The 72089-nt window shown below is 33.0% G+C and overlaps 4 protein-coding genes, 1 long non-coding RNA gene and 1 other non-coding gene across 8 annotated transcripts in view; 3 read left to right on the top strand and 3 right to left on the bottom strand.

Annotated features, from left to right (window-relative positions):
* Nucleotides 1–3214: 3214 nt before the first annotated feature.
* LOC105771489 (probable LRR receptor-like serine/threonine-protein kinase At4g29180) lies at nt 3215–12670 on the top strand. Its single transcript, XM_052632217.1, is given in 12 exon segments — nt 3215–3461; nt 3658–4692; nt 4900–5038; nt 5128–5199; nt 5304–5375; nt 5461–5541; nt 5687–5832; nt 5976–6193; nt 11083–11209; nt 11461–11527; nt 11581–11793; nt 11904–12670. Coding segments are annotated over 12 exon segments (2763 nt in total). The 5' UTR covers nt 3215–3307; the 3' UTR covers nt 12343–12670.
* A 28664-nt stretch (nt 12671–41334) lies between these two features.
* Nucleotides 41335–43049, bottom strand: LOC105771490 (transcription factor MYB36). The gene is made up of 3 exons (XM_012592949.2): nt 42561–43049; nt 42228–42357; nt 41335–42143 (listed from the first exon to the last, which is right to left on the bottom strand). Exons 1-3 carry the CDS (start codon nt 42694–42696, stop codon nt 41618–41620), a joined length of 792 nt encoding a protein of 263 aa, XP_012448403.1. The 5' UTR covers nt 42697–43049; the 3' UTR covers nt 41335–41617.
* A 4734-nt stretch (nt 43050–47783) lies between these two features.
* On the bottom strand, nt 47784–49482 carry LOC128041923 (uncharacterized). Its single transcript, XR_008197037.1, has 2 exons — nt 48710–49482; nt 47784–48057 (listed from the first exon to the last, which is right to left on the bottom strand). It is a non-coding gene; the product is annotated as an uncharacterized LOC128041923 (long non-coding RNA).
* Nucleotides 48752–48854, bottom strand: LOC128042232 (U6 spliceosomal RNA). The gene has a single exon (XR_008197437.1). It is a non-coding gene; the product is annotated as a U6 spliceosomal RNA (small nuclear RNA).
* Nucleotides 49483–60051: 10569 nt separating the features above from the next.
* Nucleotides 60052–62195, top strand: LOC105774597 (inositol oxygenase 4). Of its 2 annotated transcripts, none has more exons than XM_012597141.2 (10): nt 60052–60365; nt 60455–60672; nt 60762–60966; nt 61053–61112; nt 61209–61261; nt 61336–61458; nt 61551–61620; nt 61693–61771; nt 61864–61927; nt 62010–62195. In XM_012597141.2, exons 1-10 carry the CDS (start codon nt 60335–60337, stop codon nt 62034–62036), a joined length of 930 nt encoding a protein of 309 aa, XP_012452595.1. In that variant the 5' UTR covers nt 60052–60334; the 3' UTR covers nt 62037–62195. The 2 variants fall into 2 exon arrangements, with proteins under 2 accessions (XP_012452595.1, XP_012452593.1); XM_012597139.2 differs by having other exon boundaries at nt 60059–60365; nt 61846–61927.
* Nucleotides 62196–71559: 9364 nt separating this feature from the next.
* Nucleotides 71560–72089, top strand: part of LOC105773262 (uncharacterized) — an 11655-nt gene continuing 11125 nt past the window's right edge. For both annotated transcript variants that reach the window (XM_012594999.2, XM_012594998.2), the window contains exon 1: nt 71560–72089. This exon is cut by the window's right edge and continues 427 nt beyond it. In XM_012594999.2, the coding sequence (XP_012450453.1) occupies nt 71699–72089 (391 nt within the window). In that variant the 5' untranslated portion in view covers nt 71560–71698.

Here is a 72089-nt window from a genome sequence, read left to right as displayed (position 1 = left end):
TTTTAAAAACTTTAAAGGGCTTAAATGGAAAATTCTCTAACCCTTAGATACGCCCCTGGGTTGAAGAAGATGAAATGTTTTTCGTCTTTCTTCTCACTTAATTTAGCATATATATGGTAATTAGTGTATTAGTTAAACTTAATTAATCTAGCTTATTAATCATTAATCTAATTTAATATTTAATTAGCTATAATTTAAAACTAAGTGGACTCGTCATTAATCTCACTATTAATATAAAGAGCAATTATTTAATAATTATTTTGGTCTTCTGAATAACTGTTAACTAAATTTTTAAGCATTTTCTAAATTAAAAGTAAATAGTGGTTAGACTTTTAGAATTTAGTCTTTAAGTTTTAATTAACTATTTTCTCAGTTAAATTACTTAATTGATCTTTAAAATAGTTTTATAATAACTTTGTAAATATTCCCTTTTTACCTTTATAATCCCAATTTACAACAATAAAATTACGAAATTATATTTTTCGACACCATTAAAAATCATATCATTACTGATACAAATAAGCCAACACCCAAATTCAAAGCAACCTCCTCTAAGGAACATGTTCCATTGTCAATAACCGAAAAGTGTCCTCGCGAAAGCACTAATAAGAGGAATGATGTTGACCATGGAGATAACAATCGGTGGGATCCTCAATGATGTTGACTATGTATAAATTGCATATATATTATCTTCATCTTCACCTGCTGATTTTGATGTTAATGTAAACAAGATTTCAATACTTGCAATCACTTTCAAAAGATCTTGAATACATTCGATGAAATGGAAACTGGTTTTGGATAAATCAGAACTGTTTATTATTCCACTATTCTTCTAATGAGATCTCAGTCCATTTTATCTCAAATAAAGATAAAAAAAATGGATAAATTGTTTATATATATATATATTAAAACTTTTACTATTTTTTTAAAATTTTTTCATTTTGCAATCATTTAAAATGAATCTAGATAGGTTATTGTCCAGATTAATCTTATATGCACATTTAATTAGTTTTTTAAAATTATATTTTTCATTTTTTATTTTTGCACATGTGGCATGTCAACTTTAGCATATAACCACATGGAAGCTTTTGGTGGCTTCGGTCAGTCACGTCATCGTAGTTAACAGCCACACCAGTTAACTAACTGTCTCCGTTAATAAAAGGGTCAATTGATTTTTTGTAGTTATTAAGGACTTGATTAAATGCACTTTTTTTCATAATAACTCCATTGATTTTTTTATTGAAGATTTTTTTTACCCTTTAACTTATTTTTTAAAAAAAAGTTATAATTTAAAACTGTAAAGGTTGAATTGGATTGAATTATGTCTTTCTTAAATAAAAATAGGGTAAATTACACCAACAGTAACTCAATTGTGATGCAGCTGACAAAACAGTCACTCTGATTTCAATTTAGTCACTCAACTTTCAAAAAATAACAAATCAATCCTACTAACCATTTTCTATTACAGACGTAACAACCAAGTGACCTATCATTTAACAAGCCACCACATTATTTCCAACCCAAAATATATATAAGGGTAAATTACACCAACAGTCACTCAACTTTGATCTCAATGACAAAACAACCACTCAACTTTTAAAAAGGAACAAATTAGTCCTACTAACTTTCAAAAAACCAGACAACTAAAAAGAACAACAAATAAAACCCTTGAATGAACTCTTCTTGTTCAAGAAGAAAGCTAAGAACCATGGCTTCCTCATTGTCACTACCCCAAAATACCATTTTCGATATCCTTTCTAGATTACCCCTTAGGTCCGTGACTCGATTCAAATCTCTTTCCAAGGATTGGGCTTACCTCACCTCGACCCCAACTTTTCTTGCCGACCATCTCCATCACTCTTCTTCTGATCCATCTCTCATCCTCCTTTGCTACAATACCCAGTCCAATTTCGACTTTGGGACCACGTTAATCACTGACTCGACCTAGAATTTCACTTGTCAGCATTTGGCTATCCCTTTGGAGGAACCACTTCCTTTATTTCTGAAAATCATGGGTTCAATCAATTGTTTGGTTTGTTGGATGTTCCCCTTGTTTTGCTTCTAATTTTGTTTTATGCAACTTGATAATATTGGCAATGGAGTTAGTGTTGTTTAGCTTAATCGACGACCCTTTTGTTTATATCATCATATCCCATGAAGATCTCGACAAATCTGAGTCGTTTTGGTTCTTGAATCGCTTGAAATTTGCTTTTGAGGATTTTCTCCTCACCAGTTTGGTTGTGGGCATTGATAGTTTGACCCAAAATTATCTCCAATCCCATTTCAATTTGGTTTTCTCAGAGTTAATAGCTTTGGGCAGTAAAAAAAAAGACAATCGGATCCCAACCGTGGTGGCTCCTCTATTGAGGGGTTGAAAAAGAAGAAAAAAGGATAGGGTGGTGGTTTGGGGGTCAACGATGGTGATGCCAAAGATGGTTGTGGCAGAGGTGGCGACGACAAGATTGTTGGGATGGAGAAAAAGTATAAACATATTGGGTCATTTACGTAAAAAGTAAAAATATTGGGCCATTTATTAGAAAAACAAAAAAGGAATGACAAAAAAAGAATGCACTCAACTTTGCCTCGCCTAATGTGGCAAGTTAACTGGCCATATCAGCTAGTTTACTGGCCACGTCACCTGCTTCGTTAAGCTTGTAACAAAAATGTTAATGAGTGACTAATTTATAACTTTTCGATAACAATGTTAATGGGTGATTTGATTTGTCACTTTTCGATAACGTTAGTGACCGATTTGTTATTTTTTGAAAGTTGAGTGACTAAATTGAAACTTCACATCATCCAACGTGGCAAGTTAATTGGCCACATCAGCTAGTTAACTGGTCATGTCACCTATTCTGTTAAGCCTGTAATGGAAAATGTTAATAGGTGACTGATTTGTCACTTTTCGATAATGTTAGTGATTGATTAGTCATTTTTTGAAAGTTGAGTGACTGAATTGAAATCAGAGTGACTGTTTTGTCAACTGCATCAAAGTTGAATGACTGTTGGTGTAATTTACTCATAAAAATATTATCATTAATTAATCTTGAAAAAGTGGATACTGTCGGCAAATTCATTAATTCCATTAATCTGATCAAAGCGGATATTATAATACTGATTCAGTTCATTTTTGCTTTTTCTTTTTCCTATTGAAAAGGGTGGAACGTTCAACATTCAACAACTCTATAAGTTATTTTAATGTAATACTATGGGAAGTTCAACATTCAACAACATTCAGTTCTTTTTCCTTCCCTGCACTTACATTATGAAACTATTAAAACTTTACTAACAATAGTCTAACAATTTGATGAATATCTACGGACGGCTTGCTTCTCTACTAGTATTCTCTAAAGCTTTTTTGCGTTTTGACCTCAAGAAAAACCAAAGCAAAATGTTTTTTGGGTACCTTACTCCATTGTTGCTTTCCCTTTCTGTTCTTGTTCATGGACAACTCCAAACAGGTTAGTGAAACTTTATTCCTGTTTAACTATCTCTGCAATAGGGTTGTTTTCAATATGTATCTGATTATATATAAACACCAAGTTTAGAACTAGATTGAACACACTAAATATGATTCATAATGATTTAATTAAAACTGTAATCAATCACAGTTTGAAGAATCTTAGATGGTGCTTCTTTTATTCTTTTCTTCTCCAGGATTTATAAGCATTGATTGTGGGTCACCTTTGAATTTCAACTTCGTAGACGTTGACACTGGTATAAGTTATACACTAGACGGGGCTTACGTAAGCACTGGGATTAACAACAACATTTCTTCTGAGTATGCTTACCCAAACAATCCAAATCTAGCTTTTCCACTTTCAGATCTTAGGAGTTTTCCAGATGGCAACAAGAATTGTTACACCTTAACACCTGCAGTAGCAAAGGGCAGCTTATATTTGCTTAGAGCCTCTTTCTTGTATGGAAATTATGATGGTGAAGATAAGCTCCCAGAATTTGATCTTTATATCGATGTTAATCTGTGGTCATCGATCAAATTCAGTAATGCTTCTGATGTCATTACGATGAAGATAATCGGTGCTTCAGTTTCAGATACTATAAGTGTTTGCCTTGTAAATAAAGGTATGGGAATTCCTTTTATATCAACATTAGAGCTGAGGCCACTAAATAATTCAATTTATGGTACAGAACTAGGGAGCCTTGTGTCATTAGTACTCTTTGAAAGATTCGATATCGAGTATACAAACGGAACTGGTCGATACAATGATGATATTTACGATCGCATTTGGTCCCCCTATAACTCTCCTTCATGGAACATAGTTAGCACGTCTTCAGAAATTAACAGTAATGAAAATGGATACAGAGCTCCATTAGAAGTCATTAGAACTTCTGCTGTGCCACGTAACGGTAGTGATCGACTGGAATTTTTGTGGACAGCTGATGATGATGCTAGCAAATTTTATGTTTACATGTACTTTGCTGAAGTGCAGCAACTTGCAAAAAACCAAACAAGAAAATTCAATATCTCCTGGAATGGGTCCCTAATTTTTGGACCTTTAGTTCCTCGCTACCTGTTTGCAGCCACAATATTGAACTCAGACGCCTTTACGGGGAAAGAACATCATATTTCAATTTATAAAACGGCTGATGCAAACCTTCCACCTATTCTGAATGCCATTGAGGTTTACATGGCCAAACAACTGGATGAATTGCCAACATTTTCTGAAGATGGTAAGCTTTCTTGAATTTCATTAGCTGCATGAAATGCTAGCTTGCCATAAGGTAGTTTTTATTACAAAACAGGTATTAGCTCGGATGTATACACTGATTAAACTTTCACTAGTCTGTTAGGATTCCTCAAAAGTTCAACTACTCTAGATTTTCATTTGATCAAATTGAAAAGCTGAGGTTCACACCCTTGTGATTTTTTTTCCACAGTTGCTGCTGTTCTAAATATCAAAACAGCATATCAAGTAAATAAAGGATGGGTGGGGGATCCATGTGGACCAAAGAATTATACCTGGGAAGGTTTGGAATACAACTACAGTGTTTCACTGCCCCCTCAGATCATTTCTCTGTAAGTTATCTTGCAATAGAGTCTCCTCTTCGTTGAAATACATTGTTTGCTAAGAACATAAAGAGTTCCTTAATTTTCAATGAGGGCAGCAACTTGACTTCAAGTGGATTAAGTGGCATTATATCTGCTTCATTTGCAAACATCTCATCAATGGAGTCCCTGTAAGTACACATGGTATAGCACTCATATTGTTGAATCATATTTCTGATTCTAAACAAGACTTTCTCAGAACACCCAATGTTTGTAATGCTCCATTTTCTGCCAGGGATTTGCCAAACAATCACTTGAGTGGACCAGTTCCCGAGTTTCTGAAAGAACTTAAGTCTCTGAATTTCTTGTAAGTTATGGAGCTTTAAGAATGATACCAAAATGATGAAGAACAATTTTAAAGCTGTAATAGTAATTACATTGTACCTTTGTAGGAACCTAGAAAGTAACCAACTGTAAGGTTCTGTTCCTACGGAGCTTGTAGATGGATCAAAGGCTGGACTACTTACTCTGTGGTCTGCATTTCAATACCTACAACAAGATATTTATGCCTTTGTTCTTATTTGATTTATAAGTGCTTGTCTTTTAGGAAAAGCAATATAGTGAAGGAAGATATGACACCTAGAGAACATATTCTAACCAGATTTTTCTTGATCCCAGAGTGGATGAACAGAATCTTTGTAGCTCAGGTTCATGCAAAAACAAAAAGAACGTTGTTGTTCCAGTTGTCGCATCATTGTTATCGGCTTTGGTGCTGTGCGTTGCTTTGATTATGTTGTAGAGACTACGAAGGAAACAAAAACCGGGTAATTTTAGATATTTTTTCACAAAAATATGTTTGTTACGCAGATATGATTTTCTTTAAGATGTATCTTTCTACTAAAGAATTTCTAGGGAATTCCACACTGCGCATTTTGAAGCAATGTTTGTGTTTGTACTTTCCTGGCAGAGGCTGATACCTCCAATGGGGAAGGAAGACCATTGCCATCAAAGAATCGCCAGTTTACTTATGCCGAGGTTTTAAACATTACTAACAACTTTCAAGATGTTATTAGGAAGGGAGGATTTGAGACTGTGTTTCGTGGAAACATGAAAGATAAAACCCAAGTTGCAGTAAAGATGTTTTCTACTTCATCAAAACAAGGGTTAAAAGAGTTTCAAGCTGAGGTATGTAATGTAATAATTCATAGGTTGTTTTCTTTTAATGGTTGGACAAGGAATCTGATTAAACTGATTTCTAGAATGAGAAAACAAATCTGATAAAAATGCATTTACCATTAATGGATACTAGTCCTATGTGTTCTTTGTTAGACTAAATGGGAAGATTTACTGTAGGAAAAAAAAAACAAAAGAAACTCACTCAGTAACACTTTATGAATTATATACAAAAGACTCAAAGATACTTTTTATTCACTTATTTACATCCTTTATATAGGCTGAAACTACAACAACTTTAGCTAAAAAATAGGATAACTCAGAAGCAAAATCACAATATGATATTAAACCATGGTTTTAGCTAACCATTCAACAACTTTATTGAAACTAATTTGAATATTTCATCTGTTGATATGCCCAAGATTTTAGGCGACTAATTGAGTTAGTGGTGAACTTTAACACTCCCCCTCAACGCCAACTCCAAACCTTTTCACAATCCCAAGTTGTGAGCAAAACTTTTCCAACTTAGTTGTACTCAAGCCTTTCGTGAACAAGTCTGCAACCTGGTTATCAGTCTTGACATAGGACAACTCAATTTCTTCTTGTAATACCTTCTCCCTAACAAAATGGTAGTGCACCTCCACATGTTTGGTCTTTGCATGAAACATAGGATTTTCTGCTAAACGAATAGCTGACTGATTGTCACAATAGAGGGGTATAGCATAATCAACTTTTTGGTGCAAATCTTTCACAAGTTGCACTAACCATGTACTTTCTTAAGCTGCCATAGCTGCTGCTCTATATTCTGCCTCTATTGTCGATAAGGACACAGTTGGCTGTCTTTTACTACACCAAGAAATTATCCCTAAACCAAACTTGAATACATAGCCAGTGGTTGATCGACGTGTATCGTGATCCCCTGCATAGCCAGCATCACAATAAACAACTAGTTTGCAAACCTCACCTTTCTTATATAGAAGACCATAATCAAGAGCACCCTTCACATATCTTAGAACTCGTCGAACTGCTTCTAAGTGTTGTTTCTTGGGATTCTGCATATATCGAGTCACTACCCCAACAATATAAGAAATATCAGGTCAAGTTAAAGTTAGGTAAATGAGATTACTTACAAGTTGCTAATACATCAACCTATCTTCTAAGTCTTTCCCTTCATGAACACAAAACTTGGTGTTTGGTTCCACTGGTATAGTGATGGTCTTGCAATTGAGCATTCCAAATTTTTGCAACAAATCTTTTGCATATTTCTCTTGACAAAGAAACATGCCTTCTTTTGTATGATCAATTTCTAGCCCCAAGAAGTGTTTAAGTTCGCCAAGTTCCTTCATTTGAAAGCGGACTGACAAGTTTTGTCGAACTTGGTGGATTTCTTCACTATCATCTCCAGTGATTATCAAATCGTCCATATACACCAACACTATTGCCAACTTTCCTTCACTAACTTTGACAAACAGACTAGATTCCACATGAGCCATAACATAACCAGCTTGAGTTAAAAATTCAGCAATCTTACCTTATGATGCTCTCGGTGATTGCTTTAATCCATATAACGCCTTCTTTAACTTGAAAACATAACTAGGATGACTTCCACTCTCAAATCCAATAGGCTGATTCATGTAAATATCACGATCTAGCTCTCCATGCAAAAAAAAAAACATTCTTCACATCCATTTGCTACAACTTTTAATCTTTGCTAGGAACAAGATCCAAGAGAACTCGAACAGTAACAATCTTTACTACCAGACTAAACGTCTCTTCATAGTCCAATCCATATTGTTAAGAAAATCCCCTTGCAACTAACCGAGCCTTGTTGGCACTATGAAGATATGGGTTTTGCTAATCTATCAGGACGATACTTTATTTTATATTCACATCTGGTGGACATGGCACAAGCTCCTAAGTCTGGTTTTGCTCCAATGCAGCAATCTCTTCCTCCATTGCTTTTACCCACTCAAAATCTTAAGATGCTTTTTCATAAGTTGTTGGCTCGACCAAAGGTTTTTCTTTCGCTACAGCTATATTATCATACTTTGGATTTTGCCTACGAAATCTAGTTGATCTTTTAAGTTGCAGCTGCGAAGTTTCTTCACCCTTTGAATTGATTTCGACCTCCTGCCTCTGATAAACACCATTTCGCCAAAGATCTATTGTTGTCTCAACAACTTCATTGTCTCTAATTTTTTTCATTAGTTGCAGGACTTGGTTGTATCTCAATAAACTGCTCCTCTATTTTCCCTTGGGGTTGATCTTCTTTTACTTTAGAAATTGGAAACTTCACTTGTTGTGGAGTCCACCAATAAGAAGTTTCATCAAACACTACCTTGCGTGATGTGTAGCATTTGTCAGTCATAGGGTCACAACACCTCCATCCTTTCCTTTGGTTATCATATCCAACGAAGATGCACCGGATTACTTTCTTATCAAACTTGCTCCTTAAATGACCTGGAACAAATACATAGTAAATACACCTAAAAAACTCGAAACTGACCAACAGCAGGCTTAGTATCCCATAGTACCTCAAAGGGTGAGATAAAACCAAGCTTTGGTGTTGGAAGTTTAGTAATGACATGAGCAGTGGTCTTCATACATTCTGCTCAAAATCTTTCAGGTATATTTTTTGCATGAAGCATACTCCGACACGTCTCAACAAGATAACAATTCTTCCTCTCGGCAACTCCATTTTGCTATGGCATGTTGGCACATGTGAATTGATGATGAATCCTGTTATTTCTTACATAGGTAGAAAACTCATCTGATGTGTACTCCCCACTGTTATCTGTGCGTAAGCATTGAATTTTTCTACCAACCTCTGCTTCAGCTACTTCTTTAAATTCTTTAAACTTGGCAAATGTCTCTGATTTTTCTTTCATAAAGAAAACCCACACATATCTTGAGAAATCATCAATAAAAGTCACCATATAGCGCATCCCACTAATTGAAGGTTGTTTGACACGCCCAAATACATCAGAATGAACTAACTCTAACGGAGTCTTTGCTTTGTACTTAGATTCTTCATATGGCAGTTGATGCGCCTTACTGAAATGACATCCTGCACAAACAGTATCATCTCGCACTTCAATTGAGGAAGACCCTTTAGCATTGACTTCATCACAACTTTCAGCTTGTGATAGTTGACATGTCTAAGCCTTGCATGCCACAAATTTGTTGTCTCATTCTTCTTTGTTTTTTCTACATAAGCAGTTTCTACCGACATCACATAGATAGATTTCATTCTCTTCCCTTCCATGGTTGGTGTTCTTGAGACTTTAACATTTTCGAATACCTTTACACCTTGTGGACTAAACAAAACATGGTAGCCTGTAAATGTTAATTGTGCCACAGATAATAAAGTTTTCTTCAGGCCAGGCACATGATAAACACCTTGAATTGACATTAGATCAGAACTAAATCGAGGTGTGATAGTCGTTTTACCAACATGGGTGATAGGTAGCCTTGAGTTGTTAGCCGTTACCACCACACTATTTCCTTTGTACGCTGCAACATCTTGAAGCTTTTCTTGATCACCAGTCATGTGATTAGAACAACCAGAGTCAACAATCCAATTGTTCTTGTAGTCAATCTTCTAGGAAGTTGTTACTACGAGTGCCAAGTCTTCTTCTTCCACAGATGATTCAGCATCCCATTCATCATTACTTTGAACATCTCCTTTCTTGGACCAACAGTGTTTGGCCATGTGACCTTTTTTGCCGCAATTATAGCAATCACCATCAAACTTATTTCTCTGGTTGAATTGGTTGTTGTAATTGCCACGCTTTTGAGTTTCTCCAAATTGGGAACTCCCATGATGACTTTCTGATTTGCCATCATTCTTTCTTGGTCTGCTTCTGACATTATACCTGGGTTTTTCTTTGCTCTTTTCACTAAAAAGTGCCACATCCTCATTTTTGATTGAGACTCCACCCATTTGTTTTGCCAAAGCCTCTTGACCCGTCAAGATATTCTTAAAATCTACAAGCGATAGTTGTGTTGGCCATCCTTGAATTGCAGCAACAAAACTCCTGTACTTCGATCTCAATCCATGAATGATGATTCTTCTTATTCTAGAATCCACAATATGAGAACTAGAATCAAGTTCAGAAATCTCATGGCATAAGGTTTTTACCTTAGTGAAGTATTGGTTGATTGCCAAATCTCCTTGCTTCATTGATAACAATTCATTCTCTAAGAGCTGCAGCCTTGTGTCATTTTTTCGTGAGAAAAGTTCTTTTAATGTGTCCCACGCCTGTTTTGGTGTGTTAGCGTCTCTAATATGCTCTAACATTTCTTCCTCTACAGTGGTTTTAATTGCAAACATAGTCTTGCTTGCACTGGCCTTCCACTTCTTTAAGTTGTTAGCTTCTTGAGGCAATGGTGAAGGCTAATCTCCGCTAATAATGGCCCACACATCTTGAGCTGCAAGTAAGACTTCATACATGTTTCCCATGTGTTGCAATTTTGGTTATTAAGCTTTTTTATTGCTCCAACAACTGAAAATTCAACCATGATTACCTTCACGAACCTGGCGCTGATACCACACTGTTAGACTAAATGGGAAGATTTGCTGAAGAAACAAAAAAACAAAAGAAACTCACTCAATAACACTTTATGAATTGTATACAAAAGACTTAATGAAAAACAAGAACTCAAGACAGTTTTTATTCACTGATTTACATCCTTTATATAGGCTGAAACTACAACAACTTTAGCTAAAAAAATAGGATAACTCAGAAGCAAAATCACAATCAGATATTAAACCATGATTTTAGCTAACCATTCAACAACTTTATTGAAACTAATTTGAATATTTCATCTGTTGATATGTCCAAGATTTTAGGCCACTAACTGAGTTGGTCGTGAACTTTAACATTCTTCTGAATCTATAGGCTGAGCTTCTGATGAGAGTTCATCATAGGAATCTGGCTTCCTTCATAGGATATTGTAATGAGGGCAGCAATATGGCACTCATCTACGAGTATATGGCTAATGGAAATTTGAAGGATTATCTCTCATGTATCCTTATTTCATGTCATTATCTGCATGCAAAATTGCTATTTATCATCCTGCAGTTCCTTTTTTTAAATCTAACAAAGCGGCTCAAGACTGGGAATATGGAAGGGATTGCAAATGCTCGAAGTCAAACCCCAGACCTGCTAGTGGCTGCTGCTTGAACCAACTGAAATAAGTTCCAGGTTCATCACCCTGCATTTTAAATGCATCCTCATGAAGATGATTCACATCATGTTACAACTTAATGCTTGCAGACAAAAGTTCAAATCCATTGAGTTGGGAAAGGAGACTCCGCATAGCAATAGATGCAGCACAAGGTGTGTACAGTTTCAAAATATGTTTTTGCCCCCATGATAAAATTTTATCAATCAAAGTTCCTTGTTTTGATTTGCGGGTTTGGAATACTTACATCATGGATGCAAACCACCTATAATTCACAGAGATGTGAAAACAGCCAATATCCTCTTAAGTGAAAAGATGGATGCAAAGATAGCAGATTTTGGTCTCTCAAGAGCCATTCCTAGTGACGACCACAGTGATGTAATAATAACTACAGTTATGGGCACCGCAGGTTATCTAGACCCAGAGTATGACTCACCTGTTTAATGCCAACTTCCAAATTCCAAAGCAAAACAAAGAATTTGTTAAAGTTTTAGATGAAAGTTTATTTTTTGATGTTTTTCCACTTGTTCTTCAGGTACTTCAATTCTCGAAAGCTAAACGAGAAAAGTGATGTGTTTAGTTTTGGGATAGTGTCGTTGGAGCTGATCACGGGACAAAATGCAATCATAAAGAAGGATGAATCAATCCACATAGTTCATTGGGTTAGCCCTCTGATTGAAAGAGAGGATATAGGAAGCATTGTTGATCAAAGACTGCATGGGGAATTCGATGTGAGCTCTGCCTGGAAAGCTTTACAAGTGGCAATGGCTTGCACTAGACCTAAGTCCTTGCATAGAGCTACAATGAGCACCGTGTTAACTGAGTTAAACCAGTGCTTGGCCATGGAGTTGTCTCACAATAGGGAAACAAAGGAAAGGTTCAGTGAAGAGATTTACAGTGGATCATATCATTCATCTGAAGTCTGTTCCACTAGCACTGCTTCTTACTCCATTACTAGTCTATTTGCAGGGTAGCATTCATGAAGAAAAAAATCATTCAACTTAAGTATAATATCTTGTTTCAAGCAAGTCAATCAGCCACCATTACAGTGACAAACCTCGGATTCAAACCTGGATAACCACGTGATGGAAAAAGTATGTTTTAGAAAATAGCATTAAATTTACCCCACAAATTCTTCCATTACTTTTTCCTTGCAGTTGAAAACCGAGAAAAAAGTGTGGTCCATTCCGGTTAAAAATTGTTATTGAAAATAAAAAATGTACTTTTCGAATTTGATAGTGTTAAATTATATGATATTTAAATAATTTAATATAATGATACATAATATATATAAATTTTAAATTTGTTTTAAGTAATTATTTGTAAAATTAATGATTCATAAATCATTTTAAAACTTAAATATAATAATAAATAACATTTAAATAATTTAATATAAGGATACATATATACAATATAAATTAATCTAACTTTTATATACCTTTTAAATAGTTAATATAAATAAGAATATTTTGATAATTTTCACTTTTATGGGAGAGCGTTCGACCGAATCAAGTTGAATCAAGTGAAAAATTTTGAGTTAATCAAGTTGGTGAGTGCTATTTTTTCCTTAAAAACTTTTTCAAAGCAAAATAAAAAAATAGATACTTTAATATGATAAACTTGAATAATTAATTAACTTATTTAGGTCTCCAAAGTTATTATTTTAGAAAATTTTAAAATTTTAACTTTCTTTATATCTTTTTAGAATTTTTATAATTTTTTAATAAAGATAAAATTTGAATTTTTAATAAATATTTTGAAATTTATTTTAAATTTATTTTGTAATTTTATAGAGAAATAATTTACTTATTTTCAAAATTGAAAGGGACCAAAAGAGTATTTGCATCAATATGTTATTCAAATTAATCGAGTTATTTAAATTGTAAAATTAAACTTTACTGGAACTCGAAACTTGAATTACTTATTCGAGTTGACTCAAAAAAAATCAAAAAATTAGAATAGCTTAATTCAATTAACTTAAAGAATTCACCCCTACATAAAAGCCACCACAATTTTCAACTTATGATAACAATCAAGAACAAGGCTAAGGGCCCTTTAGTGAAATGTGTTTAGTGTTAATTTTTTTTGTTTAATATTACCATTGTTATTGTTTTTAAATCATTTTGATTTTAGAAGAAAGATTTTGAAAATTTCAAAGTGGGGAATAAGGCATAATTGATGGGATGGAAGGAGAGGTAAGGTAAGGGCCTTGGAGAATCCCCTGAATTCTGTGGACCTATTCATGAAAATAACAAAGTGAGCCCTGAAAATTAGGTACTAATATAACCTTTTAACACTTCTTTAAATTCCCACACCAAATCGCTACATGAAGTGACGATTTGAACTTTTCTTTCTTTTTTCAGGATTCTGGGTTATAGAAGAGAAGAAATAATAAAAAATAAAAAAAGTTCAATTCTGTCCGAAGTCCCTATACTCTTCTGAAATTTAATATTTTGTCCTTATATTTTAATTTCGAGACATCTCCGTTTAATTTTTCATTACATTTTTTGAATCTTACAGGTGTTTGGTTCACCTGAATAGGATTCTTATTTATACTCTGCAGTGAAGCAAATGAATCTCATTCCTCCCTTATTACATGCAAGGTTGTAATAGCTATTCTTTAATGGACCTTAATGGTTATTACGGGTGTCACCCAATAACACAGAAAAGTTATGTACAATTTTATCCCCACTTAAACCAGTGGACAAACCCAACAGAAAACCATGGAGGGAACTAGAAATAAAATAAGGGACAAGGGAGAAGGACTAACTCTAACACCGGAAATAGTAATGCTAGAGCACAACTCGTCGGAAAATTTTTTTTTAAAAAAAACCTTAAATAGACCATAAAATTAGCATCTTCCTCAAAAAACAAACATGCAATCATCTAAAAACGGTCGATGATCTCCAGTACAGACATAGAAGTGAAAACTTGGGATTTTTATTTGTTTTTTCCCTTTAAAATTAGATTAGCTATTTTAGAGGCTGATTTAGGAGAAAATAATTAGAGTATCAAAGAGAGAAGATGAAGATCTATTTCTAGTAGTTTTTGGAGAGTGAAAGAAGTTGGTCGGCAACAACAAATATTGGTAAACTTGTCAGAAAATTGATCGGAAAACTGGGTTTGTAAAAATTTCTGAAAAGCGAAAAGAATAAGATGTGGAAAGGGATAAGAACAAAGTAAAAAAAAGAGAAACATACGGCTGGCGAAAAAACAGACAGAGAGGGAAATGATAAAAGATAATGAGGAGAGAGAAATTGGAATTATTATATTTAATATTTATTTAAGGCAATTATTAATAAATAATATGTGTAATTAATATTTAACAAATATTTAATAAAAAATAATTTAATTTATTAAATAACATATTCGTTATTCGAGTATTTTTTATTATATATGTATTCCTCTTAATTAAATGCATGAATATTATTATAATACTCATTTCATTCTATCCAACCAAAACACTGTTATGCTTATTCAATTCCATTATAGTCTTATTTCATTCCAGTGAGCTAAACGTGTCATTAGTGTTTGATCTATTGATTACGAGCGCTTATTTCACTTCTTTGGATTATTATGTATGTGAGAGTGATTATTACTATTAATGATGTGTGATTGTAAAAAAAAAAAATTATAGATGTGTTTTAAATTTGAATCTCAAATCATTTAACTGAAATAAAGAAATTTTTTTTTTTTTTTGGTTTTTGGATTTTGGATTTTGTTCATTGTTCAACCTCATTGTAGTTTATAGTAAAAAAAGGAGCAAAGAGTAAGTTTGAAGCAAAGTTGGGGATCAAAGTCCAAGTGGGGGAACAAGGCTTGACCAGAGTTGGAGCAAGACTCAAGGCAAATCCCCCCCGCCGCCCCCACCTTTCTTTTTTCTAGTAAAATTCTAACTTAAATGTTAGAAATCAAACATATGGTAAAACTAATCAACAATCATCATATTTTTGTGCTAAATTAGGGAAATAGGTCACTTTTAAGAGAGAGAAAGTGAAAGTGAAAAATCCAGCTGGATGCGTTTTCTGTATAGATGGCAAGAAAGCGGGCCCAACTGGACAAGCTTTCCCTCAACAGTCAAATGCAATGGCTTTTTAATCGTTTTTGCGCCAAACAGTAACAAAAAATTAAAATCCCAATGGTAATTTTTTAACCTATAAATACCCCCCCAAATTACATTTTTTTCGTTCACATCCTTCTCTCAAACTTTCTCAACTCTCTCAAGGCTTTTATTTAATATTTATTTATATTTGCATTTAAAAAATTATTTTTTTAATTATATCGTATTTTATTCGTTTTGATGAAAACCATATTTTTATCGCTTAATTAAAAATGGATGCCTTCTCTCAAAATGGATGCCTCTAATCTGCTTTGATGAAAACCATATTTTCATCGCTTAATTAGCAATGGTAAGACAAAATTTAAAATTACATTATTTTTAATTATGTTAAAATTTATTTTTTTATAAATATAAATATTTTTTATGTTATAAATAGGTGGACGATCGTATGCTGAAGATGTTCATACATAATATAGAGGAGCCTCCGATCCCTAAAATTCATAGGTACTTGCAAGAGGCTAGATTTTTGCATGTGAGACGCATGCAAGGGGGCTACAAACTCGATCCCACACTAATCAGCGCGTTGGTGGAAATATGGAGGCCCGAAACACACATTTCTGACCTTCCATGCGGCGAGTATACAATCACACTTGAGGACGTAACATTATAGTTCGGTCTTCCGGTGGATCGGCCAATCATCATAGGATCAGCGGTGGTTCAGGGGAAAGTGGACCTCTGCATGGGAATGTTGGGAAAGATCCCGAACAGTTTCGAAGATGGTCGAATATTGATCAACTGGTTGAAGACAAATTTTGATAAGCTTCCCAACGACGCAACGGAGGAAGCCATACAAAAATACGTCTGAGTATTCATCATGAGGTTAATCGGGGGCATTTTAATGCCCGATAAATATACAAATTTGGTGCATATAAGGTGGCTTCTACATTTATCGGGATTCAATGAATACGCATAACTAAGTTGGGGATTTGTCGTGTTGTTCACATTATACCAGGAGCATTGTTTGGCAACGCAACCGGATAAGATACCGATCGGTGGTTGCCTGCTACTGCTGTCGTGGACCTGGTGGCGAATACCGTTTCTACTTCCCACCCATACATGTTTTTGAAGGTGACGAGGTAAACATCATTTATTAATAAAAGCGTAGTTTGTGCAGTAAATGTTTTTATTTATTATATTTTTCGACTAATATATCGCTTATACATGTGGAACCATGAGCTGAGTTGCGTAAGATTGCCTGACGAGTTGGAAGACATTAGGCTGCTGCTAGATCAACGCTCGAAAATTGAGGTTAATTACCTATCCTTTTTGAACCTATATTAATTACACAATGATTCGTTAAAAAATCTGTACGTAAGGATATTTACAATTTTACTTTTTAGTTTGAATGGCTGTCGTATGTCAACCCTGAGATCATATCTTGCATCCCGCCAAAAGTGTTAGACAATCGGGAGATGTGAGACGCAAATGTGCTATTGATAGTGAACGCGACGATGGAAATGCAAGAATTAGATCGGGTTCTACGACAGTTTGGGTATAGGCAACGAATTCCACCGCCACCACGAGACATGAAGGAACTGCACAAGGTGGACATGCGATGAAAGAATAACGGGGACTGAGCGGAGAAACACAATGAGCACATCCGGGCTTGGGATCATAGGATGGAATCAATACCCACCTGCGAACCATTTTTCTTGACAGACATGGTGACAACTGATGATTACTTGACATGGTTCAAAGCTATCGGTAAGTCGTATCTGCTACCACTGAAGACGAGGAATAGGCAAATTCCTCTACGCGATCATCGTCCACAGCCTTGCGTTACACATTCTCCCTAAAAACACGATTGAGTGCATTTTTTGTTATAAATATTGTAATTTAAATATAAATATGTCATAAATAAATAAAAATTGAGGTTATTCATTCAAACAATACCTTTGTCTTTATTACTATCCATCATAAGTTACGCGTAATTTAACAATAAATAACAAATTAAACCAAAGGGAATACGTGAAGCACGCTAAAAAAATATGAAATTTGGTACAAGGTAATGTTATCGACACTGAGGCCCAACGTATCCCTTGGAAACACGAAAATATACATACTTTTTCATGTTCTTTTTAACTCAAATTCTTATAGTTTCGATAAAATTCTTGTCGAAAAATATATAATAATTATAAAATAATTAAATTGTACTTAAATTATTAACAAGTTGAATTTTAATTAATTTTATAATACTTTTTTTATTAATTTTGATCATTTTCGACAAATTTGCACAAAAGGCAAAAATTAGCTCGGCAGACACTACTAGAAGCGCAAAATCGAGAAGTAATTTTTGAAGCATCGAGGCGAATGAATTTTTCAGCTGAAGACGGTCCAAATTATGGATATTAATTCATAATATAATTAATTTTAATTTTAATTTTAATCCAAATTATTTTGGGTTAAATATTATTATTAATTAATTATGAAAAGAGACCCAGTTGAGCTGAACCGCGAAAACCGATCCGACCTAGCATTGGGCAGCCCAAAACCGTCCCACATGCTGACCCAATCAGCTTGTTTGGCTGATTATTTGGCTTGCAAAATGGCCATTGAAGACTCCTTGAATTTGCATTCAAACCCCTCCACTATTTATGTCTTTCTAGATTTGTCACTACCTTAAAATAGCAAGTTTGAAACCTTCAAACTTGCCACATGTGTCACCGGCCATGGAGGGACTCTATGGCTGCTGATTTTTGCTAATTTTAGCAGCCATCTCAACCTATAAATACCCCCATTTGCTGCTCACTTCAAACATATCTCAAAACCACTCATTCTTCACTTCTCTCTCACTTTTCTCTCTTCATTGTTCTTCATTTTCTTTCCCATTCCCTTACCGATTTCACCTCTTGAAAAAGAATCATTCAACCACCATTTGGAGTAGCATTCAAGTGTTCGTGGCGGCCTCGGTTCAACAAGAACAAGCGGAGAATGAGGAGTGGAGCAAACTAATCAAGCCTCGTAGAAACACCAGATTTGATTCTTGTTCATTATCATTTTAGCTTTATTATTGTTGTTATGAACATATCTATGAATATTTGTGATGTTGATATGTTCAATTTAATTAATATGGTTTAAATTTAATTTGTGTTAGGTTGATTGCATTTCATCTACTTGAGTTATTAAAATTGTGTTTGTGTTGTTATAGGCCTCAGTTTTCCTAAGGACCATATTAATAACCAGTGAAATACTCTTTTCCTAAGGACCAACTAATTGTCGTGGTACGTTGGGCACATTTTGAGATTGGTTACGGAACCTGGTAGGTACCAATCCAATACCTGACACCATTGTCATAGATAGTTACACGAACCCTCCTACCCATGATACAACTTTTCCACAGCCTTCTATTTTGCAACCTACACTTTGTAGTACGTTAGAGTGTATTGGTATTGGTTACGTATGTCCGCAATCAGCACCTATATTTGAATCTGGGGATTGGTCTCATCATCGGTAGAATAATGTCAACAATCATGTCTTAGTCTAGCTTCGGATGGTCCTGACTTACACCCATCACAACACAGGTATAGGGACTGAAATACTTCTTTATCTTCCACATCCCAATTTTCTTTCGATAAGACGTCATGATTTTCCACTTACACCTCTCGTCCTTCATTACGTACTTTCCTTCAAATTTATCAAAATGATAATTTGTGATGTAGAAATGATTTAGTACAGTAAGGAAAACATTTTTGTTTGGGTATTCCATTCCAACTTCCAATACTCGTACATCATGATATGTGCTTGCATGACTAGATGTTCTGTGTGGAAGCCAAAAAAAACTTTAAACCACCCTTGGTCGATAGGTCAATGTTCGTCATGTGGGGTAGAGGTTCATACTCCCTGAATCACACATTTGGATCTAGACGTCATCGTCAGACTCGCAAGGTTTTGACTCTATTATAACCGGATCCGGTTCAAAAAATAATGCCACTTCTGAACCATTCGAACCATACTGTCAGATTGGATTAAGTTCTAACTCCTCCCCATTGTTTACCTCTACAACCCCTTCTTCATCAAGTGCATTTCTTTACTTATCCGCACCTTCATTGTCACCTTCGAGCATGGTGTTAAAACTAGGACGTACACTCGCCGGCGCCCGTCGAAAAGAGTAGGTCATCGATTCTCTTATAACTTATGTGCTCGCCAGAATATTTAACGGGTTGATGTCTGATGTACGTTGATGATCCCCCGGTATAACTGCTTCTGCCCCATAACATCGACCTAGTGCCGAAGTTGAAATCAAACGCATTGATTGAATGTCGAGCCCGAGTGTCTAGATTTGGGTTATGCTGATACCCCGACTAGTACTGACCCCTGAAGTTTAGATCGATGCCAGAGACCGATGAATGTCTACCCATAGATGTTTTGGGAACATTGTAGTAGGCGCTTTGTAGAAGGCCAGAAAACCCACCACACAACCATGTAGTAGGTCATTTTGCTTTAGCTTCGCTACCCTTATTCACCGCAATGATAGTCGAAGATGGGGTCAAATCCATCAGCATCTATGAACTCGACGTATAACTCTTATAATACTCTAAAATGACATAATTTTATGTGTTAATTACATATATATTTTGAGTATGATCCTACTAATTTGGGCTTTTTATATTTTTTATCTTATAGAAACTAAATTGAAGGCAAAGGGAAATTTGAGAGAAAAAAGCATGAATTTAAAGACAAAACGGGTCAGCATTCGAAATAGAAAAGAAGTGGTGCCGAAAATACAAAGTGTAAAAGGCTTGGGGCAAAAATTCAAATAAAAGATTTATGAACATAAGACTTTATTTAAAATTCAAATTTTATTTTTAGTATTATTGTTAGGATTATTATGATATTATTTAGATTTAATTTCAGATTATATATTTATTTATATTTTAGAGTTTAAAAAGGAACAAACTATGTTTTCTATGTACTATAAATAGGGGATGGAGTGACATGAATATTACTCATCATTTTCTGTAAAAAAAAAAAACTCCTCCCTAAAGCTCTTAGCTTTTTGTTCCTTTTATTTTTCAATAAAATTCATTTTCATTAAACTTATTTCTTTTTTTCCCAAAAAGCATGAGCCACTAAACTCATCTAACCAAAGGTTATCAAGACTTCTCCAAAAGAGTTCATGAGGCTTAGAATCCACACTTAGCCTTCTCAATGAGTATTCATCATTTCTCCGCATTACGGGACTGAAGCTTCCGTCCATGTCCTTCCAAAAGTAATCTTTTCATCTTGTACAAGGAACGGTCATTTTGTATGTTTTGGAAAGGTTACACAGTCGATTCGTTAACTTACTGCGTAAGAGGTTGTCGAGCCCAAGAGATGAAATAACGTGGCATTCGCCATTGAGAAATGATGATCTAGTGTAAGACGATCCCCCAAAAGTGACGGTTGATTAGAATCAGGCTCCTCTAAATTGTACGGCTAAAATCTAAGTGGTGTTGGTGGTCGTAGGGGTCCTCTTCCATTATAATTAGCTTATTATGGCATGAGAAGGATCACCTAAAAGCCGATGGTTGAACCAAAGAAGGATTGGGAATCCCTCAAATCGAAGAATCATTTTTCTCAATTCTGTTTCTTTTTACAATTTCATTTTCAATTTATACAATTCCAACTCGTTCCTAGTTTTAATTATGTCTTTTTTATTTTTTTCTAAGTACGTTATTTTTCTTGGGTACGACTGTGCCCAAGATTTCGAGGAAGAAGAAGTTGCAGCGATCTAGTCCCTAAGGAGTTGACCCTACTTCCCTTATACTATTCTTTCATTATTTTTTGGGGATAGGTTATTTTTGGAGACACACCAAATTTTGGCGTCGTTACCGGGGACTAGTAACATACTAATCTTGTTTCCTTTTTTCTTATGACCAGATATGTTCCAGGAAATCTTGCATTCAATTTAAAAATAAAAAAGACTGTGAGAGCTAATCGCAAGGAAACAGAGCTATGAAAAAAACAGTCAGAGGTGGTAGGAACTCAGAGTAATCCACCACCGAAAATAAAAGTAGACGACGAAATTGAGTCTAGGGTTAACGAAAACCCTACTCAAACACTAGATAACGAAAGAATAGGAGTCGATCCACCATAAGAAGTACCTAAGGCTAGGGTTAATGTAAACCCGAATCTAACACAACGACCTATGGCTCAAACGATTCAGTAAATGGCCGAAGCTCCTGCAGAACAACAGCCGTTATGCATTACATATTCTACTATGGATACTAATTTTGAACTAAAGTCAGGATTAATCCAGTTGCTGTCGACTTTTCATGGATTGCAAACTGAGAATCCACACAAACATCTGAAAGAATTTCATATGGTTTGTCTTAGTATGAAACCTCAGGGCGTAACTGAGGATCAAATCAAATTACGTACTTTCCATTTTTTCCTAGCAGGTTCTACTAAGGAATGGTTACTTTATCTATCACAACTTGGACTAATCTTTTTCGTTTGTTTCTCAACAGATTTTTCTAGCATCACGTGCAGCTGAGTTAAGGAGGGAGATTGTTGGGATAAGGCAAAGAGATGTGGAGTCTCTTTACGACTATTGGGAGTGATTTAAGTAGTTTTGTGCAAGTTGCCCATAACATGGGATAACAGAACAGTCTCTACTCCAATACTTCAATGATGGCTTGAAAGTCATAAAATTGAATATGATAAATGCCGTCAGTGGAGGGGCATTAGTCAACATGACCACCCAACAGGCAAGAGACTTGATCTCTACGATGGCTACAAATACACAACAATTCCGAGCCAATCCTGAACCCACTAGAAGGGTTCACCAGCTAAGTAATTCAACTTTAGAAGATAAAGTTGATAGACTTACTAATATCATGAATTCTTTTTTACAGTAAAAATAGGATCAACCTAACTATGTGAAATTTGTGCAACACCCGAACATACAACAGATGCATACCCTAGTTTGTGTGACGATACTATGACCCATTTGGATGCTGTGGGGAACTTTCCTAGACCACCCCAAAAGTGATATGACCCTTACGGTAATACATATAACCCAGGATGAAAAGACTATCCTAACTTGAGTTATGGGGCTAACCCATGGTATAACCAGCCATACCAAAACTGATTTCCACAACAAACGCAAGATTTAAATACCTCTTTAGAAACCATGGTCAATAAATTAGTGCTAATATACTTTATTTCTAACAGCAAATACAATGGGAAATTGTTGATTTCCAAAAGGAAACAAAGGATTTTCAATAGAAAACTGAGACGTCTATAAGAGAGTAGACGCAAATGCAGTGACGTTGTGAAGTGGAAAAGTACTTGAACCAAATCCTGGCAAGAATCTTGATTAAGATTCTGCCTAGAAAAAGTAGGAAAATGATGAACAGGTTCGAGCGAAACCTCCATTGCTCACAATTCAACCTCCATTTCCAGGACAGTTGAACCAACATCGGAAAGGAAAAAAAGGAAAGAGAGATCCTTGAAACATTCAGAAACGTCGAGATTAACATACCGTTGTTGGATTCCATCAAACAAATTCTACAATATGCCAAGTTCCTTAAGGTGCTTTGCACCAACAAACGAAAATTGGCTAGAAATGAAAGAGTAAGTGTTGCTGAAAATATATTTGCGATGTTGCAACGGAAGATGCCAATAAAATGTAAAGACAGGGGCATGTTTGCAATACCATGCAAAATAGGTCACTTAGGAATTAAAAAAGCTATGTATGTTTTAGGGGACTCCATAAATGAAATGTCTTTTTCTATTTATGAATCACTTAACGTGGGTTTTTTGAAGAAAATAAGTGTTATCATTCAATTGGCGAACAGGTCTATTGTACATCCCGAAAGAGTCTTGGAAGATGTATTGGTGAAAGTCAATGGACTTATCTTTCCAACGGACTTTTATGGGGTGAAAATAGAAGAGGATAACGCTATTAGGTCTTTAGACATCTTGCTGGGGAGACATTTCCTTAGTACCGCAAGTACTAAGATTGACGCGCGTAACAGAACCCTCACGATGGAGTTTGACGGGGAGATCGTGAAGTTTAATGTTTATGGCGCTATTAGTTACCCTAGTGAAATTTTGAACGTAAACCGTGTAGACATAATTGACTTATTAGTAGAAGAAACTTTTGAGTCACCTTATGAAGATAAACTTGAAATATTGTTTGATGATAATTTCGATTTATGATCTATTTATGAATCTGTTAATGAATTATCAGCTTCTATGAACACTAAAATTCTACCTACTATTGTGCAAGCATTAGATCTATAATTAAAACCACTTCCCAAGCATCTCAAGTACACATTTTTAGAGACTGATGAGACCATTGCAGACTTAAAAGGGATTAGCCCCTTGACATGCACACATAAGATTTTCTTGGAGGAAAATACGAAACTAAAGTGAGAGGCGCAAAGATGATTGAACACAAATATGTTGGATGTGGTAAAAAAGGAGAATTTCTAAGCCCATACGATTGAAAAAATTCAGCTGGAACAGCCCCAATACTAGTTAGGCCTTCAAGCTAACGATGTTAAACAAACGTTTGTTGAAAGACAACCCAATTTTTTTCTTTATTTTCTTTATTTTCTTACATGTTAATAAATTTTATCTCTCTTTTTATATCCAAGAGAATCGATGAAACGAAAAATTAAATTTGGAAACAGGTGGCAAAAAACAGTAACGAAAACGACATGGGGAATATTCTTAACCCTTTCTTTTTTATCATATTTGTTAATATTATTTTTCACATTATGGGCAATGTGATTCAAGTAGGGGGAGACATTCCTCATTATTTTTGTTGTTTTATCTGTCATTCTTCCTGTTGTGTTATTGTTGTTGCTGCCTTGTGCTTGTTTTTGCCCACATTTATTTTTTTAGTATATCTTGCTCTTTTTCGTGCCCAAGATTTTGACCAAGAATTACCCACTATTTGACCTACGAGCATGATTCTTATCTACTGAGTTAGTTGTGATTTTTGCTATGTTGATTTCATCTCTACTGTTTTATTTCTATTAAGCTAAAATAATTATGACTAAAATCGATTAAGTCTAAACGCAAAGAGGACATTTAATACAAATGTATGCTAAATTTATTTTCATGACTGATAGGTACTTGCTATTTTTGACACTTGATTATTTTTCCTAGTCCTCCAAAATTAAAGTTTTGTTTCATTAAAAGAATAAAATGAAATGAAATCTGATGATTTCGTGGTTATGAGCATAGCTTAAAATATGACTAATTGAGTAACTGGGGTAGGGTGCTTGGGTTGTTATCCTACTTCGCGAAAAAGGGTTGTGTGACTTGTTAGGTAAAACTCCACTAACTGGGAAAAAATATTTAAAAGAGTGTTGGGCTGAGTAATCGGGGTAGGGTGCTTGGGTTGTCATTCCACTTCGCGTCAAAAGGGCCAATACATTCTTAAACACAAATATATATAATATAATAAATTAGGAGTATGTTGGGTTGAGTAACCGAGGTGGGGTGCTTGGTTGTCATTCCACTTCGCGTCAAAAGGGCCAATACATTCTTAAACCAAAATATATATAATATAATAAATTAGGAGTATGTTGGGCTGAGTAACCGAGGTGGGGTGCTTGGTTGTCATTCCACTTCGCGTCAAAAGGGCCAATACATTCTTAAGCATTAAAAAAATAATAAAATAAAAATAAATAAAACGAATGAAAAACTAGAATTACATTTAGGGACTAAGGATGGAACAAATAGGGTGTCTTGGTAAGTTTAATAAATTATTTAACTTTCATGAAATAATCCAAGCCGATTTAATTTTTGTGTGTTTAAATTGGAGTACTTTTTTGTTTTACTTAAAGCAAGCTAAATGTTCTCTTTATTTTCATATGTATTATGCCTAATTTTTATAAAACTTTAGAGTGATATTTCTTTCATGGTAAAATCTAAATTACAGAGTGGGATATGAACCATACTTGAGGGCAAGCATGGGCTAAGTAGGGGAAATATGATAATACTTTAAAATGACATTCTTTTATGTGTTAATTACATATATATTTTGAGTATGATCCTACTAATTTGGGCTTTTATGGTTTTTTTATATTGTAGGGACTAAATTTGGGCTTTTATGGTTTTTTATATTGTAGGGACTAAATTGAAGGCAAAAGGAAATTTGGGGGAAAAATCATGAATTTAAAGACAAAACGGGACAACATGCAAAATAGAGAAGAACTGGTGCCGAAAATACAAAGTGTGAAAGACTTGGGGAAAAAATTCAAAAAAGAGATTTATGAATATAAGACTTTATTTAAATTCAAATTTTATTTTTAGTATTATTGTTAGGATTATTATGATATTATTTAGATTTAATTTTAGATTATATATTTATTTATATTTTAGAGTTTAAATAGGAACAAACTATGTTTTCTATTTACTATAAATAGGGGATGGAGTGACATGAATATTACTCATCATTTTCTGTAAAAAAAAACTCCTTCTCCCTAAAGCTCTTAGCTTTTTGTTCTTTTTATTTTTCAATAAAATTCTATTTCATTAAACTTATTTCTTTTTTCCCAAAAAGCATGAGCCACTAAACTCATCTAGCCAAAGGTTATCAAGACTCCTCCAAAAGAGTTCATGAGGCTTAGAATCCGCACTTAGCCTTCTCAATGAGTATTCATCATTTCTCTGCATTACGGGACTGACGCTTCCGTCCATGTCCTTCCAAAAGTAATCTTTTCATCTTGTACAAGGAACGGTCATTTTGTATGTTTTGGAAAGGTTGCACAGTCGATTCGTTAACTTACTGCGTAAGAGGTTGTCGAGCCCAAGAGATGAAATAATGTGGCATTCACCATTGAGAAATGATGATCTAGTGTAAGACGGTCCTCCAAAAGTGACGGTTGATTAGAATCAGGTTCCTCTAAATTGTACGGCTAAAATCTAAGTGAAGCTAGTGGTCGTAGGCGTTCTATTCCACTATAACTGGCTTATTCTGTCATGAGAAGGATCACCTAAAAGTCGATGATTGAACCAAAGGAGGACTTAGATAACCAATGGTTGGAATCTCTCAAATCGAAGAATCCCTTTCCTCAATTATGTTTCTTTTTACAATTTCAATTTATACAATTTTAACTCATCCATATTTTTAATTTTGTCTTTTTTTTCCTAGGTACGTCGTTTTTCTTGGGCACAATTGTGCCCAAGATTTAAAGGAACAAGAAGTTGAAGTGATCCAGTCCCTGAGGATTTGACCCTACTTCCCTTATACTATCCTGTCGTTATTTCTTAGGGATATGTTATTTTTGGTGCTTTTAACGACACACCAAACTCAATAACAACATTTTCGCTTGAGATGTACGATGACATGACCGTCTCGAGATGCATCTCGCTAATCACATCGAATAGCTCATACTTATAGGGGTCAACGGAAGTAAGAAATCTATATTGTAATATCGTAATTCTTCTGTGGGTCGATCTCCCGACTTTCCTCACAACGGCGGAGAATGAGGGTTATAACAACATACTAATTTACTCAGCTGCTACTTACGGGGGAGCCACCGCTTATGATGGTTGTCAACTTGTCACAATAGTGCAAATAATTTTTAGAATGCATTTAGAAGTCATATAACTTCATCACGCCTATGCTCCCAAGAGATTCTACGCTACATAACGTGCTCTACAGGCATCTAAAAAGGCATTTTCTCTCTTAGAATAAAGGAAATTTGTTAGAGGAAGCTCACCCAGCTGAGGGAGATTTCTTGCCATGTTAGCAGAAAAGCTCCCCCAATTGGGCGAGCTTTCTCTAACCAATTTCCTATTCCTCGGTGTGAGCCTGACGCTTCAAATAATTTAAACGCTTTAACCACGTTTAAAATATGTTCATCACTCCTACAGCGCGCTTTCAAGGTTTTTCTTTACAAACAGATCCTTCTCTGCGGCTATAAAAAGGCTATCACACATCAAGCTTCCTTATCTCTCGGTCATATAATATATCCCCAATCCTCTTCGTTCCTCCACTATAAACTATGTAACATCCCGTTTTTCACTGATGTCAAAAATAGTGATTTCAAGACCACAATTCTGATGAGAGGGTACATGATTTATTTAATTAATATTTATGAGTTAAATACAGTATAATAGTGAATCGTGATTTAATATATTTTATTAATTGGTCAGTTGGTCAAGATACAAGTGGTGTGTACCGAAAGTCGAGTGGTTTTGGAAAATGAGGTATCGAGACCTCATTTCTGTAAACTGAGCCCATGAATATTTTGTTAAATATTTATGAAGCTGATGTTGACACCATTTTTTTGACAAAACAGGGTCAACTTGGGTTTTGGAAAATGAAAACGAAAACGGGAGTCGCCACCAATCCTTTTTGATGAGGTGTGATCGGATCACCTCGAAAAGTGGTTGTTTTAATAAACGATTTTATTTTATTAAAACAACGAGTTTGGTCGACGAAATTCAGAAAAATAGGTTCGGGAGTCGGTTACGTACGAGGAAGGATTAGCACCCTCATAACGCCCAAAATTGGTACCTAGTCGATTAGTTAATGTCTTAATGTCGAAAATTGAAAACTTTGAAGAATTTTTAAAAAAATACGATCATTGTATTAAAATGTTGAAAATTTTGGGAAAAGAAACATATTTCACGTTAATCGAGAAAAAAGCATCATATCCAGTAAGTTAGGACACAATGTCTCGATTCCTGATACGCGAATAAATGCTAAAAATTTGCTTTTTTTAAAATATATTTAGTTATTTCGGATTTAAAAGGATCACGATCAGTAAGTTAGAACATGATCTTTTTTAATTCCCAAGATCGTTTAAAACTTGAGTTTGGAAATATTCACGTATTTAGATTCATTGTGAAAATCGAAACTCAGTAAGTTAGGGCACGACTTTCTCAAATCTATGTGCAAAATACTGCCTTTATTAATTTTTAGAAAAAAAAATCCTCATCTCGGGAAAACAACGTGTCATATCCAACGCGTTAGGACACAACATATTGAATTTCCGATAATGAGCCTTTTATCATTTTTAAAAAAGTAATCTCGATTATTTAGATTCAACGAAGAAAATCGGAACCCAATACGTTAGGGCTCGATTCTCTCGAAGATCCCAAATACCGAGTATTACTTATATTTTTAAAATTTCTTTCTTGAAATCTAAATAAAAATGGGTGTAATGGAATAACAATAATAATGATGTAAGTAAAAATAATACAAGCAAAAACAAAAGATAAATAAATAATAAGTCACATGTAAATAAATAAATAAATGAAGAAAATAAATAAAAGATATGTATATGGATTATAAAATATAAAAGCATAAATATTTACATATATAGGTATATAGATTATAAAATACAAAAAAATATATAAAATATAAGTATATACGTTATAAAAAAGTGTGTATGTACGAAAGCAGATATGCATTATAAAATATATGTGTATATATACATATTGTAGAAATTATAAATATAAAAGATACATGTATGTATGTATATGTATATAGGGAAATAATAAAAGGTATATAGATATATATAGACATATATTATAAAATAAAAATGCGTTTGTATGTATGCATAAATAAATTATAAAAATATATGTACAAGCATAATGCATATATATAGATATATGTATATAGAATAAAAATAAACCAAAAAACAAAACTATTCAATATATTAACGAATAAATTAAAGGACAAATAAAACAAATAATAACAATAATTAATAATAATAATGATAATAAATGCTAATACAAAATTAATAATGATAGCATTAAAAATATTTAAACAATTAATTTAGTAAAAAAATGATTACAATAACAGATTAGGGATTAAATTAAAAATAAACAAAGTTTAGTGTCAAAATTTAAAAAGAAAAGCACTAAAAGGACCAAATCACAACACGCGTGAAAGGGAAGGGACCAGAAGGGGAAATACCCCTCCCTTCAAAACGCATTACTTTGATCAGGGCTAAAATGAAACAAAAATAAAGTTATGCAGCTAAATTAAAGAAACAAAAAGGGACCAGGTTGCATTAAGGCCCAAAAGCGGAAGGGTCTCGTGCGAAAATATCCCATTAATATGGAAACACACGGATCTTGGGTTGCGGGTCGGGTCGACGTGCGGGTTATGGGGGCTAAACGGCGCCGTTTCATTCCTGGTATAAATATATAAAAAAAACAGAAAAAAGAAAGAAAAAAACTATCCTATTCAGTTTTAAAAAAAAACAGAGAAAGCTCTCAGCTTTTCTCTCTCGTTCCCCCATCTGGCCTAGGTTTTTGGCCTTAGCCGCCGCCGCCTCCATGGCCAGTGGCCGGAGTTGCGCGAAATGGGCCTCTCGACATTCCCTTTATGGTGTCCCTGAAAGCCAGGCCTTCTCAACCGCGGGACCAAGAGGAAAAAGGAGGAGACACCCCTCCCTGTCCGACTCCGGTGACGGCGAAGGCGACCTCCGACGCCGGCCTTTCGAAGCGGTCAGGTATTTTTTATTTTTCCTTTTAGTTTCATTTTTGTGTTAAAAAGAGTAATGAAACAAACAAAAATAAAAAAGAAAAATAAAGAAAATAAAAACGCCAGAATAGGTAAAGAACTGGAATCAACCTTTTTCTTAAATTTTTTTATTTGCTTTTCATTCCGTTCTTTTTTTTACAAAAGTTTCGCCTTTTGTTTTATAGGCCGAAACAATGAACAACAAAAAAAATGAAAAATGAAAATACAATTTTTGTTTTCTACTGTATTGTTAGCTCTGTTTGCAGGTACGTTCGTACGGTGACGTGGTGCGATGCGTACGGAGGCAGAGGCTGGCATGGAGCGGCGCTGGAAGCTATTGTTGTCTAGGGTTTCTGAGTGCTTCTTGGTGTTGGGCCGTCGGGCTAGGGTTAGCCAATGGGCATTAGGCTTAGTGGGTTGGGGATATTGGGCTAGGCTAGTGGGTTAAAACGATTTGGGCCTATGTATTTGGACTGTTTTATTTGTAAATGGACTTTTAAGATTTTTGCTTTTATACTGGTTTTATTTATTTTAGTGGGCCCGGGTCAAAATTGGGCATTACAGCTGATATATAGGTGAATTGAAGTTTGTTCAAAAAATTTTAGTGTTTGGATGGTTAATTATGATAAAATTACTAAATCGTAAAAACTGTAAAAGTTAATCAGTATTCATTTTTAGTAACTAAATGGCTTAATTAAGGTACAAATTGGTAATTATGCCATAACTCTACAATGGTGGTCGGTTGGTGTGGTTTTCTAACATTAAATGATTTATTTTTAATTAAATAATTAAAATAAAAATAGTTAAAACATAAAATAATTAGGAAATGATCATCACTTTCATTTCTTTTCTTCTCCTAAAACTGAAAAAACCTTGGATTAATGCTCCAAGGTTCAGTCAAGTTCATGTTTATGCATATAAGTCCTCTTGAAGCCCATTTTTCATAATTTTTATATTTTCGATATCGTTGTAACTAGGTCCAGCTAACTTGTATCTTCGTTATCAAAACTATTAAAGTTCTAAAATGTTGTCATTGATGAAAATTCAAGCTTTTGATGTTTAATGGTATGCTTTTGAGATTAGTTGTGAATAGGGATTAATTTGTTACATAAATTTTGTTAGTTTTACATTTAAGGACTAATATGTAAAATGTTAAACTTAGCATGAAATTATTGAAATTTTAAGTGATTTAAGGCTGATATTGGATGGAATTAGAATTGGTTATGTGTATCGGGGCTTAAATGTGAAACTTTTAATAGTTTTGATTTTAGGGACTAAATTGAATAAAGTGTAAAAGCTTAAGGAAACTTTTAAAACAGAAATTATAAGTCATATACATTAAAATGAGTATGATAATTTATTTTTTAATTTAATAAATTTAATTTAATTATTATATAGATCAAGGATTGAATCGCATTTGGAGGATAATAAGAGAAAAGGAAAAATCGGGGATTAGTCCTCATGAGTCAACTGATAGCGTATCTTAGGTAAGTTCATAGATTAGATATATATATATATATATATATATATATATATATATATATATATGTTTACATGTTCATTTTATATGTTGTATGAATTAATTAATTAATTTGTGATTGAATTATTAATATGAAATTAAGAATATTAACTATTTAAGGTTGAATGTAAGGTGAGTAAGATTTACTTGAAATGTGATGAATGTATATGTAAATAAGTATAATTCATGCTATCTTGAATTAGATAAAATTGATATGTGATCGAATATTTAATATCGATTTGTAATGATAAATTGTTTACAATTAAGTATAATGTGAAAGAGTATTTAATTGGAAATTGATGAATGATTGTGAAATATGAATTATATGATCTTGAAATGGATGTAATGGAATTACAATGTGTGTACGGATATTATGGAAGTGCCTCTAATTTTTTAATGTGATAAATTTAGTTAAAGTTCCCGTTTGAACGTAGCAAATGATTAGGATACAATTGGCATGCCAATAGGGTTACTTGCACGTTGTACGGGATATATGTGTGATGGTACTAAGATATTACTGATTATATCGGAATCCAACATGAATGAGTATAATTGTCTTTGTTAAGTAGCATGAATGAGTGATTTTGGTAATCGGATTTGGAACCTTATTGATGATTAAATAAGTTTCATATGATGATTGCATACTTAGTTATTAATTGGAATAGATAATATGGTTAATAGATCATGGTTGAATTATGGCATGTTTGTAATGGATTGAGTGAGTTTTATGCAGGTCATATGTGTACCTATTTGTATCTATGAATTAAGATATAGCTTTGGGCATCAAATGAATTTTCAAACTTGTAATTTTTGACTAATTGGATAAAAGTATCGATACTAGAGACCAAGGTATCCATACTTGACCAAATGAACAGTGTTTTCAAATTACAGAATGCCAAAATGGTATGATATTGATTTTGGTATCGATACCTATTACAAAAATATCAATACTTTTTTTTAGTATAGTTACTTAGTTCAAATTTTTGGAAAATTTACAGTTTGATCCTTTTTCATGCTCAAATTTAATCCCTTATATTTAGAAGTTTGATTTAGTTCTGTGTTCATTTTTAATAACTAATGTGTGTATTTATATGATTGTAAAATGTTTTATATTGCATGTGATTGTTCTAGATTTATTCGTTGCATCTTGTAGCTCGATTTGGCAATCAGACCGAGTATGGATGTTACAAACCATTTCCTGATCTTAAAAACTTTAATCGCTAAAAATATTTGGTTTACATTTGAGGTATTCTTGAGTTGTCAGTGATGCGATATCACTCCGAGCCGCACACATTTCATATATCATGCCAAGATGAGATCATTGCCTCCGAAGCTTATCCTAGGGAAGTCGGTTAGGGGGTGATTTTGCTTTCTACGGTCAATTGTGGAAGTTGATGTGGAAGTCTCAATTGACGACCGTTATGCGATAATAGATTGGGGTGTAACGAGAGAGCTAGTTGATGATCGTTACGCCGCCACAAGCTCAATCTTTTCAAATACCCAAAAATGATGCCCTATAAATATCATACAAAAGTTTGAGAGCATATTCATACGGAAAAACTCTAGGGCTGCTCGTTATAATCAGTGTAATTTTTTTCTCCATTTCTAGGCAACCAGTACCTTTAGCCTTCCTTCTTATTCTAATGTCGACACCGTCATGAACACAATAGGACTCTTAAGCGGGGAACGGCTGTTGCGGTGCAGTAAAGGTGATGCTTCTTTTGGGGCGACGATAATTGTCATTATTAAACAACCCATTAATAACTACAACTGCTGCAGCGCAAACCCAAGTTTAACCTCTACTATGTTGAAACATCCGCTCTCCACCTGAAAGCCCTCTTGTATCCACCTTGGTAAGAATGAAAGGTTAAAGATACCTATAGTTTGGAAATAAAGAAAGAAAATTATGTTGATTACAACGGAAATCCCAAGAGTTTTTCCATATGATTATGGCATCAATCTTATGTATGGTATTTATAAGGCATCATTTGCGGGTACCCAAAATGCTTGACCTCCTGACCGCATAATGATCGTCACTGGGGCCACGGTTATACTCGAACTCGTGACCGTATCACGGCTGCCGACTGGGACCTCTACCTAGACTTCCACCCCTAGTCATATCAAGCATTATTAGCCCAAAATTGGATTTCCCCACAATGGGTTCCTTAGGTGATAATCTTATCCTGCCATGACATATGAAATGTATGTGTACTGAGGCGCGTTATCACATCTCCGACCCCTCGAAACTACCTAAGAACTTCCGCTATTTCAATCGAAAACTCTGAACACTTTCAAAATACCCTAAACCCTAATAAAAACAAAAATCCTAAAAACCCTAACCCTGGAGAGAGAAAGTGAAGTGTATCCAGCTAGATGCGTTTTCCTGCCATCTGTGCAAAAAGGTCACCCAATCGGGCACGCTTTCACTTTCACTCTCCTAAAACGGCCTATTTCCCTAATTAGAGTTAAAAACGTCCTAAAGGCCTAATTTTAAAAAATTACGTATTCTATTAATTTAGCCATATTTTCGATATATAGAGAAGGTTATCAATTATAACAAAATTAACAATGTGAAATTAAAGTTAAAAAATAAGATTACGGGATTAAAAATTATTTACAATTTTAACCTTTAAATTCTTCATAAATATATGCAACTTCGAGTATGAGATTAAAAAGCGTTACTTGAGAAAAATAACTAATCTCTTCTCCTCATGGTCAAATGAATTATTTATCTCTTTCTCGTTAAGGCTAAATGTCATTAATTTAGCAAAATGCCGAATAAATTTCCGATAATTTGACCTGATCATAGGTCGAGTCAGGTCAATGTAAAATTTTAAGTTTGTTTTCTAGTTCATCTCGATTTGGCAAATAGGTCTAAAATTCTGCTCAAGTCCAGTTCAGATTAAAAATGCTAAACCCGAGTTTGACTCAGTCCGCCCGTATTAATTTTTTAAAATTATTTTTTATATAAAAATAAATTTTAAAAATATAATACATCAAATACACTAAAAACATTAAAATAAATGTTTCCCAACAAATTGAAAATAAATTAAAAATATCTTTATACTTAAATAACACTAATATAATTCCAACTTAGCAAGTAAACGCCTCTAAAATAGTAGCAAAATTAACAATAAAACAAAAGTTAAACAATATCCAAACAATAACAATAAAATAGTAGCAATATAATTACGAAATGACAACAAAACAACTGATTTGGGCCAAGTCAAGCTTGGACAAAAAATCTTTTCTGAGGCCCAACCTATTTAGAAAACGGGCCTTATTTTCTATCCAATTCATTTTTTGAATCTATATTTTTATCAAAACCTTCTTACTTTTCGAGCAAACTTCCGAATTCAAGTAAGTGACCCAATCCATAATCAGGTCTAATGAAATAAATCTTCATTTTCGTTTCTCTACAGTGACATTACCAATTTTATTGTTATGAAATATAATAATCAATCTTTAAAAAATTAATCTTCATATATGATATTCATCATGTTTTTTAAAAAGAGCTATTAACTTCCCATGGTAGTTTTTTAATTGTAACTTCCATTCGGAATTTATTACATTTAAGAAAATCAACGTGATGTCATAAATAATTTGTTTTACATCTTTCACTCGCACTTAATGGTTACAACATTCTCAGAATCAATTTCAAGAGATCGTCGTCTCTTCTCCGTATAATTTTCATTCAACAAAATAGGTCATACAACCAATATAGTTGATAATTATAAGAGCTAGCAACTATGCATGATAACTCGAAAGTTTAAATAAAGTATGTATGTAGTATATTGGATTGATTTATTCATATTACAAGTTTTTCATAATTTCTTTATAAGTATAAAAAGTCCATAAGAAAATTAAAAAAATCAATTAAGTCCCTCAATTTAATAAAAAATATTAATTAAGCCCCTTCATTTACGGTTCCATCTTTGATCACGTTGATCGTTAAAATCAATTGACGAACTAATTAGATGGCAACACATGACAACCCATTATTTAATCTTTCATTTTTCTAGTAAAACATATTTAAAAGATCATAAATTTATAAAACTTATTAAAACTTATAAAATTATTTAAAAAATCATAAAAGTTATAGATATTATAAATGTCACACCCGAAAATGTCAAATCCTAAGATGTATAAGAGACTTGAGTATTAAATTGAAAAGCTTTCTAATCAGATGGGCTCTTTTTGTAAATAAAAGCAAATGGCGGGTTGTATGGAAAAAAGGGTTGGATTTCAACCTTAGTTCGGTTGCTTGAACTAAAAGGCTTTTTAGTAAGAGAGACAGTGATGAGGGATATCTCTAGGTGACTGTTGAATTGGTTTTGGTGAAGGAAGTACGGGTGATTATATATAGGGGAGGTGTTACTCTCCGATATCACCTTTTTTTTTTCATTTTATGTGCTTCTTGATTGAAAAACAAGTTTGGAAAACACAAGGGAAAATAAGTTTAAAAAAAATCAGAGTTTTGAAATTTTTTCCAAAACTAGATCTTGGTTGTGATATCTAAAGTAATAAACAACTCTTTGGAGGCAAAGGGTGGATTGTTAGTGTGGACGATTTGGAAGATATTGGAGGACATGTATGGTTAGGTTCCATTTGTATATTTGGTGGAATCTGGCATATCTTAACCAAACCTTTTACATGGGTTCGTTGTGCACTTGTATGGTTGGGAGGGGCTTACTTGTCTTATAGTTTAGGTGCTTTATCCGTTTTTGGTTTCATTGCTTGTTGCTTTGTCTAGTTTTTAATACCATTTATCCTAGTGAGTTTTATGAGACCACTGGACCAGAAGCTTCTCAAGCTCAAGCATTTACTTTTCTAATTAGAGACTAATGTATTGGGGCTAACGTGGGATCCGCTCAAGGGCCTAGTAGGTTAGGTAAATATCTAATGCTCCTTAGTTAGAAACTCTAAGAGGCCCCAATGGTTTCGACTTGTGTAGGTTGAAAAAATACATACAACCTTGGCTAGAACAGCGTTCTGCGGAATATATGACGCATGCTCCTTTAGGGTCTTTAAATTCTATAGGTGGCATAGCTACCGAGATCAATGCAATTAATTATGTCTCTCCGAGAAGTTGGTTAGCTACCTCTCATTTTGTTCTAGGATTCTTCCTATTCGTGGGTCTTAATCAAAATTGTATCTTTTTTTATTCATCTGGGATGAAAGCTTCAAATCAGAAAATTTTCCACAAAATTACCAGTGGGGTAATTTCACAATTTGTTTAAACTTCTGGGTCAAGTTATAAATAAGAAAAATATCTCTAAAAATCTTCTGAAATAATTCAAGTGTGTAAAAAATAATGACCTAAGACTCTTTTTATATAGGGAGAGTTTAGAGAATTCAACTATGATTAAACTTAATCACTTTAATATTAAATTAAAAAAATACTATCAAGATAAGTATCAAATTAAATTTAATATTAAATCTATTACAATAGTATTATTTTTGGAATAGTTAATCTGAAATCAAATTATCTGACGGAGTCCCAGTAGGAGTGTAATTCTTCCACTGCTCAACCACCAAAGAACTGTCATCGCTGACCATCCGTCGGCCACTGGAATGTTGTCGTCGCAATCGCCGACACTGTCGTGCCTAGTGGTGCCATCGCAGGTTTGAAACCCTCACGGCACCCCAAGCCGATTCGGCTGTTGCTAGTGAAGGCCCGATTAGTCCGGTCCAAGCACCGGTTCGACCGTTGGCCCAGTTTCACATACCTGGTCTGATTTGACCAATTTTTGGGTCTCGATCTCGATTTTGGGTTCCCGAGTCCAATTTTCAATCTCAGGTCCAATTTTCAAGTTCAATTACCCATTGAGCCAATTGTTTAACTTGAAAATTAATTTTCAAAAATATTATATTGATTTTAATTAATTTGATTAATTTAATTTTACTTGATCAAAATTAATTTTCCTAAAAATCATTAAGATTTTTCAAAATTAATTTTTCAAGAAAATTCTTTAATTAAAATTTTTAGTTGAACAATTTTCACGACTGCCTAATTCAATTATACATCGAATAAATCGACTCAATTAAATTATTTCCAAAGTCGTAAAATTTTCTTCTAATTCAAATGCAGTCTGATCGAGCTTTTCTTGAGCTAATGGGGAGAGCAATCGGACATATACAATTAGGCTCTAGTAATTGTAATTATATCCAAAAGCATCGTTCCGATAATTCACAATTACTTAATCATGGAGTCAGTCCACAAGAAGTATCATGATTGAAAACTCCTTATTTTATACTCTTTACGAAAGCAAATCATCCAACTGCTTTGTCCAATGATCTCGTCATATGTGTGCTACCCTCATATGATATCCTTAATTCATTTGATTTAAATCTGTTCACTCAATACAATCCTATTTTACCTCATTGTCACCATTGTTTCTTCTTAATGATTAATATGATCACTGTCAACAAAATACTGTGATAAATTGCTTGTACAAGAATAAGAAATGTTTGGCGTAATGTCTGTCATGCATGAACTTTAGTATTGGTTGAATGCTTGTGTATGAAATGCGTGTGTATGAATTATATGTGGAGTGTGGAGGTCTGACGATGTGTAATTGAGACAGGAGATGGAGAAGGGATTATGATATGTGATTTGTCTCCGGTAGGGCATGTAAATGCAAACTGGAATAGGCAAATGACTCTGGCCTTGTAGGGGAACACTTGTGTTCGAATTAACAAGGATGATTTGCGAAGGTTTGGTGGACTATATGGAGAAAGATGCGCACCAGTATATGAGAGCCCTTTTGGGACATACGAATGAATCCGAGTCCATGGCCATGACAAGATCCAAGAAGGTCCACAAAATAGTTCACGTTTATGAATCCGCCAAACGTACCTAGATGGCATAATCCAGTGGAGATTCGTGAGATAAAATCGCGTATATAATCCATATATATATGTGTGTGTGTGTGTGTGTTTGCATCTATGCCTCTGCAAATATTGGATCCGCATAATAAGTTCGCCACGAATGAGTTTGTTCTTTTGTAATTTATTATTATGTGCGAAACCAAAGGTACGAGTTATCTGTGTGTGTAAGACCGTATATGAAAAATATGAAAGTTCGTCATGACTATCTTATATGTATGATTCCATAAATAGGGGTTTCGCTCTTAAAAATCTATCTACATGTTATCTGTTTAAAGAGAAGATCACCAAGAATGGGTTCTGTTATTGCGAAACAAAGTCAGGATGTGACGGACCACCAGATCTGTCTACTCAATTGAGATGAGTAGACTTTATTAATCCGTAATAGGGTCTTCCTTATGAATTTTCTGGTATGTTTCATAAAGCATGAATCCACATATTTGATTCTGAAACATGAATCCATAAGGATTGTAATACGAATTTGAGTCCGTTAGGACAAGCTGCTAATAGTAGTCGCAACAGGGACTATTCGCCAAGATCGATCTTATTTGATTCTATAATTATTGGTGCAAGGTGTACTATGGGAATTATCTATGAGTTATCTTTTGCAAGTTCTCAAGTAAGAATCCGTAAGGATTTCACATAAGAGTTCACAAAAGCAACTAGTGAAGTTAGAATTCGCAAGGATAATCCGTCAAGAGATCAGTTGCAATTAAATATGTATTTTGGTATTACATCTATGAAATCTAACCAGTTGAAGCTTTATGTGCACAAGGCTTCGCATAGCCATACATGAAATCTTCTGTTTTCAAGTCGTCAATAGTAGATCAACTGCAATCAAGTAAGATGAATTGTTCTCCAGGGTGCATAAATAAATAAGCAACGATATCATTGAAGATGATGTGCCAAGTACAAGTGAGCCAATTCGTGTGATATAAATACTACACCAATGAGATTGGCGTACCGTCCTAATTCAGACATATCAAACTTGAATTCTGAGCCATGAAATATAAGTGTGAAAATGTTGGATAATAAAGTATCAAAACTCACTAAGTTTATTAGAACTTACATGTGTTGTTATGAATTGCAGGTACAAAAGGAAATTGGATAGTACGAGGAAGGATCAGGCCAGAATCTGCCATGCTCAAACGAACATGACCCTTAGAAGTAAAATGCATACAATGAGGTGACCTAGAGGCGGAGCCCCAGGGTCTCAATTGTATTTGTAATTAAGTTGTCAGAAAATAATTTCAATGCACGTAATATTAAACAATAAAAAAATCAAAATCAAAATAGTGAAGAAAGAACCAATACGATGACAAACTCCAACTTTAGGTGCAATATTGATTTCGGTATTGATCATGGATTGTATAATATTTTCTTACTCATTGATAAATCAATTATAGCAATCAAAGAATAATTTCAAGTCACCAATCTTTCCTTAGATGATCAATTAACTCATAGAACAACTCAAATAATTAACCATTTCCAATCGAACAATCGTGAGATACTTCTAGAGTTTAATTCACCAATACCCTTATGAATTAAAAAGGCCTAACTCTAATCAATAAACTCAAATTTTCATTTAAATTAGATTATTCATTTATAAAGCACGACTCGATCTCCTTATTTCAATAAAATTATGTCAATTTGTTACTATTTGTTAGAACAAAAGACAATTACAGATCTATTCATTTTAACTAAGGACCAATAAACTCAAACTAGAAACAATACTAAGAATAATAATAGATGGTAAAGACCTAATCCTATAAACAGAGGGTGAGTAATTCTTCCTTTATAAAGAAGAGTTTTATTCTAACTTTCTCTAAAAATGATAAAGATAATACAAAATAAAATCTGAAAATGATAAAATTATCAATAATAGTACTTATCTTCCAAGAGGATTTTCTACAAAAGCATTTGTCCCAAAATAATCTCCATAATTAAGCTTCCCTTTGTTGTCCACACCACCTTGCCTCCATGTTTCGGTCAAACGTCAATTATAAGCCAATTGCACAAATTAACCTAAAAATATGTCAAATATGCACACTAACCATTAATATTTATTTATTGAGCAATATGAATTCTTTAGCATATTTTTTTCTCTCCTAACAAACCAATGGTGAAAACTTGTTCAAATAGATAAGATACTTTAAGTGAACCATTTAGACCCCACCAGGCTTGGGTTTTCGTTCAGACTGACCGTTTCCAAAACGCAAAATTAAAGTTTCTCCACTATGGTTATGAAATTCAGAACAGGAGTTTGAAGATTTGTGGCCATTAATATATAAACAAATCAACTCAGGTTGCTTCTTCATAAAACACTAGACAAACATGATAAGAACAACTTTGACTTAGGGTTGATTTTCACCCTGACGAATATTCACGGCGGGTGATTGGTAATATAAGAATATAAGATTTGGGATCCTTAAACACTTGACTGCTGGAACTTGCCTGATGTGGACATAAACCTGATTTCAAAGACTCTGAAAAGACTAGTAAAATAGAAAAATAATTATCCTAAACTAGAAAATAGAATTTTGAATAGGTACATTAAGAAGAAGGTGTAAGAGTGTCATACATGCATGCATTCATGTGTCGGATGGAGACGTTTTGCTTCAACGTTGAATTGGGTCAAGCTTAACCAACGCAAGTTTCGTGATTTCTCATACAGCAATTAAATTTGCTGACTGCCTTCCCTCAACTTCATCAACACTTCACCTTAATCATCAACCAACTTTATTAATGTTTACAACTTTTTCTAAATTTACCCTTTATTCATTATTATTCATATAAAATTGTGATTCCACATCTATTTTCAATATGAGAATAACAAATCAAATATTTCTTCCTGATTTTTAATATTTTTAGTTGGATTTGGTCATGGACCCTTCACAAAGAGTCAAACTGTTTTTATTCAATGTAAATGCCGACTAAAACAATAATTTCATATGATAATTCATGTGTACTTCATGTTGACATATTGTAGTACATCAAATATAAAACTTAGGAAATAGGACAACCCACACAACTAATTATTCACAATGTGCTTCATTAAACTTTACATAACCTTGGAAACATCCAAGTATAATTCATTAAGAGTTACAGTCTCCATTAGATATATCCTAAAAGTTCTACTTAATTTCCCTTCTTTTCTTAAAAATAATTTCCCGGCTTCATTTTGGATGAACTCTAGGCTATATTGATATGCATGGATCACTACAATTGGGTTAATATTATAAAGTACTGTTAGCCAGCTTTATAAGTTGAGCATGGAGCAAGTTTCGCTACTTTTCACTATATTTGTTGACCAGAGGCAGTGAAAAGATAGTGAGGGCCCTCAAAATCAAGCTGGTCCAATAAGATTCCTTGATCTTCAGCACCACCATCAATAAACCAAGCGGTGGAATTGTTCTCCGGGGCAAAGGAAGACGAATTGCAAAGAATTGAAACTTCTTGAGAAGATGATGACATACTGTAATTGTCATTAGCAGTACTGGTGATGCTATATTCCATAAGCCCTGGAAGAGTAAACTGATCAATCTGGTCCAAAACCAGCCCTGGATAATCATAATTTTGCTGGTATTTCATGTTTATCATGTAAGAAGACGATGTAGTAGTTGTAGTACTGCCATTAACAAGAGCCTCAGCTTCAATAGGAACCGAAGTAGTAGAGCTGTCAGTGATTGTTGATTCATGATTGTTGCTGTTTTGGTCGACTCCAGTCTTTGCTGCAAATAGTTTTTTCTTCAGCTTGGTGTTCCAATGGTTCTTTATATCATTGTCAGTTCTGCCCGGCAGTTGGGCTGCTATCAAAGACCACCTAAACCAAGAATATTGCAGTATTGGGTTATTTTCAGATATAAACAAATCCCCCATCAAAATTAGGTGTTGAATTGACACTTGCCTGCTTCCTATGCTACTATAGAGGGAGCATATAATGTTGTCTTCTTCGTCCGTAAATCCTCCATGCTTGATGTCTGGTCTTAGATAGTTAAGCCACCTTAGGCGGCAACTCTTCCCACAGCGTTTAAGACCTAAAATATAGAAATTAATTATCACATGAAAAAAAAAAGTACATACTTTATGTCTAAAAGGATAGTGTATACTTTGAAAAGAGCTACAAGTATAATCACAATAATACTAACTGATTCAAATCACCACAAGTAAAATTAATCCATGCAGAAAAATCATGATTGGCGTTAAACCCCAAGCCCCAAAGTTAAAAGAAGAAAAAGACCTGCTTTGCGGGGAAGGGCAATCCAATTGCCACCAGTGCCATGTTTGGCAAGGTAGTTTCTGAGGGTATCATCTTCATCAGGTGACCATGGCCCTCTTTTCACGTTGGCTTTGTCACAGCATGGAGCTCTTCCCATGGAAGCCACCTAGTGTTGTGACCACACAAATTCAAGCAAAGCACAAAGAGAAACTTTGAGAGAGGGAGAGTGAGTGAGAGATTGGGAAAAGGGCTGAGGTGCTTGGTATGAGAGAAGACAAGGTCTTAAAGCTAGCAAGGTAAAGAACTCTAGGGAACTTGACTTATTGACTTGTTCATACATATAAAAAATGAAAAGAAACCAATAGGATATTTTTCTCCGTACAAAACAAATTTGGTTTGTTGGAGATGAAGGGAAGTGAAAGCGGGTGCATGAGAGAGCACGGAGATTTCATGCAATTGTTGTCAGCTGCAGTACAGACTCGTTGGCAGGTTTTTTTCTTACATATGCAGATATCATTCAGAAGACTCAAACTCTTTATCTTTCTTCAACTTTCACGCGGTTTCTGCTTCACCATGTTCCCCATTTTTTATAAAACTAATTTTATATTTGGTAGCCTTTGCATTGCATGCATGTGAATAATATATTACTTGCACAAAATTTTTACATCTCAGTGCATTGTATAATATTTGATAATTTTTTATTATTTATGTGAATTTGTTCATAATAATAATAAACATTTTTTTTAACTTTTATATCCGTTTTTATTGTTGAATTTATAATTATTCTCATCAATATTATTATCTTCATACTTCAAATTTACATTCTCACAGAACCATTTTCAAGTGCTTCATAAATCAATTATGAGATTATAAAATCAAAATTTTGAACCACAACAAGTTGGGCCGAAATTATTAGTCCGAAGGCTAAGCTTATAGTAGATGACCCTTGCTAATGCAACTGAGATGTTTACCTTCCAATGAAATCAAATCCATTAATCTGCCAAGATTCATCACAATGAAATGAACTCCACCAAACATAAGGTGGCTTAAGTTTAACCTTCGATCAGAAACCTTGGTTCAACAAGAGCTGGAGTTACTATTCGTGATTCCAAAGGAAGATGGATGGCTGGTTGTCACAAGTTTATCTAAAACAAACCTCAACATTGCTAATCTAATTGTGGAAGTTGATGCTACTTTTGTCATTAGTCTCATTAATCCAGTTTGCTCAAATTTACTTCTTTCATACCCTGGTGAATGATTGCAGGATTTCATTGGAGACCCGACTGCTCCACATTTTCAGGGAGGGAAATTGTTGCACAGGAAAGTAATCCATGTTTGCTTTGTAATTTTAGTTCTAGGGACTTCCAAAGACTTTGTTGTTTATTTTCAGATGCCGAGCTTGATGCTCCATTTTGTTAAAGTCGATATGGCTGGCATTGCTATTTTTAGAACTGCTATTTAAGTTATGAATGAACTACTCTTTTATGACCCCAAAAAAAAAAAAGAAGAAGATGGTTTTAATTAAGGATAAATTACACCTAAGGTCACTATACCATTCGTAAGTTTATGGTTCGGTCACTTAATTTTAAAAAGTTACAAAATGATCAAGTCACTAGGTTGTTAAAATCATTATTGTATGGCCTTATCTGTTCATACCACCTGCACCAATCGAAAACTCTCCTTCTCCTCCCCTTCTACAATTCTGTCTTTTTTTCATGAAACAGTTTTAAACGTTATAAATATGCAAACCAAAACCCAAACAGTTTTCTTCTCCAATCCCTAACATTGACCGTCAAATTAACTTGAATCTAAGTTATATTCTTCTACCTAGGGGTGAGCGCTTGATCGAATGAAAAAATTTCGAGTTAATCGAGTTGACGAATCATATTTTATCATCCTAATTTAATTTAAATTTTTCTCAAATCGAGTCGAGTGAGATGGAATTCGAATCAAATCGAATATATTAATTTGTTCGAATTAAATTTAAAAAAATGACTTTGGGTCCTTGTAGCTACTATCGCCCACCGTAATTAAATTTGTTGTTAACTTTCATCTCATCATAATTTATTTATTAATATTTTATATACTGTTTAGCTTATTTGCTTGCTTAGTTACTTCAAAAAAAAGTTTTTGAGGTTTGGTGGAAGTAAAAGTTTTGGGGAAAAGTAAAAAGAAAAATATTTTTGGGGTTTGGAGAAGTAAAAGTTTTGGGGAGAAAGTAAAAAAGAAAAAAATTGGGGGTTTAGGGGGAAGTAAAATTTTTTAGGGGAAGTAAAAGTTTTGTTTGGGAGGGAAATAAAATGAAAAAAGTTTTGGGATTTTGGGGGAAATAGTTTGGTATTTGATTTATTCGAATTATTCAAGTTATTCAAATTCGAAATTCGAAAAAAAATTCGATTCAAATCGAATTTTGCTTACCTCTATTTCTCTACTCGTTGATGGGCACTGGTCCACTGTACCAATTGTCAAATCATTGCTTGTAGCTAACTAACAGGACTTTTTTTTTCTAGAAAAAACTTAAAAGTCCAGTGACTTGTATAAAAACTTTTGAATAGTTTAGTGACTTAAATGAAAATTTTAAAATTGTTCTATAACCATTTTGTAACTTTTTAAAGTTAAGTGACCAAATAATATTAAAATATAATATTATGGATATATTAAAATTTGACGATTAGTATTGTTTCATTTGTTTTATATTAAAATTAATTATTTCATATAGTGGATTACTCTTGTTTCGTCTGTTTTACATTTTTTGTTCACATACAAATATTTCACGGGCATGGCCAGATATCAATGTTTCTTTTAAAAAAAGGAAATCTAAAATTTGTTGAAAAACAGAAATTTAACATTTAAATTGGGATAAAATATATCGTAAGTCTTTGTATTTTTTAAAATTTGTAATTTTATTTTTCAAATTTAGTCTCTTTATTTTTCAAATTTTAAAATTGTGTTCAACTATTAACATTATTATTTATTAAATTCATGTTCATTACAACATTATTTTTTAGTTATATGGCTACCAAATAAGTTTGTTTTTTTAAATGTTAACAATTAAACTTAAATTTTGAAATTTAAAAGTAGAGTAACTAATTTCCTGAAAATAAAAATTAAAGGGCTAAATTTCAAAATTTCAAAGAATATGGGAAGTTAAAGCATATAAGGTGAAATCAAAATTATTGAGCATTTTTATGAATGGATATAGAGTTAAAGAAATATCAACAACCTCATTTAGGATATTTCGTCCTTCAACACTAACATCTTCATTAAATCTTTACAAATTTAATTTAATCTATCATATCTGACCTTTCCCTTCAATATAATCTGCTTGTGGGACGACTATTGTCGCTTTTAATCTCGACTTTCCTTTAAATACTTCGAGTTTTTTCTCTCCTCCATGTGTTAACTTGTATTGATCAACATATCCATCTCTAAGTTAGTGATTGATGCTTCAATATTAGACTTGATTTCTTTGGCTACTTGTAATATTGCCGGACAGCTTCCACCATCATCTCAAAAGATTTACAACATGCTGCTTCTTTCGTCCATCAATGATGGATTTTCACTACCTTTGTCTATGTTGGGGTGTTTCTTTCGTTTTGGGGGTGGGATTTTCTAACCATTTTTTTTTTATTCTAACTCATTATTTTCATGTTGAATAAAACTTGGTTTATTTGGCTAATTACATCGTAATTCATTATGTCATGTTTGGTAGTACACATTGTAATTACACGATTACATAATTTATAATTTTAAAAAATATTAATTACTATAAAAATTATTAGTATGATGAAAATAATTTCTAAACAAATAACAAAAATTAAAATAAAATCATATGTATTATGTCACTCTAAAAAGTAGCTAATGGTACGATTATTGATAAAAGTAGTAAGAAAAATAAACATCACATGCTATTTTTAAGGGTGAACAAAATTCAATTCGATTCAAAAATTAAAAAAAGTTTGAATTTCAAATTATTCAAATCGATTTAATTGAATCAACTCAAATTCTTTTTTTGAATTTCAAATTCGAATCAAGTTAAATTTTTAAATTCGAATAAACCATTTTACTTCCCTTCCCAAATTTCCCCCTCAAACTATTTTAATTTTTCCCAAAAAATTGACTTCCTCTCGAACCCCCAATTTCTTTTTCCTTTACTTCCCTTCAAACCCTTAGAACTTTTTTCCTTTTACTTTCTTCCAAAAATTTATTAATTTTTTTTAAAATTGAATTATTGATGATGTCATAAAATATTCATGTTAAAATTTTCTATTCGAATCAATTTCACATTTTATCTTTAAAATAACTTTTATTAAAAATCACTTTTTTTCATTTAACATATATTTTAATTTCAAAATATATTGTGACAAAAATTAGAAGATAAGTGAAGCAACTGAGTAAGCAAAGAAGCTAACCTGTATAAAAAATATTAATAAGTTAATAACAAATTTGATTACGGTGGATGATAGTGGCTATAAGGATCCAAAGTCATTTTTTTTAAATTTAACTCAAACAAATATATTCTATTTAATTCGAATTCCATCTCATTCGACTCGATTCGAAAAAATCTTAAATCGAGTTAGGATGATAAAATAAGATTCGTCAACTCGATTAACTCAAAATTTTTCATTCGATTCGATCGAGCGCTCACCCCTAGCTATTTTTATCTAATTGTTCTAGTGCATATTTGTTGGGTTATTCCCTCTTTAATATTTAACATATGCTCTTTTATCATCATTTGTTGGTCTTTGACCAAGTTTATCATCATCTAAATTTGAATTTGCATAATTAAGATCATCAAGATTTCCTTCTTCCATATACTCTTTGAAGTATAGATCATTTCAATTCTACCTAATCATTAAAGTTATGAAATTTGCAACATGTTAAGACGATCTAACCTTTTTTTTTTATGTTATACTAATGTTAACATGAAAAATATTTTTTTATAACAACAAACGCCTTCTAAATCACATTTTAAAGCCTTAAATGTTTCAAATTAAAAAGTTTGTGAACGGTCTATAGTGCCTGTGTTTAACACTATTCTCTCAAATAGTATCATACCCTCACAATATAGTGCAAGAAAATCTTTTGTATTTGCATAATTAGCATTGATCTTATAGTATTTGGATTCAGTTCAAATAGTTTGTACTTTCAATTATAAAAGCTTATACAAACTTAATTTAGAGAAAGATTTATATTAGATTATATCAATTTTTATAATATGTAAATTAAGTAAATAAAAGCAAATAAAATTTATAATATATAACCTTCTTTATAAAGGAATGGAACCTGATGAAAAATGTTGCCGTGCGATTTGAATTAATAAGATGAAAAACGAAGGTTAGAGTTGGTGTTATAAGGTGAGTGATCACCAGATACATGTACTCATCATGGCCCCATGACATTGTAACAATTTCAAGCCCACAGTTGTGTGTGTAGACTCCCAGCTTTGTATTGAGAGCTGGGTTCTGATAGTGGAGACCAGAAAACAAATTGGTTGAACTTGAAGCTGGTTTTCAATCTGAAACAGAACATTAGATTCTGAGTAAGGAGATAAATTTACATGCTGCTGCACAATCGCTTAGCAATTAGAAACATAAATCAATCAAGGAAAAAATTATCTCATTGATTTATCGTAAAGCAAAAGATCGAAGTGTACCAACAACCACCCATTGTGGCAACGTTATTGAACAGAAAACAAAATGAATAATGTTAGTTATTAAACCACAAAGTGAAAAGAAAAGTCATATTTCTAGAGAAAGGCCTAAATGTTTTGCAACAAACACCTTGTAATTTCATCATAAAAAAGGATCTCTTTCTCTTTGTCAAAACCCATTATTTCTCATCGGCCAAAGGGGAAATTATTTGATAAATTACATTACACCAACTATGAACAAACTTCAACCCTCAAAACGTAAGGTTCCTTTTAAAGTTTAAACATAGCTAAAATACAACTAGTTAATCTTTACTATCAACAATTACCAGCTATCAAAGTGAACTTACAAGGACAAACCCTGAAGCTAATTCAGCAAACTTTCTCAAATCTCTATGAAATGAATATCGAGACCAAACCCAGATTAAAACCCCAAATTATAATCTGAGCTGAGCAAAACCCATGAAGCCGAACATCAAGCTAAGAATTAAGATGCAAAGGAAACAGAGAAAAAAAATACCTGGAAAATGCAATAAAAAAAAGAATTCAGGGAAAAAATCAAAAATATTTGGACAATTTCTCGATTTGTGCGTGTCATCCTTGCGCAGGGGCCATGCTAATCTTCTCTGTATCGTTCCAATTTTATCGGATGTCCCCGAAGGAAAAACCAAAGCTGGCTGCTGCGTCTATATAAACACTTTCGCTGCTATGTTCCTAATTAATGTGGGATATATAGTTGGTTCCCAACGAAGTCATGAACTAGCCTACCTCAGCCTGACTAAGTCCAACGAGTGGGCTTAGGTGTCGCTCAAAACAAAATCCATGGGTTTGCGCTGGTACAGTGGGACCCTTTTATTTAAGCATGGGCTGGTCACTTAACCCGAAGGATGAAATTTTGATGGTTGCATTAGCATAGAATATATAGTTCGGCTTAGATTACTTTTTAGGTATGATGATTTGCGGGTATTGCTACATCCCAACTCAACTCTGATAGAGCCCTCATAAGTTGATAGTGGGTTCCCAACTATCCAGTTAAAATAATTAAGAAAAAAGTAATCATTTTATGATAATCTTGAACATGTTATGATAACTGGCTCTGGTCGGAAGAATGGGGAGAGAAACATGGATCAAACCTTTCACATCATAAAAGAATCTTACAGAACGTATGCGAAAACTGAACTGAAGGTCTGAGAAGCAAAATATGTGGGGAAAAGCACATCATTGGTTGAGACACAGAATGTAACACCAACAATGACCGGAGAGGAAACGCATAGCTAAGCTAAGCTAAGCAAAGAAAAGGTAATGCAGCTAGTGAGCACAAGCAAGAGCCTCCATTTCTAACTTTTTATAGGTCCACATTCTTGGCAGTACTTGAGGCATGCTGTTGATATGAAATTACGTATGAGTTCCTTTTTTCGAGTAAAACTCGATTTGAAAAAAATAAAAATTATGTTCAAATTTTGAGTTAATTGAATTGAATTATTCAATTTTTTTACTTAATTCAATTTTTAAGTTCGAATAAAGTTGAATTTTAACTCGAAAAATAATTTTTGTAAATATCCCTTAGGTCCTTCTCAATTTTGAAAATAAACAAATTGACCCTCTCAACACAAATTACAAAATTTTATAAAATATAAAGAAAAATATTAAAAATATTTAAATTATATAAAATTTCAAATTATAATTTTTTAAAAAATTCAAAATGATAAATTTCAGCCCTTAAACAAGTAAATTAGTAAATCAAATGTATCATACTAAATTATCTTTGTTTCCCCCTTATTTTGCTTTTAAAGAGTTTTCAAATATATTTCACCTCAAATTTATGTATTCTAACTTTGAATTTAGTCATAAGTTTAAATATGTCAAAAGTTTTGTACTCTTTTAAAATTTAAAATTTAGTCTCTATACTTTAATTTTGAATCATTGAGTCCTTCTACTTTTTATTTTAAAATTTTGGTCCCTCCGTCAATTTTTTCCTTAGAATTGTTGATGTAATGGTTATAAAAAAAGGTAAATTAACTTTTTAGCCTTTAACATTTACATTTTTTCAATTTGATCTTTACTCTTTAAAAGTACAAAACAATTTAAAAATGTTTTTAAAATTAAAAGCTTTTTCGTATTTTCAATAAAAATATAAAAATGTGAAATTTAAAAAAAAAGAATAAAATAATTAAAATGATTTTTAAAAAATCATTAATTATAAACTCATTTAGCCACGAAGTCATTCCACGATAGTATCGTGACTAAGCTCTCCCCAATTACATACCATTTCAAAAGCTACTCGATCATAACTGTGTTACCCTCATAGGACATCAATAATCTTTTTGGGATAAATTTGTTCTCCCAATATGATTATATTTTATTTCATGGTAATCATTACATCTTCCTTCATGAAATGTCAATTACTATCAAATAATAATTAAGTCACTCATCATAAAGCCGAACGACCTGTGGTCATATTTACTTTTCATCCATCATGTAATGCCAATTAGAGGATATCATTTACCCATATCTTGGGCTATGAATTCAACTATTGTGAATGATGTTACATACTGCAGAAGTTGTATACCCAATGCATCAGCTTTCGGTTCTTTATCTATTCAAACTCAAGATTTTACCTACATCAAAGTATACAAGTCATGCATACATAGTCCATCATCCACTTAGGATTAAAGTATGTCACATTATGAACATCACAAGTAAATAAATCCACAAACAAATTCAGGATCTATTCTACTTAGGTCATGTCTAATGTACTTTCAATCCAATCAGTCACATCTATGTCTCTATCTTTTGAGAGTTATCTGCTCCAATGGCCAAGACAAAGCATGTAACACCCTAACATGTATCTGTAATTGAAACAAAGTTACGAAACATTACAGGAAATTTCAGATCAATTAAACAGATATTTCACATTATATAACATACATATCATAAATCAATCATAATGTCTCTTATATGAGCCATCGAGGCCCAAAATACATATTAACAATGAGTCGGGACTAAACCGGGTACTCAGATAATTTTTCAGAAAACATCAAAAATTTTCAAAGATACAGGGGATACATGCCTGTGTAGCCAGGCCGTGCAGCTCACACGGTCGAGAGACACGCCCTTGTCTTAGGCCGTGTGGACATTCGAAATAGGGACACACGGCCATGTCCCAGCCCGTGTCTAAACTTGGGATCATACTGACTTAGGTCACACGGCAAAGCCACACGCCCGTGTGCTAGGCCGTGTGAGCATACTGGCTTGTATTAAATAGGTGCAGAGGTCACACAACCAAGCCACACGTCCGTGTGCTAGGTCGTGTGAATAATTTTGAACATTCTATTTTTCAATTTAAAAGATGCATGGGACACACGGCCAAACCACACGCCCATAAGATAATTAGTGTGTCACACACGGTTGAGACACACGCCCGTGTGGACGAAAATAGGTCATTTCCAAACCACATTTCTCACTCAAATTTGGCATCAATCTAATACAACAATTTGCACATTCACAAACCATATCAAAGCACTCAAAACAACCCAAAATCATGTCTTAAACATGACATATTACCACATACAACCAATATGCTCTTAGGCACCTCAAATGATAATTTATTATCATGTCATCCTAATACTCATACTTACCTAGGTACCAATTTCATATATGCATAATCAAATTCATACTTCAAACATGATAAATCTACTTATATACGCATCAAAACATATTCATCATAAGTCATTCCAATGGCTAGTTACAATCAAAACATTTACATGCCAACATTGGCTAATTAACCTACACATATCATTATAACCAAAATTAATTCACTTTTTATACCGAAATGAGCTTATGGATAGTGTGAGATATCCTCGCCAAGCTTCCAACCCAACGAGCCTCTGAATTTCTATAAAATAGGGAAAATAAAACAGAATAAGTTTTAAAGCTTAGTAAGTTCGTATAACATGGAATTTAACTTACCATTTCATTCACATTTATGGTAAGCTGACTAAACATGCTCAAATCAAATTTGGCCAAATGCCTAAACACAAATCCATATCATATTAGCCAAGTAATCATATGTATAATCCATAATCATAGATGAACAGAGTCATCAAATAAATTCCACATTCGTGTAATAACCAGTTTATGCTTCAATAAATCAAGTAATATCATTTTCATGTATTTCAGGTATATATCGGTATAGTTCATTTTAAATTCACATTGTCTCATGTCAGAACTTTGCCAGTTGAACTATTTAAAATATAGATGGATACACGGGTATTACACATGAAGCGTACAAATCTGTAATCCGTCAATTCATGTTCGGGAATGCTCATAAGAGCACATAAACGAGAAGCTCATGAAAGAGCCTTTAATCGAGAGGCTCCGGAGAGCCAATTATTAGAACGCTCATAAGAGCTGTGGTGTGTCCGCAACACATGCAGGATCACAACCAAATCGGGATACTCATAAGAGCTATTAACGGGAAGCTCGTGAGAGCCATATATTAGGAAGCTCAAGAGAGCTAATATCGGGATGCTCATGAGAGTTATTATCAGGACGCTCTTGCGAGCTGTGGTGTGTCCACAACACATACAAGACCACAACCAATTCGGGAAACCTGTATCCATTAAATTTCATTTATTTGTTCGAACGGGACTTAATACTTGTCGATCATCGTCGGATATGTGATTAATTTCATATACATGGCAATAATACAATCACATACATACAATTCAATTAATACATATAAGTTCTCTATTTAGTTACACGAACTTACTTTGACAAGTGTTTGTGTACAAACTACTAATCCAACACTTTCTCTTTACCTCGATATAACTCCGTATTTGATCTATCCGGATCTATATGAACGAATTTAACTCAAGTTAATAAAATTCACATTCAATTCAATCCAATACATATTTTTGGACAAATTACTATTTTACCCCTATACTTTTGATTAATTACAATTTCATCCCTAGGCTCGGAAAATAAAATTCATACAATTTAATCCTTATTCCATGTCTAGCCAATTTTCATATATAACAATAGCATCCCATATATTTCTAAAATTTAGAATTTTTCCATGAATTTTCCATCTTTTCAATTTAGTCCCTAAATCACAATTTCATCAAAATTCTCTTAACAAAAGTTGTTTATCTATCAACAACCTTTCATTTTCTACTATAAAACTTCATAATTCATATATATTCATCCATGAAAAAACCCTAACACTTTAATAGTTTTGCAAATTAATCCCCGAGATAGCTAAATTAAGCTATTACGATATTGAAAACATAAAAATCATTAAAAACGTAACTTGAGTACTTAGCTAATTAAAGAAACTAAGTTGGCTAACTTCAAGCTCCCATGGCTAGGGTTTCTATGCCTTTAATTTTAGGAAAGATGATAATATGATGATATTTTGTTTTATTTTATTATTTATCATCTTTAATTATTTCATCTTTCCAATTTAACCCTTAATAATTTACTAAATTCCATTGATGACTAATCATCTTTATCTACTAACTCCTTTAAATGGTCTATTTTCCATATAAGGACTTCAAATTTTGAATTCCATAGCTATTTGATCCGTTTAGCTACTAGAATTCAACTTTTGCACTTTATGCAATTTGGTCCTTTTTATAAGATTAAACATAAAATCAGTAAAATTTCGTAAAATCTCTTTACGAAATTTTCATATGACATTTCTATCATAATGCAGACCATGAAATAATATTAAAATAATTTTCTTCCAGACTCGAATTTGTGGTCCCAAAACCACTGTTTCGATTTCACTAAAAATGGGTTGTTACAAAGCATCTCTCCAATTGAACTTGATAGACATCATATTAGTCTTTCAATCAGTTTGCTCATTTTCGATTAGACTAAGGGCACGTGTATGTTTGTCTACTAAAATAAGTTTTTATTATGTATTACAATCCGACTACGTAATACCGCTTAGTATTAGTTAAACATTAGATGACCAGTGAGCTAATATTTACTTTTATTTTGCTTTTATTTTTCTTTTCATGCAAAAACCACGTGAGGACAATATAAAAAAAGGTATTAATGTAATTCATGAATAATTTTATTAACCAATCTCTTCAAAAAAATTACAAGTATACAAACGAATATACTACACTCAGGGCACCAGATTATATAGTGAGGCCAATAATAACGATTCTCTAAAAGAGCCAATGTATGGTGCATACTTGGATGGCTAGCCCATCTCAAGTCATGACACTCTTTCATGATCTCTTTACGCAATTTCTCATATTGAAGCACATAAAAATGATGCCCTTGAGCATACAACAAATCTCACTCAAGCCAAAATTGCCTCGTTTTCCCTTCTCTGACAAACTCAATCAACGTTTTAACTGTGGGATCATAGAACAACCCCTCTCTAATGTGCTCCAATAAGGAATTATCAGGCTGATTGATTACTGCAAATTCTAGCTTTCGACTCAGTGCATTAGCTACTACATTGGTTTTCCCCTGCTTATATTCCATGCTGAAATCAAAATTTTCCAATAAAACCTACCAATGAGCCTACTTGGCAAACAACTTTTTCTAGGTTAGGAAATAACTACTTGCAACATTATTCGTAAATACCACGAACTTGGAACTCATCAAATAGTGTCTCCAGTACGCAAACAATGCACCATTATGGTCATCTTTTTTCTTCTAAATTGTATATTGTCGCTCAGTATCATTAAGCTTTCGACTTTTAAAAGTTATCGGATGCCCATCTTGCATCATTACTCTCCCGATCCATAGTTTGATGCGTTCGTATGCACCTCATACGATTTAATATAATCTAACAAGACAAGTACAAGCTCTTTGGTCATTACTTGTTTCACCTGATCAAAGGCTTTCTGAAATTGCTCGTTCCAATCCCACACCTTACCTTTTTTCAATTGATTTGTTAAAGGTGTGGTGATTCTAGAGTAGCGTTCAATGAAACACCGGTAGTAGTTTGCCAACCCAAGGAAAGATCGCAATTCTGTTACCTTGGTTGGTGGCTCTCAATTGACAATCACTCGAATTTTCCCCCAATCAATCCAGATTTTGTCACCTCTCACAATGTAGCCTAAGAAAGGTACCTCATGTTGAGCAAATGAGCATTTCTCCTCCTTGACATAAAGCTCATTCTCTCGCAAGGTTTGGAACACTTCCTTTAAGTGCTCCACATGTTCCTCAAGTGACTTACTATACACCACAATGTCATCAAGATAAACAACCATAAAACGATCTAAAAAGGGTTGAAATACCTTATTCATCAGGGTGCAAAATGTCGATGGAGCATTAGCCTGAAAAATAGTGTACACTAAGTGTTTGAGTAAATTCTCTCAAAAGTATTCTATTACTTTGAAAGATCACAACTAAGTGATTACAAATGAAAGGAATGCCTTTATTTATAATTCAGCTCTCTCAGATCTAATGGTGTAGATTGAATTACATCAATAACCGAGATTAGTTCCCATCTATAATAAGAGAGTCCTAAGGGATTTAAACTTTATACATCTTTATCCTTTAGGATTTACAATAATTATCTTGGTAAAATACAATTTACTAGAGTCTTTACATTTTAACCAAGATTGAAATAGATAGACTTTAAGTCTCTTCCAAGCAAGGGCATAGTTCTGTCAGACCAAATGACCCTAAGAGAACATAAAGGTTCAATAAATATGTGCATCAGTTGCAGGCTCCTTTATGCGGCCCGCAACATTAGTACCTTTGTTTTAGGAAATAATTTAGCCATGATTCAAATGTTTTTTTCATGGTTAAATTGATAGGTTACATGGTTGTTAGTCATGTTGATTTAGTAGTAGTTGATCATGGCTAAGTTGGCGAGTATGATGTAATGTGTAGTCATTTTTCATGCATATAAATAGGAGTGTTTGCTCTGATTTGATGTATTACCTTTCATTTTTAATTCAATCCAATTCTTTATTATACTTTATTATACTTTCTCTTACCTTTTGTTTTCTTAATGTTTACGTTAGCTATCATATTATTAAACAGCCCAATCAACGATGACTTATATGATTAATATTTATATGGTGGGAAAAGATTCTATGAAATAGGGACTATCACATCATTTGTATTTTTTAACAGTTTAATGTCACTTCATATTTTCATTCTAAATTTTAGTATTTTTATCTTGAAAAAATCAAATCTAAATGAAAATTCTAAAATTTAAGATGAAATTATTGAGGTGACATTAAACTATTAAAAAAGGTAATATCCATGTTTCATGCAAATATAATAGTCTCCTTGCTACTTATATGGAGATAGAAATCTCAATTTCAATGTCTTAAATTAATAGGCTTATGTGATCAAAAGAAAAATTAATAAATTTGTATTTTTTTTTTGGCTTTTCATTGAATAGATCCAACAAACAACCCATGAAAAATTATATTACTTTTGTTTTGGTTCTATTAACTTTTGCTCTGAGAATTTTCGCATTAAGTAACTTGATTTGAGAAAAAATAAAAGAGAAAAAAATTATATAATAAATATATTTATTAAAATTTATATAAAAATTAAAAGAAGTTTTTCTAAAATGATAAAATTAAAGGTTTAAAATTCATTGTCTTAGGTTAAAATTTCATTATGTGTAAATTATTTATTTTATATAAAATAATTTAAAAGGACAAAAGTAGCCTTATAATAATGTATCTTACATTGTATATATATAGAAAGGTATTTTAATTATTTTTAAATTGAGTTGGTATCCGATTGACTCGTGATACCAACTTAATTAGAGGCTTAATATATAACATAGACAATAATTCAACCAAGTTAATTAAATTTGGTTTGGTTAGCTTATCTTTTATTCATATTTTGATATTGATACGAAAACCCATGATTCCTTGATAACTTGTTAAATAAATGACAGAGATATTTTATCATATGGAACATTTAATCAACTTGTAATTAAAAAGTCCAATAATCGGACAAATCCCCTACAAAACCTCTAGAAAGAAGGACTCCTAAAAACACGATGATTGGGATTTGAAGGTTGTAAAATTTACAACTCCAGAAGGCTTGAAAGTAACAAATTGCAAACGAAGAAAAAGAGCCGAAACACTCAAAACTCTCTAAAAGCTCTTTACATCTCACAAATAAAAAACAATATTTTCACTAAGGAAAAGGATAATTTTATTCATCAAAAAACTCATTTGCATCTCACAAAAAAAAAAAAACAACAACAATATTTTCACCAAGGAAAAGGGTAATTTTATTCTTTTATCTCTAATTTGAGTCGCCAAACTTTCTTTACATATGCAAACTCCTAAGAAAATATTAAAAATTCAACACTAACAATTTAATCTACTTGAATTCTATTTAATAAATAAAGAATTTAAAAACTCTAAAATTATTGAAATATTCAATTTTATAAGTTTTATAAAATCAAACTCTTAAGTAAATGAATAAATAAACAATATAAAATTTAAAATATTCAAACATGCCCAAATCCCATTCAAAAACGGGTTGCAAGTTCGTTGATGTTCTACATCCTCCTAAGTTTGTATAAGATATATTTTTTAATTGGTTAATTTTGTTATTAGTTTATGTACCTTACAAAAGCTTACTTTAATTTGATCAATTTTATTCTTTATACTTTTTAAATTGTGAAATTTTAGTATTGACCCAAACAATATCAATTAAATTTAATTACAAATCTTGTACTACATGTACAGTTGTTGATACATTTCATATACTCCTCGAATTTTCAATTTTCAATTTTAATGCAAATGACAATTGTTAATCTATTAAATGGATTTTCAATAAATAATATGTGAAAATAAGAAACTGATTTGACATTGCATATATGAAAATATGTTTACTATATTAGATTTTAAAAATAACAAAAGTTGATGCATTTAATTGTTACTGTTTGATGATGACTGAAATTTTAAAATTAAAAAGACGAAATTAAATTACATGTATTAATTAATAGTAGAATTTTAAAATTTAAGATATAATCAATGAAGTTTACCAGTTCCAATTAACATCCTACTGATTAGTGCGCTCTATACTGTATTCCGAGTCACAACTCACTTCACCACGTATTTCCAGGAGAAAGGGATCCATTTTTACAACACATGACCAAATCAAGTGATGCAGGGGAAAACAGGAATGTTAAACATGCTAAAACGACACATGGATAATAAATTTCTTTAGTACGTAAGATATATTTTTAGTGGGGAATAAGCTCACCAATCATCATATAATCGAAACAATTGACTTTTAAGTTTCAACTCCAGCTATTTAATGGTTGAGTTTTCAAAATTCATCTACTTAAATATAAGTAGAATTAAAATACAAATCTAATATCGGACATGTGTTGCATAATATTAAAATACAAGTTTGTTATTACCTCATATAAAATATTTTTTTCACTCACACAAAATCTAATTTAGATTAAGTTTGACCAATGACATCATTCGATTACTTAATTATGAATTTGTTAAATTATCCTCTCATATACAAATTAAATAATATTTTTATGACAGCTTTATATATATAATAAATCAATAAAAATTAATTAGAGATTTAAACTCAAAACATCACCATTTCATTCTACAATTATAACTAAAACATCAATTATTGTTTTATATTTCTTACATAATTTTTACAAAACATCAATTATAACTAAAACATCAATAACAAATGTATTTCTTACATAATTTTTTCACCCATGTCGCGTGAGTAACATAAAATCCTGTTTATGTAATTTATTTTTCAAGAATAAAATTAATATTTAGTAAATTTTATTATGTTTATCCTTATTCCAATGTTTCATAAAACAGTAAATGGTCGTTTTCAATGGATTTTAAAAAGAGCAATCCCACACTTTGTCATAGGTTCATCTCGCATTTGCATTAAATATCTTCTCACTTTTCCTATAGCACCAACTAGCCTGTTTATTAGTCAAAGCGACGGCACATCAACGACCGTCGTTGCCAAATATATATATTTATTATGCGTAAATTCTATTTAAATTAGAAATTAAATATATTTTAATTTTGTAAATATTGATTAATTTATTTGAAAAATATTACAGTGGGGAAGCACGGCGGGCGGCGGAAATAATAAAATTAGCAAGCGAAAGATCTCTGATTGCATCCTGTCTGACCATGTTGCTCAATCCGAGTGATGTTTTGTCGGTTGATGACGTGGCTTAATCTGAATCGTCGATCATATATTTTCTATCACATGTGTTTTTAATTTTATTGATAAAACGGAAAGGGTGTGATGAATGCATCCATAAACACAGCTCAACCGTTGATCTAAAACCACTCCGATTTTCGCACCACAAATAAAAAAAGGTCAAATAAACTCGTTGGGCATGACTAGATGCTGCGTCAGTTTGACCCTACTTATTATAAGATGCGTTATCCACGTAGTGCTGAGTCAGGTTCCTAATTCCATTCTTTTTTGCCCTTTAATGTTATTGGAGTAATCTTAAGGTAACCACGTTCTCATTCTTATTACCTTACAACTTCCCATCCTAACCGCTAAATTTAAGCTTTAAAATATTAAAATAATAATAAGTTAACTACCAAACGTATTATTAAAGTCTAAAGAAAGAAAACATTTTTTTAGATAAGATTTTGAGCCGGTTTACGTGTGATCTTATCGGACCAAAGCCAGACATTTCAAAGTTGGATAAAAACCGCGTAATACAGTATTGTACACGTGGAATAAAACGGTTGGAAAGTGAGGTTCACGCTACTGAAAGAGAGTGAGTCCTTTTGGATTATTGTCAACGTTTTTTTTTGGGATAAAGTTAAAATAGCTGGAGAGGAGGAAAGAAAGTGGAGATTTATTTTTTCAGTTGAGGACATAAAACATTCCAATTGACAAGGAAGGACTTTCTTTTCTCTGATTTTGAGCATAAAAAAGTTTTCAATTGAGGACATAAAACACTCCAATTGACAAGGAAGGACTTCTTCTTCTTATTTTGAGCATAAAAAGGATTTTCAGTTGAGGACATAAAACATTCCAATTGACAAGGAAGGGCTTTTCCAATTTTACTATAAAAACCACCCCTGCTTTGCAACATCACCAACCACAACAACTTGAGCTCTTTCTATTGGTTCTTTTTTGGGTTTTCGGACAGTATTTTCTTGGGAGGAAAATGACTATACTTATGGAGAAGCCTGAGCTAGGTACCAATACCATTCATTGTTTTTTTTTTTTTTTGAGAAAACAACCAGTGATTGCATTCACTTTTTTGTTCTTCTTTTTAATGTAACAGTGTCTCAATCAGACTTCCAGAATCATGCGGATGAAAGTAAGGAATTGGTGTTGGATGGTGGATTCCCAGTGCCGAAATCTTTGTCAGGAGAAGGATTTTTGGCACCAGAGATCAATTCATTTGGCAACTCCTTTAGGGATTACAATGCAGAAAGTGAAAGGCAAAAGAGCGTGGAGGAATTCTACAAGCAGCAACATGTTAACCAGACATACGACTTTGTAAGCCAAAAGACCTAAACATAGATATATTACACTACCAAGTGAATGGGCAGATTTGTTTGATGGGGAAATTTGAATAATGCATGCAGGTGCAAAAGATGAGGGAAGAATATTCGAAGCTGAATAGAATGGAAATGAGCATATGGGAATGCTGTGAATTGCTGAATGAGGTGGTGGATGACAGTGACCCTGACCTGGATGAACCTCAAATTCAGCACCTCTTGCAGTCGGCTGAAGCTGTTAGAAAAGATTATCCTAATGAAGATTGGCTGCATTTGACTGCCCTCATTCATGGTATATCATTATATTTTTTTATCATATTGCATTGTACTTGAAATTTCTACAGAAAAAAAATATAAAATGTTTTGTGGATATGCTAGATCTTGGGAAGGTTCTTCTTCTACCTAAATTTGGAGGGCTTCCACAATGGGCTGTTGTTGGTGAGTTTATATTATTTATAATCAAGCAAAATAATTTATAAAATTATGATGGCTTTTTTCTCTCTTTCTTTTGTCTATTAATGTCAATATTTGTAGGCGACACATTTCCGCTTGGGTGTGCTTTTGATGAGGCCAATATTCATCACAAGGTAAGAAGTATGTCATAAATTAAAAAAAAGTTATTAAGATATAATAAAATAAACCTTGTTTTTTTTTTTTTCAGTATTTCAAGGAAAACCCAGATTACAACAATCCCTCTTATAACACTAAGAATGGAATTTACTGGGATGGCTGTGGCCTTGACAATGTTACAATTTCATGGGGGCATGATGATTACATGTATTTGGTACGTTTTCTTATAATAATAATACAATACAATTAAGCAAATTTATTTCCCTCTCCTAAATATAAAAAAATAAATAATTAATGTTTTTGCAGGTAGCCAAGGAAAATGGAACTACTCTACCTTCAGCAGGGCTGTTCATTATCCGATATCATTCACTCTATCGTAAGTATATCGTTTTATTTAATATGCAATTTATTCTATAATCTAAATTATATTTCAATCATAATTATGAAGCTTTACATACGGAGGAAGCCTACATGCAGTTTCTTAATGATGAGGATAAGGAGAATCTGAAGTGGCTTAGAATATTCAAGTGAGTTTCAATTTTGTTTTAACCCATATATTTTACATTTAATGAACCTATATTTAATAATTATAATTTCACAGCAAGTATGACCTGTACAGCAAGAGCAAGGTGGCTGTGGACGTTGAAAAAGTGAAGCCATATTATCTTTCGCTTATTGAAAAAGTGAGTAAATTATTTATTGAATAAATTGTAGTTGTAAATTATTTTTTATCTCTGAAATTTATATATAATGTTGTTGTCTCAGTATTTTCCGGCAAAGCTCAAGTGGTGATAGGTTAAAGAAATGAAAGAAATAAACGGCGGCTTGGTGCTCTTCATTTTCTATGTTTACTATAATTGATCTAATTATTATGTAAAAGATAAATTGAAAATTCTTTCCTCCTTTTGTATACATAATGGAGATAAAATAAATATTGTTCCATCATACTAATTACTCGCCTAATTTCTCCCAATTAAGAATGATTTGTTTATTTTAGTTAAAAAGAATCATTTTATTTTGCACAATTTATTAAATTGATTCATTTTAAATATTTATTATTCTTACTAAATTTCAAATTCTTCTATGTCATGAATCAATTATACATTTATTTCGCTTTCTTCTATAAATAACTTGAATCACTCTCACTTTACTTTAATTTCTAATTTTAAACTATATCACTAGTCATTAAACTATGGTTAAGTTTTCATTTTGGTCATTTAACCAAATAAAAGTTACAATTTGATCATTCTTAAATTTATTTCTTATCGCCCAGTGACAGTTTTTAGTTTGTATAATAACAATTTTTGTCCTTATTTTTATATTTTGTCACTTTAACCCTAATTTTATATAAAAACTCAAAATTATTTAGAAAATAGAAAATTCTATATAAAAATTTTACTAGTATTGAGACATAAAGGTCAATGTCTCGAGACATACCATTCAAATTTGATAATTGAAGATATTTTACGTCTATAATACATTTACATGAATGGTAATGATGATTGATTTGAAATGTATGATGCTTACAAGTTAAAGTAGTGGAAATGTATTGAGTTAGCCTGAGTTGCTTTGACAATATAATGTGACGTCACACATTCGGGTTCAATGACCGGGTCGAATGTGGGGTGCTACATTTAGATAAAATCTCGAATATGTTGTTGTTGAAGAACTAATATTTATGGGACATAAACAAAATTATCATTCAATAAAATCTAATAACAAATTAAAAACATAACCAAAAAAAAGTTAGATTAATGTTACATGCATCCTAGTGTTTCTTGAAACCAAATTAGTAATATCTTCAAGTCGAGTTCTATGCCCTTGAAGAACATCCATGATTGATATTACAGAGGCTTGTGAAATCAACTCTGATTTCATTTTTTAGCCCAAAATACAAAATATAAAACAAAATCTTCTTTTTCAGACTCAATTCAAATTTTCATTTCATTTAAATTATTTTTCTAAACCCAAATTGTAAAATTAAATTATATTCTAAATTTTTCTTTTCTTATAACAGTGGGAGAGGTAAAATTATTTTGTTTAATGTTTTATTTTTCTATTTAAAGATTGAGTAGTGAATATCTGTATAAAGATAATAAAGCGAGAAAAATTGTAGGGTTTAAAAAATTCACTCATTCTCTCTCAATTTATTTATTTTTGAATTTTTATCTATTTTTAATATTTAGAATTTTCTAAATTTTTAAAAAGAATTTCTATTTTTTATCATTTTATATATAATTAGGGTCAAATTGACAATTTCTAAAACATTAGCGATCAAATTGTAACTTATTTTAGTTAAGTAACCAAAACAAAAATTTACCTATAGTTTAGTGACTAATGATGTAGTTTGTCCAAAGATTTTTATATTTTCATATTGATTTTACTATTCAATTCGGGGTTTATGGTTGGCCCCAATAAGATCGTATCAAAATCGAACATGTTTTCTCTCTTTGAGGATGGAATGTATCTTATCAATGCAATCAATATTTACCGATAAAACTATAAAAATATTGATTTTGATAAATTAGAGTTAGCTTTCAATGTTTATCGGATGTTCCATAATTTTATTTGATTGCTTTTATATTTTCATTAGTTTTTTTTAATTTGCTTCTATTTATTATGCTTGTATTTGTTATGGTTTCGCTTATATAATTCAAATCTCCTCTTATTTTCCAAATCTTCCATAACTATATTTTTTTTATTTCCATATTTTATTCACATAATTTTAAAAAGTTTCGTTGTGCTTTAATCTTCTCACATATATGCTGTAACAACTCGTTTTCAGTGAAATCGAAACAGTGGTTTCGGGACCACAAATTCGAGTCCGTAAAAAATTATTTTAATATTATTTCATGATCTGCATTATGATAGGAATATCGTATAGAAATTTCGTTAAGAAAATTTTTACCAATTTCATGTTTAATTGAGAAAAGGACCAAATTACATAAAATGCAAAAGTTGAATTCTAGTAGCTAAAAGGAAAAAATAGCTATGAAATTCAAAATTTGAGGTTCTTATATGGCAAATAGACCATTAAGAAGAGTCAGTAGATAAGTATGATGATTCATCCATGGAAATCTAAGAAAAGAAAAGGACTAAATTGGAAAGTAAAAATAATAAAAGATGATAAGTAATTAAATAATGGAAATATAATCTTTTCAATCATCTTTCCCAAATTTTTTTTATGGAAACCCTAGCTAAGAGAAGAGAACTCAAGCAAGCTTATTTGGCTTAATTGGGTAAGCATTCTTGTCCCGTTTTTAATGATTTTTATGTTTCCGAGATCGTAATAGCTTAATCTAGCTATCTTGGGGATTAAGTTGTAAAGTTATCAAAGTACTAGGGTTTTGCCATGGATGAATATGCATGAATTATGAAATTCATGGTAGAAAATGAAAGGTCGTTGATAGATAAACAACTTTTGTAAATTGAATTTTGATGAAATTGTGATTTTGGGACTAAATTGTAAAGATGTAAAATTTACGAAAAATTCTAAATTTTATGAATTACATGGGCTGCAAATGTTACATGTAAAAATTAGTTAGGCTTGGAATAAGGATTAAATTGCATGAATTTCATTTTCCGAGCCTAGGGATGAAATCGTAATTAAATGAAAGTATTGGGGCAAAATGGTAATTTTACCTAATATGTGAATTGAATTGAATATGAATTGTATTAAATTGAGTTAAATTTACTCGTATAGATTCGAATAGACTAAATACGAAATTGGATCGAGGAAAAGATAAAGTAACAGATTAGTAGATTTTGTATACACGAACATTGTCGAGGTAAGCTCGTGTAACTAAATTATGTATATTTATATGTTTGAATTAAATTTTGAATATGTGAATTGTATAAATGTTATATATATGAAATTGATTGATATTATATCCGACAATGCTCGATAAATATTAAGTCCCATTTGAGCAAATGAAATTCGATTGATATAGGGTTCCCGAATTGGTTATGGTCCTGCATTTGTTGCGGACACACCATAGCTCAATAGAGCGTCCCGATATTTGGCCCTCTCGAGCTTCCCGTTATATGGTTCTTGCGAGCTTCCCGTTAATAGCTCTTCGGAGCATCCCGATTGATTGTGATTCTGCATGTGTTGTAGACACACTACAGCTCTTATGAGCGTCCCGTTATATGGCTCTTTGTGAGCTTCCCGTTATGGCTCACTTGAACTTCCTGATATATAGCTATCCGAAGCTTCCCGTTAATGGCTCTTCGGAGCTACCCTTTATTGCCTCGCATGAGCTTCCCAATTATGGCTCGCATGAGCTTCTTGTTATACAGCCCGAATAAGCTTCCCATTACATGGCTCACATGAGCTTCCAGTTATATGGCTCGAGAGTGTGCTTCTCGATTATGTGCTCTAATGAGCACTCCTGGATATGAATTGACGAATTACAGATTCGTACACTTCGTGTGTACTACCCGTGTATCCATTGATATTTTAAATGATTCAACGGGTAAAGTTCCAATTTGAGGTTATATGAATTCAAGATGAATTACTATGAGAAATACTTGAAATACAACGATATAATATGTACATGTTCATGGATACTTAAAGTGATAAATACATGTATGTGGAAATTGAATATTGATGAGCTCATTCATGTTTCTTGGTATTTAAGTGAATCACATGACTAACATGGTTGATGAGGATATGTGCTAGGCAATTGGCCAAATTGGTTTGAGTATGTTTACTTGCTTACCTTAAATGTAAATGAATGGTAAGTTTATTTCCTGTTATACGAACTTACTAAGCATTAAATGCTTACTCTTTTTTATTTCCTCTTTTTTATAGGATTCCAGAAGCTCGTGGGGTTGGAAGCTTGGTGGATATATCATCACACTATCCATCAGCTCATCTCTATATAAATAGTAAATTAATTTCAGTTATAATGGCATGTATAGGTTTACATAGCCAATGTTGGCATATAAATGTTTTTGTTGTAATTAGCCATTGGAATGGCTTGTGATGAATGTGTTTTGGAAGTATGCATATGAGATAATGTCATGTTTGATATGAGTGTTTAGTGTGGTTGAATGATAGTAAACTTTATAAGTATGTTTATATGTATTTTTGGTTAAATAGGTAAGTTTGGATATAAGGATTTATGAGGTGATATGTCATGCATAAGACTTGATTTTGGCTTGGTTTAAATGTCTTGGATTGGCTTGTGAATGTGTTAAAATATTTATGTAGGTAGAAGATAAATTGGGTGAGAAATAAGGCTTGGAAATGACCTTATTTTGTCCACACGGACAGAGACACGGGCGTGTGTCTCAGCCGTGTGTGACACACGGCCTAGCACATGGGCGTGTGTTTTGGCCGTGTTTCCCATGCATCTTTAAAATTCAAAACAGAATGCTTAGGATTTTTTACACTGCCTGGCACACATGTGTGTGGCTTGGTCGTGTGACCCTTGCAACTACACACGGCTTAGCACACGGGCGTGTGACTTGGGCGTGTGACCCAAGTCAGAGAGTTACACGGGTACGGACACAGGCTGGAACATGGCTGTGTGCCCTATTTCGAATGCTCACACGGCCTGAGACACGGGCGTGTCTCTTGACCGTGTGAGCCACGCGGCTTGACCACACGGGCGTGTGTCCCTTGCACCAAGGAAAAATTTTAAAATTTCACGAAAAATTCTTTAAGTACCCAGTTTAGTCTCGACTTGTTTCTAATGTATGTTTTGAGCCTCGATGGCTCATATAAGGGACTTTATAAATAATATTTGACATGAATGTTAAATAATATGAAATGTTTGTATTTGATTTGTTTATTCCGGTAATGCTCCGTAACCCTGTTTCGGCGACGAATAAGAGTTAGGGTGTTACATATGCATAATTTTAATATATTTTTGTACTATATTTGAAATTGATTATTATCATGTACACTGATAATGAAAAGCAAAAATTCAATCTATATAATTAGGACCACATGTTTTTTATTTATGTTTTTTTAGTTTTTTAAAAATAAAACATCAAAATGCATTCATTGCAACTTAATGATGTACAATACATATTATTATTGAAATAATGTACAATGCATAGTTCTTTATCATAATCTAACCAAAGTTGATGTGAAAACCAAACGTTGATAATGATAATGAATCGTAAAAAAAGAGACAAAAATAGAACACACCAATTTTACGTGGAAACCCTTTCGAAAAAATACCACATGCAGAGGAAAAGAAAAATTCACTAACTGTTTTAATTCGAATGATACAAGAGAATAGATGGCTACGTTTATTTATAGGCTTAAAAACTTTATTCTAATCAAAGTTTAATAGAAGCAATGCAGTAAGGTTCAAACACCTTATTCAAATCAATATCAAGGAGAAGAAGTGTACTTCTATACAGATTCCACTTCGGCCCTCAGCCTTCGCCTCTACAGATCCCTCTATATTTTCACTTTTTTTTAGCAGGAATTTGGTTTACACAACTCTAACAGTTGAAACAACAATAGAAGGTTCATCTAACCAAAGGCATTGATTCACTAAAGATAAGTTGCATGGCTAAGATATGTGCAACGTCATTTCCATTTCGACTTGTATGGCATAACTCACAATATTAGCAAAAAGTAGCAAAATCTTGGTGTATATCAACAACAATGGCTCTTATCCAAAATAGATCAATTATCTAGCTTGTAAGCTTCCTAATGGTTGCCAATGCCTCTCTTTAAAAAAGAGCATGTCTGTGTGTCTGTAACCTATATCCGCCACCAATCAAATCACTTCCAGACATGCAAATGCTTCAACAATGAAAGGATCACATACATTCAACACTTTGGAAGCACTGGTTATCAAGAAATCACCATTATGGTTGTTGAACCCACTCCACCTTTATCGGAAGTACTATTAAAATCTCCTTCGAGATTCGCTTTGACCATTGAAGTTTATGATAGTACCAAGTGATGGCGTATAGTAGCTTTTGCAGAAACATCCCTTTCCAACTCAACTTTATGACTTTCAAAGTACTCCTTTATAAACCAAATCTATTTTGATGAACAACTTTAAATACCTTTAGGGGTCTCTCTATTTCGACTTCCCTAAATCATCCATATTGTAACAAGGAAGATAAGGGAGCATTACTTAATTGAGTAAAGAACTCCCTGAAAGATCCATTGTTAAGAGCTTTGGTTGTGATTAAGTGAATTCCGCACAAAGCTTAACTCGAGCCAAACATCCTTTACCGCTAAGCAGTGTTTCAGTGTCTGCAATGTTGATTTGCTACAATCACTTCCCCTAGGACAAATTGGGGGAGTAACAAAATGCTTACGATGTAGCACTTCTATCGTTGGAGAAAATTTTTATACATACATTGCACCATTAGCCAAATCTTATTAGGTAAATGCATAAACCATCAACGTTTATTGGAAACATCATATTGCTAATTCATATATGTTAATGATTGATTTGAACTTGTTCCCATATCTATAATTTTCTTATGTCCACTGCTAATAATGTAAATTCCATCTTTGTTGTGTTGCCATACCCTAATGTTTGTTAAATTAGCTCTGTTAAGTGGAATGCGAGTGATCACATTAACTATATATGCACTAAACAATGTAAAAACAAGGTTAAAAGTCCTGCATATCGTTTCTTAATTAATTAAGTCACTAACCCATACCACAAAAGAGTTGCTCTGATTATTAGATTGAACTCTACAAGTGGGAATTTGAGATCCATTTATCCCCTCACACTCTAATGGTAGAACCATTACCTACCACCATCGAACACTATCTTGTAATGAGTTTGTTATACCATGTGTAAGAAGGGTTGGATCCAATATTTTTTGGTAAAAAATATTCATTTTCACAATAATATTTAGCTTTAATGTCTTACTAAAAAGGGAATTGGAGTTGCAAATAACCTCTATTCGTATTTGCTTAGCATTCTAAGTTGAAAGCCATCATGTCCTTGAAATCAACACCACCCCAACCTTCGGGGATGCATAAGTCAAACCACCTTTACAAATGTATACTTTTTATCTACTTCCACTGGTAGTTGTAGAGCAACCTATTAATCAAATTAGAAACTATAACTGGTAAGCAAAATAATCCATATTATATATGGGAATAACTTGAAGAACTAGTTTTATAAACACCTGTTTTCCACCCTGGGAAGATAATGCACACTCTATGCTTTCATTTTAGCAATGATTCTACCTATAATTTTGTTAAATGCTTTATGTAACACCCTTACCTGACCCCTTTGCTGGATCCGGGTACGGGCGTCACCACTGAATTGGGTTAATGTACATATTTAGACATTATTTTAAAATCGAACTGTATTACTTACTTATAAAAAACTTACAAAAGAGACCAAATTACTAAATAAAGTTTGTTGTCTCGACTTTAGACCCGAATGAAACTATTTTGTTACAACATATTCGCCTTTTGTCAAAGTCTCAACGGTACCCCTTCCTTATGTGCCTTACACTTTCCAGATGAATTTCCTTGATCTCACACGGTCTAACTTGGTCCCTTCTCGAGCTCCTTATCCAATGAATCTTGTAATCACAAGTCATACCCTTGTAAGTTCGAATGAACTTAGTAAGTTTCTAAGTTACACAAAAGAGACCAAATTACTAAATAAAGTTTGTTGTCTCGACTTTAGACCCTAATGAAACTATTTTGTTACAACATATTCGCCTTTTGTCAAAGTCTCAACGGTACCCCTTCCTTATGTGCCTTACACTTTCCAGATGAATTTCCTTGATCTCACACGGTCTAGCTTGGTCCCTTCTCGAGCTCCTTATCCAATGAATCCTGTAGTCACAAGTCATACCCTTGTAAGTTCGAATGAACTTAGTAAGTTTCTAAGTTACACAAAATATGCCCCACCTTGTCGAGGTTCAAATAAATAAAGTACAACCAGAGGAGGCCTTATAGCAAGGAGGGATTTTGAAGGATGAGCCTCCCATTATGAGACTGACCATTATTGGCGAAACTACAAATGGTTTTTACGCTCCAGCTTTTCTCTTGAAGAATTTCACCCTAGGCAGTCTTTACTGTTAACCCAATTAAGTTCTCCATTACTTTCAAGCTTGTTTCTTCATTACTCGATGAATATCATATACTAATATGAGCCAATCACTAACATTCAATTACTCTTGGTAACCCTTCATTAGGAAGTGTTTCAAGCTTTGAACACTCAAGAATGGAGCGAAAGAAAAAAAGAGAGAGAGAGATGCTTATGGGTCGGGTCAAGTTTGGGCTTAATATTAACATATTTTATGCTTTATTTAATTTCGGCTTGACTCAAAATATGAACATAAAATTTTGTCCAAGTTCATTCATATTTGCAAAAGATTAACTTAAGCTCATTTTAGGTTAAACCATATTATTTTTATTTTTTAAATATTTATATTATTTTAATTAATATTTAATAATTTTATATATTTTTATTGAAATTTTTTATATAGTCATCTTTACATTATTTTAATGTTTATATTGGAGTAGTATTATATATTTAATATATGTTTATTTTTTAATATGTTATAAATTATATAATATATAAAAATAACTTAGCCGATTCAATCTTAGTTTAGTTGGCATCAATATTGTTACTTATGCAGGAGGACGTGGGTTCGAGCGTGTTAAAGTGCATTTGTCCTCCTATTGAAGGGTTAGTGAGGGACTATGGGTAATTCTAGGCAATTTGTATAAAAAATATTATAAACTTAAAAACGGGTCGGGTCGAGCTTAGGCCTTAAACGTTCAAGTTCGGGCTTGACCCATATTTTAAACGAGCTTAATTTTTTGTCCAAATCTATTTTTTGAGTCTAATATTTTTGTCCAAACGCTCTTAAATTTCGGGTGAGTCTCTAAAGCTAGATGAATAGTCTAGTCCGTAAACAGATGTAATGAGAGATGGAAAAAGGAATTGGAGAAGGAGAGAAAATAATTTCATTTTATTTTTAAATAAAAATAAGTGAATTTTATAATGAACTGGACAAAAAATTGAAATGGACATACCTATTTAAAAATAATAATTGAATATAGTTGAAACTCAAATGTTACGTGGCAGCGGAGAAGTGGGAACAGCTAACAAAAATTGATCTTATCTAGTGATGAAAGACCATTCCAATCAATTAATAAATAAAATTACTGAAAACCTTTACCACCTGGCGAACAAAGAATAAAACATGAATATTGGGCCATAGGTCCAGGCCCATAACGGCCTCAAGAAACCACTGAACTGACACGTGGTTCTACTTCCCTATTGTCATTTCCTTTTCCATATACGTAATTCCAGAAATAACCTCATAACTTTTACATGTTTTCAGTTCTACCCTTCGTTCCACTTCAATCCACACTCTTCTACGCATAAGTGATGATTCCATTGCAATTTACTACGCATTTTCACAATTAAGATTGTTTCTAGTAAGCCCAATTTGATTTTTCTCTCTGTAATGAGTCTGCCATCCTTTAAATGGCTCGATTTTCTTGTTATTTTTTCCTTTTACTCTTCTTTTTCACCATAAACCCTTGTCTCGCCGTTGATCAAATTGATGAATTCTCGATCATCGACTCGGACCTCCTCTCTTCTCACGGTGACTACTCTCCGCCTTCGCCTCCGCCGCCTTCCTTGCCGCCGCTTCCTCCGTCTCTCTCGTGTGAGGAAGATTTAAACGGAATTGGCTCACTGGACACTGTATGTGAGCTCAATTCCAGCTTCAGTTTTGACAGCGATGTGTATATAGCAGGAAACGGAAGCTTCCACGTGCTTCCTAATGTCATTTTGAGTTGTCCTATGAAGGGTTGCTCAATTTCCATCAATGTGAGTCGTGGGGAATTCAGTTTGGGGCAGAACGCCGGCGTAT

Source organism: Gossypium raimondii, chromosome 6, assembly GCF_025698545.1.
Source record: "Gossypium raimondii isolate GPD5lz chromosome 6, ASM2569854v1, whole genome shotgun sequence".
Lineage (NCBI taxonomy): Eukaryota > Viridiplantae > Streptophyta > Magnoliopsida > Malvales > Malvaceae > Gossypium > Gossypium raimondii.
Note: the sequence above shows the minus strand (reverse complement) of the source record. Positions and strands in the feature narration are given on the sequence as shown.

Coding starts and splice junctions, on each gene's coding strand:
- LOC105774597 (XM_012597139.2), top strand. CDS start 60,335: ATGACTATACTTATGGAGAAGCCTGAGCTAG. Junction 60,366..60,454: donor TATGGAGAAGCCTGAGCTAG/GTACCAATACCA, acceptor TTAATGTAACAG/TGTCTCAATCAGACTTCCAG. Junction 61,928..62,009: donor ATCTTTCGCTTATTGAAAAA/GTGAGTAAATTA, acceptor TTGTTGTCTCAG/TATTTTCCGGCAAAGCTCAA.
- LOC105771490 (XM_012592949.2), bottom strand. CDS start 42,696: ATGGGAAGAGCTCCATGCTGTGACAAAGCCAACGTGAAAAGAGGGCCA. Junction 42,358..42,560: donor TGCCCTTCCCCGCAAAGCAG/GTCTTTTTCTTC, acceptor TCTATATTTTAG/GTCTTAAACGCTGTGGGAAG. Junction 42,144..42,227: donor TATAGTAGCATAGGAAGCAG/GCAAGTGTCAAT, acceptor TTCTTGGTTTAG/GTGGTCTTTGATAGCAGCCC.